Genomic DNA, 72,089 nt, shown 5'->3' with positions numbered 1-72,089 from the left:
GAAACCACAGGTAAAAAATAACGAGAATGTGTAGGCATAAGCCTGATAAGGTGAAAAATGTGTCCATTAATGGCTTGAAAGTCAAGTTTCATGGAAGAAAAGAGTTAAAGACAAGCCTGAAGAGGGTTTGAATGGAGAGATTAGGAATGTCACCTCCCTCCCTCTAGCTATTGGAAGCACTAATGAATTCAGGTTTTTTGCAAAATCACTGGGAGGACTAGAAAATGGATTTGGGAAATTCTATTTAGAAATGAAGATGACGGTGGTGATGAAAGACCCAGTATGTGTGAGTTTCACTCCAATGATAAATATTCAGTTCAGTTCAGTTCAGTCGCTTAGCCATGTCTGACTCTTTGAGACCCCATGAATCGCAGCACACCAGACCTCCCTGTCCATCACCAACTCCCAGAGTTCACTCAAACTCATGTCCATTGAGTCGGTGATGCCATCCAGCCATTTCATCCTCTGTCATCTCCTTCTCCTCCTGCCCCCAATCCCTCCCAGCATCAGGGTTTTTTCCAATGAGTCAACTCCACATGAGATGGCCAAAGTATTGGAGTTTCAGCTTCAGCATCAGTCCTTCCAATGAACACCCAGGACTGATCTCCTTTGGGACAGACTCGTTGGATCTCCTTGCAGTTCAAGGGACACTCAAGTGGATAAATATTCAGACTCTTATCATTTTTAATGAATATAATTTTCTAAGGCCCAAGTCTAAATATTCTGATTTCATCAGGTCTCAAGCACTGCTGAGAATATTCTATGCTTGTTTAGCAATGACTGCTTTATTTATCCTAGATTGGCAATATCCTTAGAAATTGTTTAAGAGACTAACAATGCCATAAGAAAATGTCATCAAATTGCCATTTTTCACTCAGCTAAGATTTGAGTACTATTTCCCGCTGCGTTCTTGTCTGTTTTAAGTATAAAAAAGTGAACAAGAGGAGGAAAATAAGTTTCCCTGAGGTAGTTCACATTTTGTTATGGACTGAATTTTTGTGTCCCCTCCTAAATTCCCATATTTAAACTCTACTCAATATGATGGTATTAGGAGATGAAGTGTTCGGTGGGTAATTAAGGTTAGATGAGATCATGAGATTGAAGTCATCATATATACAGTGTTAGTACCCTTATAAGAAGTAAGATAGAGCTGCTTCCTATCTCAACTGTCTACCATTTGAGGATACAAGGAGTAGTAAACCATCTGTAACTTGGAAGAGGTTTGTCACCAGAACCTGATGGTGCTGACAACCTCATTTCAGACCCTCAGTCTCCAGAATTGTGAAAAATACGTTTTACAGAGAAAATTATAGTACACATCTGAGGACATATAAACATAGAATAGGATAATGTTGAAGCCATGACAATGCAAGGCAGGATTGGATAGAAGTAAATGGAATAGAGAAGGCACAGAAAGATCTTTGGGGCATTGATGAAAGTCTGGGAGAGGCATTCACTGCACTTGTTGCTTGTCATACCTACCTATCGTCTAACTCCTATTACTTAAAACCTGTGTTGGAACCATCAGGATTTATTTTCAGGAATCTGAAAACTACTCCTGTTATTTGAAACACAAATGAATTTAGGTTTTTACAAAATCATTGGAAGTGATGGGGAATGGTTCTCAGCAGGTCTCAACAATTGCTCACATGACAGCACTACAAATCTGGCCTTTAGTAGGAGCTGGCTTCCTGGTGGCTCAGAGGTTAAAGCATCTGCCTCCAATGCGGGAGACCCAGGTTTGATCCCTAGGTCGGGAAGATCCCCTGGAGAAGGAAATGGTAACCCACTTCAGTATTCTTGCCTGGAGAATCCCATGGACGGAGAAGCCTGGTAGGCTACAGTCCACGGGGTCGCAAAGAGTCGGACACGACTGAGCAACGGAACGGAATGGAACCGCCTAATATCAAAGGTGGGAGTCAAGAGTGATACCTGTCACTGCAGACTTAAGGAGTGCAGTCCAGTAGATGTGATCCAAAGATCTGGAGGTTGCTGTCTCCCGAACTCCTGTCAGTGATCATAAAACTAATAATAATTGGACACCAAAAAATGCTGCAGAAAACCCCAGTGACTCCAGAACCTTCCTTGCCAGTAGGAAACAAGCAAAATCAAAGGAGAATACTGCTGCCTCACTTGCATTTTCCAAATCTTTAGCAAATGCATCTAATTGGCAAAATCTAGTTTGTATCCAGAACCAGCAAATCCCGTGTCTACAATAAAGAAATGCTCAGTATCCCAAATTCGAAATGGATGCTTAGTGCCAATTTATAGTGTCCTTAATAATCTGAGTGTGGACGCAAACTTGGAGAAAGTCTCTGTTGATTGAAAATTGTTTAATAAAAATGGTAAAGGGAATATTTCTGGGGATTATTTACTCTACCTCCTAATGATTAACAGACCTCACTGGGTAGAACTTTTGCTGCTAGCAGATAAGAATTTTAAAAATTTTAATTAAATGCATTCACATTACCATTTGAATAATTGATAGTCTCCCTTCCAATTTCATTTAGTTGTTTTAAAATGTCTTTCTTAGCATAAATTAATCTCTAATTAGCAAACTGATGTGAGGGAAAAAATATATATGGGTCTTAATTTCTACAAGCCTTGCTTGTCAGAATTAGACTAAAAGCTTGGCAACTTACTTCAAATATATGACAGCTGCTTTATAAAAACCACAGAAGCTCCAAATCATGTTCCATGAATAATAAATTTCCTGAATGAAACAAATTAAAATGGCATTCCTAAAATACAATTTATCCAAGACTTACTATTTTCTTTAGCAGGGTTATGCTAATGGGTACACATTAAGGTTATAATTTTCTTAAACTACAGTGTGAAGTCTATGTCCCTGTTAATAGTAACAATGATTATTAGATTCTCATTACCAAAATGAAAGCTTCAGTTCAGTTGCTCAGTCATGTCCAATTCTTTGTGACCCCATGGACCCCAGCACTCTAGGTTTCCCTGTCCAGCACCAACTCCCAGAGCTTGCTCAAACTCATGTCCATCTAGCCATCCAACCATCTCATCCTCTGTCATCCCCTTCTCCTGCCTTCAATCTTTCCCAGCATCAGAGTCTTTTCCAGTGAGTCAGTACTTCGCATCAAGTGGTCAAAGTATTGGAGTTTAGGCTTCAGCATTGGTCCTTCCAATGAATATTCAGGATTGATTTCCTTTAGGACTGGTTTGACCTCCTTGCAGTCCAAGGGACTAAGAGTCTTCCCCAACACCATAGTTCAAAAGCATCAATTCTTTGGTGCTCAGCTTTCTTTATTGTCCAACTCTCACATCCATACATGACTACTGGAAAAACCATAGCTTTGACTAAACGGATGTTTGTTGGAAAAGTAATGTCTCTGCTTTTTAATAAGCTGTCTAGGTTTGTCATAACTTTTCTTCCAAGGAGCAAGCATCTTTTTTTTTTTCTTTTTTTAAACATTTTAATTAATTTATTTTAATTGGAGGCTAATTACTTTACAATATTGTAGTGGTTTTTGCCATACATCGACATGAATCAGCCTTGGGTATACATGTATTCCCCATCCTGATCCCCCCTCGTCCCATCCCTCAGGGTCATCTCAGTGCACCAGCCCTGAATACCCTTGTCTCATGCATCAAACCTGGACTGGCGATCTGTTTCACATATGATAATATACATGCTTCAGTGCTATTCTCTCAAATCATCCCATGGCTGCAGTCACCATCTGCAGTGATTTTGAGCCCCCCAAAATAAAAGCTTAACTATATCATTTTTATTGGTTCCAGCTACAGAGATTTTTATGTATCTTAACATTTATACACGTTGATGTCTCCATGCTGTATTTGTCATTATCTGTCAATGATAAAATTAAACACTGAGAAGCTTTAAAATATACTTTATATTAAAAATTTGAAAAAAAAGAAATTAATACTTAGGCTTATAAAACAGTGATTTTTCTTTTTTATAAAGTTTCATTTTACTTAATTTTAGCTTTATTTTTATATATTTAGTTTATTTTCATTTAATTATTTAACATTCATTTAGTGTGATGATATTAGATTTAACACATGCATAAAGTATATCAGTATTTACTTTCATGTTTTCTGTAGAATGTGGTATTCACACACTGGCATTTTGAAAAGACATGGGAAATGAAAACAATATATTTCAATTTTTTAAAAAGTTACTAGCATTATAACGGAGAAGGCAATGGCAAGCCACTCCAGTACTCTTGCCTGGAAAATCCCATGGATGGAGGAGCCTGGTAGGCTGCAGTCCGTGGGGTCGCTAAGGGTCGGACACGACTGAGCGACTTCACTTTCACTTTTCACTTTCACACATCGGAGAAGGAAATGGCAACCCACTCGTGTTCTTGCCTGGAGAATCCCAGGGACGGGGGAGCCTGGTGGGCTTCCGTCTATGGGGTCACACAGAGTCGGACATGACTGAAGTTGACTTAGCAGCAGCATTATAAAGAATTTTTGTTTGTAATGTGCATAGTACTTTTTGGTGCATATTGGAAACACAACTTTAAAAAATGTAAGTTATTTAATTGTTTTATAGTCAAATATTTTTCTATATAATGACATGAAGAAATAGATAATCAGGTATTATATAGGAAGGTTAAAAGGCTCTCCTGATTTGTATGTAGATGGGGGAGGAGTTCCTTGTGAGTGTAGGAGAGGTTTGCTACACATATATAAACCCAATATATGTGTTGTGTGTGTGTGTATATGTGTGTGTGTGTGCACCCAGTGGCTCAGTTGTATCCAAATCTTTGCAACCCTGTGTACTGTAGCTTATCAGGCTCTGCTTCCCATGGGGTTTTCCAAGAATACTGGAGTTTGTTGCCATTTCATCCTGCAGAGGATCTTCCCAACCCAGGGATTGAACCAGTGTCTCCTGCATTGTCAGGCAGATTCTTTACCACTGAGACACCTGGGAAGCCCATATAAACTCAGTAGGACTTACTTTTAATAAATTAGGAGACTATGATTAGATAGATGCAAAATTTTTTACTACATTTATGGTTTTATTGAAAGCACATTTTTTATGACAAGTGAGCAGCTTTTCTGTTTAGATTTTGGATGTTTGAAATATGTATTAAGTTTACACTCAGGTTTAAGTTCACATTGTTCTCATCCAAATCTTATTTGTTCCTAACTCATTCCTAGTATCTTAAAACATATTATACTTCTGCCTGTTTTGACAAACATGCTTTTTTTTTTTTTCTATGTGTGAAATACTGCTTATTTGATAGAGATACTGAAATGAGAAAAGGTTATCCTTTCCTTCAGGGAGTCTGAAGTGAGAGAAAGAGTCATGTTTTAACAACAGGTTCAGAACCTGGAATAGAGAGGCTGAGTGTAAAGACAGGAAAAACCTTGATTGCCTTCTTTATGTATCTCAAGGACTTATTTTCACAAAATCTTGCTCCATTTTTTAAGTATTGTACTAACAAACATGTCATAATATTTCCATATTTGCAGATATACTCAGAAGCAAACAACCTTCATACATTGTTTAAACACATGCATTTGCTGTTTCTATTTTCCCAGGGTTAGCAAGTGCTCATTGAGAAGGTAGTATTGGAGGAGGGATAGTTTTCAATTTACTTCCCCCAACCTTTATATAGCTCTGAGTTCTGCCACAGGAGATAATTACATTCTTTGGTTCCTGGTTCTGATTTTGGTGAAATATTTATGTAGCTAAAATTTTATATTTATAGAAAGTTCTGTGCTAACTCACACGAAGCATTTTTATTACTAAAACTCTCTGGGAGGATTGGCCCCAAACAAGGTAGCCACTGGGAACATCAGAGATTGCTGATCACTTCTTTCCTTGTTTTCTTATGACTACCTGGTTTCCTAATTTTTTATTTATAAATTTTACATCTTTTCATTCATTGTGTCCATGGATAAGTTTTTTTAATCTTGGTTAAAAACTATCTAAAAATCATTTGTTGTTCTGAATCTGTCAATGTCTTTCTTTTTAAATTTTATAATGTCAACAGTAATTGCCAAGATGTAATTTTTTTATAAGATCTTTTTGAAAAATGGGGTAAGAAATACAATATTGCAACATATTGGTCTATATTTCAGTTCAGTTCAGTTCAGTCGCTCAGTCGTGTCCGACTCTTTCTGACCCCATGAATCACAGCACGCCAGGCCTCCCTGTCCATCACCAACTACTGGAGTTCACTCAAACTCATGTCCATTGAGTCAGTGATGCCATCCAACCATCTCATTCTCTGTCGTCCCCGTCTCCTCCTGCTCCCAACCCTCCCAGCATCAGAGTCTTTTCCAGTGAGTCAACTCATCGCATGAGGTGGCCAAAGTATTGGAGTTTCAGCTTTAGCATCAGTCCTTCCAATGAACACCCAGGATTGATCTCCTTTAGAATGGACTGGTTGGATCTCCTTGCAGTCCAAGGGACTCTCAAGAGTCTTCTCCAGCACCGCAGTTCAAAAGCATCAATTCTTCAGCGATCAGCTTTCTTCACAGTCCAACTTTCACAGCCATACATGACCACAGGAAAAACCATGGCTATTTTAATAGAATTAGACTTGATAAAACAATTATTGGTGCCATGAATATCTAAATAGAGAAAAGTGGTTGAAGTTTAGATATTGTAAATGTCCCTATTGTCTCTACTGTTTTTGTAGCTAATCATTTAATTCCAAAATAAATTTAATAGATAATATAATTTTAAATTTTATGGAATCTACATTGGGAGCTGAGATAATTTGACTTTCTAATAGTATTCAATTTATGTTTGAGATTTAATGATATGAATAATGTCAACAATTTTGATGTTATTACCTACTCAAATTAGATATAAAGTAATGGTCAAGAATGTGTTTTCTAAAGAATGTATTTTATCCTATCCTTGCAGCCATCTCTGTTCTTCTAATCAGGCATTTGTTTCAACTCTTCTACATTCATAGTCAAGGCATTTTGTGTTTATTTTTTGCTTAAGCTCATCATCTAAGAACCACTGTACACAATCAATCAGACACCAAACTATAGTGATTATACTTTCTAAAAATCTTTGGTACATAGTGTGATGGTCTGCATTCTTATCCACATATTCTGTGCAACATGTCTCCAAGGCATTTGATGTTGAAACTATATTTTTCTAAGTGCATCTCAGAGGTTTTATGTTCTGAGAAACATACTTTAATCACTGCTGCTCTGAAATTTACAATTAGCTTCGTGTACACAGTATGTAGTTTTCCTGCTTTTAACTCTGCAGTACTTCTTGAGTCTATGTTTATTATTAAGATATTTTAAAATATATTCATGTAATTACATTAACAGAAAAAGCATGCTGTTTATGTGTGTGTTTGTGTGTATGTATATATTGCAGCAGTTAAATTTCAAGATAATGATATTTTTATATTAAAAATAAAATATAAATTGACTATGAATACCTTAAACCATGCTTTTGTAATTCACCTGATTAAAAGTCTCATATACTCTTACCTATGTCATAAAATACAAAAAGCTGATATTTGCTACAAGTTAATATAATTTAGCTAATCTATATTGCATAATTAACTCATATACATAAAGATACATACATACATGCATCTATACAGTTCTGGTTGGGAAAGCTTTTATAAAATTTTGTGCCACATATTGAAACATAAGTAAATCTCAATTTCATCATTGTCTTTGCTGTTTTCTATAACAATTTGATTGACAGATTAAACTAGAATTCATCCTGCAAAATAATTCTTAATGGTGTAATTAAAATTCCACTAGTTTCTTAAAGTTATTATTTAATTGCATTCTATTCCTTCCTATCATGTTTTTTAAAATGGTATTGTGGTTTGGGAAAAGTAACATATTTTGTTCATAGAATACTGAATTAAATATTATACATTTTCATTACACACAAACTATGGCATATGCCTTATGACAAGTAGATTGAAAAATTGCAGAACCATTAAAAGAAGACAACTTTAAAAACATTTCTATACAGCATAAATGTTAGCAAAGGCAAACCTTTACTGCATCATACAACAATTAAACACACTTTTTTAGCCTCAAAAAGAAATAAGAAACTTGTATTTTTAATTTATCCTTAAGTCTTATAATGTAGAATATTATTGATAGTCTAGTGGTCCCTTTGTAGATGCGTCACATTAAGCAGTCAAATCAACATCATTCATCCTTCACTTTTGCATAAAGCATTGCTTTAGATTTTCAGCATATATTTCTCAAACACCGGGGAAATAAGGAAGACCCAATGAAAATGGATAATTTTCTTGGAAGCAGTAATTTTCTGTCTCTTCAGGTGAACACAGAGTGGGAAAAAAAAATCAACATGCACACAAGTGTTTATATAAAAACCAAGTTCAGAGAATATATACTGCTAATAATTTTGATGTTATGCTTCCATTTTTCATAAATACTTCTTGAATAATTTTGAATTACTTAGACTAGTAATTTAATTAATAAAAATATATCTCCACAGAATTGCTGCCCTCACATCAAAGAAAGGGATTATGAGTCTATAGAGCAATTAAATATTCTATGTATATACACTGTGTTTATGAAAAATGTAAGGAGTCATGAAATGTCCCATTCCACACTTTCAAAAATATGATCAGTTGATCAATATTTTACATAAACAATAATATGGTTTATAAGTATTGTTTTATAATAGTACAATACTCTTTTCATTCCAAAATTACCTATTATAACTTTCACTGTACTGAACTTTCCAATAGTGCTGAAGATCTTTAAAAAAATGTATAGAAGAAAGAAATATCTTTAAAAATATTTGAATGTAAAATTACTAATTAAATGTCAATATAGATACATAGATTTTTGAAAGCTACATATTTATTCTCTTCAAAAGAAAAACAATTTTTTTCCATTGTATGTTTTGAAATACAATTTTTCAGTTGTAATGGTAGTATACATATATACAATAGACAATATTTTTAAATGCTGCTGTTTACATAAAGGATTAAAATTATGTATTTCCAACACAAGATATAAATATTGTAACTACTGTATATACTTATTCAGGAGTTGAAATAAATGGCATACACATTTTCAATTACATGAAATCATTTACCATTGTTCAATTGGCTCTTCCACTATATAATTTATTATAGAAAGTTTCTTTCACTAATCTTGTATGTTATTATTTTAAATTACTGCTTATTATCTCATCATAAAAATGTGCTATGACATATTTAAAAAGTTCACTTTTATTCTACAATAAAATTGCTTCTATTTTAGGAAAGCTGTGCTGACGTACAAGCTTTGCCAACATACATCTTTGTTTATAATTCTGATTGTATTTTTTCATAGATACAGTGAGGTGAAATTATAGGTACATGGAGTTTGAAAGTATTAAAATGCACCATTTACTGTATACTACAAAATAAGCACAGATATAGGCATATACATACATAATATATAATGGTATTTGCATAAAATAAAAAAATACATGATGCTACTATTAAAATGAATTAAGTAATTAGATTGCTTTTTAAATATTTTATATGAAAGAAGCAATGTCTATCTTTCACATTATTAAATCTTCAGTGTATGTAAAAATCCCTGGAGTATACTAGGGAAATTTTATATATTAAGTTTAATCTTCTATAGTCAGAGAGTACCTCTTATAAAATTTTTGTTTGCCAAGTATATTTCTAGAAGATAGTCATGTAATCTTGATAAAAAGTAACATTCAGTAATGATTGTTATCCTATTTATAGTATAGTAAGCATTAATTTTGACCTAACTCTTAATCTTGTCCCAAAATAAAGGAATATTTTCTCAATTTAGGAGGAACTACAACCTCAAAATTTTGGGGTCCAATTTGTTATTGTTTATATAGTTTGAATAAAAGACAGGATACTAAATACACCATATGGCTTTAACAATAGCAATGGTATAGTCAACACCAACAGCAATGGGTACTGTTCCTGGGCAGGGACCCAGAGATCAAATTGCCAACATACACTGGATCATAGAAAAAGCAAGCGAATTTCAAAACAACATCTACGTCTGCTTCATTGACTTTGACTGCGTGGATCACAACAAACTGTGGAAAATACTTAAAGAGATGTGAATACCAGACCACGTTACCTGCCTCCTGGGAAATCTGTATGCAGGTCAAGAAGCAACAGTTTCTACTAGACATGGGCCAATGAACTGGTTCAAAATTGGGAAAGGAGTATATTGTCACCCTGCTTATTTACCTTATATGCAGAGTACATTATGTGAAATGACAGGTTGGATGACACACAAGCTGGGATCAGGATTGCTGGGAAAAATATTAAAATCTCAGATATGCACATAATACCACTGTAATGGCAGAAAGGGAAGAGGAAGTAAACAGCCTTTTGATGAAGGTAAAAGAGGAGAGTGAAAGCTGGTTTAAAATTCAACATTCAGAAAATGAAATACATGGCATCTGGTCCCATCATTTCATGGCAAATAGATGGGGAAAAAGTGGAAACAGTGACAGAGTATATTTTCTGGGCTCCAAAATCAGTGCGGATGGTGAGTGCAGTCATGAAATTAAAAGATGCTTGCTCCTTGGAAGAAAAGCTATGACAAAACTAGATAGTGTATTAAAAAGAGAGACATAAAGTTGCCAACAAAGGTCCATATAGTCAAAGGTATGGTATTTCCAGTAATCATATACAATGTGAGAGTTGGAGCATAAAGAAGGCTGAGCATGGAAGAATTGATGCTTTCAAATTGTGGTACTTGAAAAGACTCTTGAGAGTCCTTTGGACAGCAAGGAGATCAAGCAAGTCAATCCTAAAGGAAATCAACCCTGAATACTCATTGGAAGAACTGATTCTGAAGCTGAAGCTCCAATCTTCTGGCTATCTGATGTGAAGAGTGGACTCATTGGAAAAGACCTTGATGCTGGGAAAGACTGAAGACAAAGGGAGAAGGTGGTGGCGGAGGATGAGATGGTTAGATAGTATCACTGACTCAATGGACATGAATTTTAGCAAACTCCAGGAGAGAGTAAAGAACAGGGAAGCCTGGTTTCCTGGAGTCCATGGGGTTGCAAAGAGTTGGACAGAACAACGATTGCAAGTAGACTTCCTACCACTTTCAACTATTCTTCTGCTTGGAAAGACACATTTGAGGAATTGGTTCTGTGAAGTCTTATTTAGCAACATTTACTACCTCAAACCACAGTATGCTTGTTAGTTAGTTTTTTGTTGTTGTTTTTTTAACCAATGTCCTTGTCTTTAAATCAAGAAAGATATTTTCCAATTCACATCTGTCTTCATTGGAACCCTGTGATACTACATTCCATTTTTTAATGCATTTTGAATTCTCTGGACACTTAAATTTCTTCTAAGTCTTGTCAATATGTTCCATCTGTATGTTGATAACAGAAACATTACTGCTTCCAGAGAGACTGTTCTTTTGAGCTACAGACCAATTGACCTCAGACATTTCTGTTTGAGTTTCAGACAGAAACAGTAAACTTAACGTTTTCAAAAATTTAATTGATAAGTGGTGTGGGGGGGGGGGCGTGGGCGTGGTTGCACTCATTCAGTTGTGTTGGACTCTTTGCAACTCCATGGACTATAACCCACCAGGTTCCTCTGTCCATGGAATTTTCCAGGAAAGAATACTTGACTGAGTTGCCATTTCCTCTTTGGGGGATCCTCCTAACCCAGGGATTGAACCCACATCTCTTGTGTCTTCTCCACTGACTTGCGGATTCTTTACCGACTATACCACCTGGGAAATTTCTTGTAAATCTGCTCTTCTTGTATTTCCCATGCAAGTAAAATACACCATCCATAAGCAAATACATTTAGAATATTTCCATTTTCTACCTTTTCCTCTGTTCCTCGATTTCAATAACTCAATAAGTAGAGATAGTCCCCATTTTGCAAAATTTTAATACATATGAATTTTACTTACCATAGTCAAATAACATCAGTTCTCCAAGAACACAGTTCAAGTACTAAATATCACATTACATTAATCATCAAAGTTACATAAATCACTATACAGACAGGCATATCATGGTTAGTGACCAATCATGTCATTTCTTTCAAGTTTGTTCATGCCCGGTCACTGCATATGTTATCTGTTCACACTCAGCCGACAAGATAGTACCGGTGTTGCTTCTTTGACTCCCAATGATAATTCTGCATTCTATTTTATAAAAATTGACAATCAAACAAAGATGAACATTCAACAGGACTGTTCTTAAATGATAATGCCAGAAGTGACATTCAACTTGAATGCAAATGAAGTTATTCGAAGAAATAGTTAACAGTGGGAATATTGACACTATCCCTGTCAGACTCTATCTATGTAGACACAAGATCTGAAGAAAGATGAACTAATACACATAAATGAGAAAGTCACTTTAGACTGAAAGGATGAAGATATCCCAGAGATAGCAATGCCTATAAAATAGAACCATTTCAAGACATTGAATGTACAAAAGACAAAATGGTGACTTTTTGTCACATTTTGACTCAAATTTATAATAGAGGATGAGAATTTTCCAAGAGACAGTCAAAATGTGTATTAGATAATGTAAATTATGAATTAAGAAAGCAAGATCTGCTCAAATCACTCTTAGAAGTTTTCATAAAAATATGATGTAGTTAACCAACACAACATTGTGAAGTAATTGTCCTCCAATTAAAAAATAAAAGAGGAAAAAAGATATAATGCACTTCAACTCTCAGTGTTTCTAATGTTAATGTTATAACATACTATGTAAATAGTACCAATGCAATGAACGTGAACTTGGGCAAACTCTGGGAATGGTGAGGGACAGGGAGGCCTGGCAGTCCATGGGGTTGCAAAGAGTCAGACATGACTGGGCGACTGACCAAAAGCAACAGTGTAAAAAGTAGTTTTATTATTTTTGCATTTCCTATAAATTTTAATAGAAGAGACTTTTTAATATTTTAACAAATATGTTATTTTAACAAATATGTCAAGAATTACTATAAATTTTCCCATTGAATATTGGACTGCTATACATGGTTTCAGATTTAACAAACATTTTTACAATACTGCACTTCTACATAAATTGACAACTGTCTATGTACTGGATCCTTCTTTCTTAGTATTCTTCCAGTCTAGCCCCTATAATCCATCCCATTTCTGCTGTCATTGTCAGGACATAATCATCTATTATTTGAAATATTTTTAGTATAATAATTTATTAAGTTGTTTTTTTCCTACAATTTAGGTGAGATTTCTAGAAAGCTGTTATTTCTAGCGAGTTCCTACATTTAAATTTTCTCTGTAATTTTCCACTGCTATCAGGATTAAGTCCATATTTCCTAACGTGACTAAAAGGATCATTATTTTCTAATGCTTGAATACTCCAGTGACATCTCTATGTCACTCTGTGTCTCAAAATGTGTATTCTAGTCCTATTTAAATATTTTCGGTTTTCCAAATACTTTAGAATTATTTTGCCTCAAAATGTGGATTTATTCAGTTATTTCAGTAATTTTAGAGGATCTAGTATGTTCCAGGTATGTAAAATTAAATAACATATATATATATATATATGATGTGTAATTTTTGCTAAAATTTAGAGAATGACTCCTAATCCTTACAGAGCCTTTTGAAAGTGATTATTAAGTAAATAATAATTAATATGTAATTTTATACTTACATAAAAATACATGCAGCTTTAAAAGAATATAATTGGAGAAGTTTAGGGTGAGTTCAGATAAAACATCTCTGAACTAGTGTTGGTATTGAATGTGTAAAGTATAATGGCAATGGGTGCTGGGAAAAAGAAGTGGAAGTTAACATTCCATGCAGATAAATAGTACAAGCAAGATCTTACATATCATGTCTTATTCAGGATTATTTATTCTTAGAAAATGGAGAGATTAAGGAGTAGGTTAGGGAAAGAAGAAAGAAAATGTTAATTTTAAAGTGGCGAATCACATAGGTCTAAAGATCATTCACAACATGTATGTAAACATGACAGCATATAATTCAGTGATACAGAAAACTGGAAAAGAGCCGATATTGGCTGGGTATAGAGTGATAAAGAAGAGATTTATGAAAAACTCTAATAGAGTGATTAGAAGACAGGTTTATACAAAACTCAGACACTAAGTCTAGACTAGAGATTTTAAAAATATTTTTATTATATTAGCTATTTGAAATCAGTAAGTAGTGAAGTTCTAGTATATTTTATATTTTCTTTAGGGAGCATATGGGAAAGTAGAGAAAAGTTTTTTGTTTGTTTGTTTATTTTGTTGTTAGGTCACTAAGTAGTGCCCAACTCTTTGTGGCCCTGTGGGTTGTAGCCTGCCAGGTTCTTCTGTCCGTGAATTTTTTTTTTTTTTTTTTAGGCAAGCATTCTGTAGTGGATTGCCATTTCCTTCTCCAGGGGATCTCCCAGATCAGGGATTGAATCTGTGTCTCCTACATTTGCAGGCAGATTCTTTACCTCTGAGCCACCAGGGAAGCCCCAAAGAAAAGTACCTAGACCCAGTCAAGGAAATACTCCAATATTTAATGGTCAGGGAAGGAAGGGAGAGAACACAAAGTAAGTTGGGACAGTAGGAGGTAAAGCAGTAGAGTATGCTAACACAAAATTCAAGAACAGATGATCTTAAAAAAAAAAATAGTGCTAAATGCACTTGTGAGCTAAAACAAACAAGAAAATTAGGAATGGTAAACATATCTTGGCTTTAGTGATGTTGAGGCTATTGGCCAAAGAATGGTTTAGTTTAAATGATCTGTGTAGAAGAGTAGATGTGGATAGAGTTAGGTGTGTTGTAACTGAAGGAGAGAAAAAGGTAAGTGTGTGTGCATGTGTGTGTGTGTGTTTGACTTTGATTGTAGAGCAAGTATAGTACATAATGAACTGTGTCTTTGTCTTAGGACAGCAGCAATCCCTCTTTTTCTAACTGAAGGGAAGAAGAACGTGATGGGTGTATATGGCATAGATCTCATTATTTAGTTTTTGAAATTTGGAGAGCATTCTATGTGATGGTTTCTGTTTTGTCTTTTATACAAATAGCATAGTTAACTTACTGAGACTAGGAAGTTGTTTTAGGAATTTAACCACAGGAGCAGATGGATAAGGGGACATGGAGAAGAGGAATTCAACAAAGGGGCCATAGTTGCCATGTTATTATGTATCGCACACATTGCTGCCACATTGTGAAATGGACAGGAAGACTTAAGACCAGTTATCAAAGTATCTGTTTCCATTCAGGATAATAAAGAGAAGTTCAACAGGTGACAGCTTTAGAATGAGGAGATGATGACATACATATCCAAATGGCATGAATCATAAAAAGAAGGCTTAGTATCATGATGATGGAAGGGTGAAGTACTGGAAGTGGCAGTGGTGACAGTTTCTGTGTTTGGGAGACTCTTAGCCTGATTTTAAACATCCCTTAGAGGTGTTGTCCCCTAGAGTATTCCCCAAAAGTCCTACTTGCAAATATCATAGCCTTGGAGTTTGTTAACTAGGGAATACAATATATGGCATCTATGAAAAGATTAAAGGCCCTATTAAAATTGAGGCAGTAAGTAAATCTTTTCCATTGAAAATAGACTTAGGTAAAGTGGTAAGTTATATGGCTCTTCCATGAAATCTCACATGCTTAAGTTGAGAGAGTGCCAGGTTGCAAATAAAAAATATATAAGCAAAAGCAAGAATTAAGTCTATAAAGAATATATAAATATGACATAGAATATTGAGATAATTTTGATAAAGTTTAATAAGAAGCTGACTACATTTTTGTGACAATTGCCAAAATATCTACAAGTTGGAGAAAAAAAGACTATGAATATTTGAGAGTTAAAATTTCCCTTGTGCTGAATCAGCAATAGGCAAGAAGTCGGCTGGAAAAACCACTCAGTTACCAAGATGGTCATATTCCCTAGTATCTTCATTACAGTTTTCAAAGATCAGGTTAAAATATATATATATTCATCTATCTATCTATTTGTCTATATAATCAAGATATATATCTATGTCTCTAAGAGCAGGAGACATGGAGAATAAATAAGAGAAGAACCACATTTCTGGTGGCTGAATTGAGCAGATTTTAAAAAGTTTAATTGGCAAAGATTTGTCTTGTATATCAAACATACTCTAAGTTGTTCTTTACTTGCAGTCTTTCTACAAATGAGAGACCTGATTAAAGGGAATATAAAAACACCTTCCAAATTAAAAAAAAAATCAAGAAAATGGGGAGATTGAATGCAGAAGTGAGAAGCTTGGCGGAGTTGTCCTGAACTAAGTCTCTCTGTGGTTAGAAGATAGCCTACATTGAGTATCTGATTACCTTCCTTAGGTTCTAATTACCAACACCTGGTGGATCCCTTTTCTGCTCCTACCTGATGCTTCTCTGAATTAGTTAGAGCAGGTGCTGTTTCCCTTAATAGAGTCAGAGCAATCATCCTGATATGCCTATATCTATAGTGATGATTCTCATAACTTAACTAAAGTTGCACTTTGATTATAGTTGAATCTAGGCAGAATTAAATCAGATTGCATATATCTATATGCATATATAGACACACACATGATTTTTCAAAAATGGTGCAACTAAAATACTCTATTTCACTATGCCGGCTATTTTAAAAAATTTGAATTGACAGGAATGAAGAAGCATTTGTGATAGTAGGGACATTAATAATAGGTGGCTGCTGCTGCTGCTGCTAAGTCGCTTCAGTCGTGTCTGACTCTGTGCGACCCCATAGACAGCAGCCTACCAGGCTCCACCGTCCCTGGGATTCTCCAGGCAAGAACACTGGAGTGGGTTGCCATTTCCTTCTCCAATGCATGAAAGTGAAAAGTGAAAGTGAAATCGCTCAGTCAACTTCAAAATTCTTTAAAAGTATAATGCAGGTCTTGAGTATACATGTGCATGTGTACATGCTAAGTTGCTTCAGTCATGTGCGACTCTGCAACCCCATGGACTGTAGCCCTCCAGGTTCCTCTGCCATGGGATTTTCCAGGTGAGAATCCTGATGAGTGTCGCCTTGCCCTCCTCCAGGGGATCTTCCCAACCCAGGGATCAAACAAATGTCTCTTACATCTTATGCATTGTCAGGCAAGTTCTTTACCACTAGCACCATCTGGAAAGCCCCTGAGTATACACAGATGATAAGAAACAGTCCTTGTCCACAAGGAGACTGATTTGAATGGACATTTAGGCAAAGAGATACCATGTCTGGGTTTTCCAGGTGGTGCAAGTAGTAAACAACCTGCCTGCCCATGCAGGAGACATAAGAGACAAGGGTTTCACCCCTGGGTCTGGGATACTGCAGTTTTATTGCCTGGAGAATTCTGAAGACAGAGGAGCCTGGAGGGCTACAGTTCATGGGGTAGCAAATAGTCAGACATGACTGAAATGATTAGCATACATGTACACATCCCATGTCCAGCAGATTGAGGCCACCCTGGGATGTTTCTTCCATCCAGTTAGGTGTTTATTTGCCTGAGGAAATAACTTCCTCTTGGAAAGTGTATATAGATTATCCTGTTGACAAAAAGACAATGTAAAAATGTAGTCAAAGAACAATCCCCTAATTAATAAGATATGGGGGAATTCTGAGTTTAATGTGATACTTATCTTTGGGGTTTGACTTCATTCAAACATTTATCTTTTAAGAGAAACATTTTAAATTTAAAAGTGTTTTTGTATCTTTTTGTGTTTATCTGTGTGTGTGCACACCCTTGATTATGGTGACTTCTTCTCAGCACATGTTCAACATTGCCTCAGCATGTGTTCTAGGTTAATGGTTTTACCTATTTCCTCTGACCACTTTAAGAATATATTTATATTATGGTCCAGAATTCACTAAACCATACTTACTCTGTTGATGCTAATACTTCATTTTGCATTTTAGTCTATTGTTACTTTAGTTAAAAAATCATTCTGCTACATAGGTTCCACAATCATTAGTAAATTACAATGTGCACTTTAGAAGAACTCTACAAAGAAGGACCTTGGTAGCTCATTAACCTGACTTTAAATAATTGTCCTATACCGTGTGAAAATACAAGATGCTGCGTAATAGGGAAGTGTCTCCTTAAACCTATATTCCTCTGTGTAAAATCTGACAGTAACTGACACACACACAGAGGTAATGGAACCTGAACTTCATAGATCAGCATTAGGATTGTGACTATTCTCAAACTCTACTTTTAATATCTTAAGACTCCTAAGACATCTGTGATTCAAAAAAACTTGATTAGACTTCCTTGGTGGTACAGTGGGTGGGAATCTGCCTGCCAGTGCATGGCCTCAGTCCCTGTTTCACAAAACATCCACGTGCTGCAGAGCAACTAAAGCCCGTGTGCCACAAATACTGATTCTGTGTTCTAGAGCCTGCGAGTTGCAACTCCTGAGCCCGAGTGGTACACTACTGAAGCTGCATGTCTCGAGCCTGTGCTCTGCAGTGAGAAGTCACCACAATGAAAAGCCCATGCACCACAACTAGAGAAAGGCCACATGCAGCAACAAAGACCCAGCAACCAAAGGTAAATAAATAATACAGAGGGAAGTAAGCCAGAAGGAAAAACACCAATACAGTATACTAACGCATATATATGGAATTTAGAAAGATGGTAACGATAACCCTCTATACGAGACAGCAAAAGAGACACAGGTGTATAGAACAGTCTTTGGGACTCTGTGGGAGACGGCGAGAGTGGGATGATCTGGGATGATCTTGAAACATGTATATTATCATATGTGAAACGAATCAACAGTCCAGGTTCGACGCATGATACAGGATTCTCAGGGCTGGTGCATGGGGATGACCCAGAGGGAGGATAAGGGGAGGAGGGAGGTAGGAGGGGGCTTCAGGAAGGGGAACTCATGTACACCCGGGGCGGATTCATGTCAATGTATGGCAAAACCAACCAATATAATATTGTAAAATAATTAGCCTCCAATTAAAAAAACAAAAGATCAAGATCTTGAGCAACAGTAGATAGTGCATTCAAAAAGATGAAAGAGCCAGTATTGGAGTGTGACATACATCTTTCCTAAGCAATCTGCTGTTAGGAATTATTCATTATAGACTATTCACATAATTCACTCTCTTTTTGGAGATAGTAAAATAAGACTCTTTTTGAAATGTGTATGATACTGCAGGCATCCTTGAGGCAAACTCTGGAATTTATTTTTAACATTTGATTGTCATACAATTGAAAATGTGAAGTAAATTTTTAATCACTTGAAGGATAATGGTTTTATATTTAACACTAAATACATGATCTATATAACCATGGCCCCAAAGGAAGCAGGCAGTGAAGTTTCATGCTTAACAAACTAATCGTGATCAAGCATAACCTGAAAATTGTACACTGACTGCACCAAGAATCTGCTCTCTTTCATCTTCTGTATGAATCCTTTGCGACTTTCTTTGACCTTGGCTATTGGCTTGATTAAAAAGCATATACTGATAATTTCAATGTTTATCTGGCACTAGTTTTTAAATTAAGGTCTTAGCAAAATTTTAAATTGAAATACATATATGAAGCCTTTGGAAATAACATCTGTTTAAAGACAATAGCCCCTGGACAAAGAAAAATAACCCTTTGCCTGCTTGCCAAATCATATTACTGTCAAAACTTGAATGAAGTAAGAGGCTCAGGTACTCATTTGCATCTGCTGACAAATGCGTGAAGAAACTTACTTACTTTTTGCCTTAATTCATTACATTTGAAGATAAAGAAGCCTTATTCCTATTGTCTACCTGCTATGTGAACCTGCTTTTAAACACCAGGATAATTTACTTCACTAGTTAATGAGGTTTCACTCAATTATTCATTGTTAAAATTTGTATTCTTAGTTGTTATAACTATATAGTATCCTTAGAGTTTTAATAACAGTCACCCCATTTTAATACTAACAACGCAGTTCATATAATAAGGAAAACATACAGAAAGTTCTATTTTAAGGGAAAATGTATATCATGTTTTTCAAGTTACAAAATCAAGGCACCAATTATTTCCTTATTATAAAGTGTCATTATAAAATCTATTTTAGTGCACAAAGTAAAATAATGTTAAAATAATAAGCATAATGATAAGAATAATTTAAAATTTCATCTTTTCACCCTGGCTAAGCCTCAGGGGATGTCCCTCTGAGTACAGCAGGTTGTCTCACCCTAAATTTCTGAGCAGGCCTCTTTTATTTTTTTTCCCAATAAAAAAGAAATAGCGACAGATATGTGGAGCATGTTGTGTTATTTATTTCTGTATTGTTTTCTAATTATGAAGATACAATTTTATACTATAAATTTACTTTTGATGGGTACATTTCAACTTTACTTTTAGCTAAAGTACTTTAGGAAGGATTAATAATGTGATTAATGTGTGCATTTGTGAATTTGCATGTGAATCACATATTGCTGCAGAATTAGATCCTTGGTTTGTAAACCCTTCCTGCCCTCCTTCCACCCTGAAACTGATTGATTCAGCTAAAATTATATCAAATAATATTTTGTATTTTTCTGAATCTGTTATTAGTATTGTCGAGGAAAAGGATGGTTTTATTTTCTTTATATTAATTTTAAAATATGGCTATTCCCACACATTGGAATATTTATCTTTCTTCTGAGTTTCCTTATTCCACTCACCTTCTGGCTTATCTCTCCTACTTCTGCTGTAACTGCTTCGCCATTTTATCAGTACTAGATTTTTAAGCACATTTTTGAGGATAACCAGATTATTGTTTTATAAAATATATAGTTATAAGAGCAACAAAATGCCAGCTACTCCCTCTTTCAATGTTATTATTCTATAATTTGAACTTATTTGTAATGGCATTTGATAATAATTCAGAGTCTAAAACTGGGTACAGTAGGGCACATCAGTTTAGTTCAGTCGCACAGTCATGTTTGACTCTGCAACCCCAGGGACTGCAGCATGGCAGGCTTCCCTCTCCATCACCAAGTCCTGGAGCTTGCTCAAACTCGTATCCGTCGAGTCAATGATGCCATCCAACCATCTCATCCTCAGTCATCCCACAGACTTCTTATTTGATGATATCATTACAGAACGAAAAAGGCAGTGGAACTCTCAAACATTAATAGAGGAAAATCTCAAAGATATATGATGGCCTTTACTTTAAATATGGCCAAAGGTGGGTAAGATGTCACGTCAAAGAGAGAGTAGTTTCTTACATGGAAACAGGTAGACCTTTGAAGTGGTGGCAGTGGAAACTTAGATTCAGTTAAAGATGAATACAAAAAGAAATACAGATATCTTAAATTTTAATCTGTTGATACTAAAGCTAGTAACTCTCTACAAGTAGGGTGGCCACACACCTTTGACAACTGTGTGGTATATCTTCTCTTTGGGAGAGATGAGAAAGAGAAAATAGAAGGCCCTCTCTAAATCTCAGATTTTGGAATTAAGGATTCTTGGTGACATTTTTTTAATTGACACACTTTAATATGAAAGTGAAAGTGTTAGTTCCTCAATCCTGTCTGACTCTGCGAGTCCATGAACTTTAGCCCATTATGATTCTCTGTCCATGAAATTCTCCAAGCAAGAATACTGCAGTCGGTTGCCATTCCCTTCTCCTGGGCATCTTCCTGACTCAGGGATCAAACCCAAGTCTCCCACATTGCAGGCAGATTCTTTACCATCTGAGCCACCAGGGAAGCCCCTTTAAAGGAAAAGAACGAGCCAAAATATAAGATGCAACTTGTGGTATGAGAATATAAAAAGCAAAAGATCTTTTAAGGATTTGCATTCCTGTTTACAGAATTTAGGACCATGGTATTGGTTTATTCTTTTTTATAATATATCACATACTTATTGTCCGTTTGGAAATCAATAAACTAAAGACAGCTATTATCACGTGTTATATTTTAAGTGGGAACACACTATCACTACTTTGGGAAATCTCCTATGTTCCATGTTACAACCCATAGGCATACCGTGGTATGTGAGGATGTACAAAGTAACACAAATCATTTTGGAATAAGCTGATAATTCTGCAGTGGTCAATAATCCATTTGTATTTGCAATATCTGTGTTTCACATTCTTTTAAGTCTCCACATTTAAAAATCATCTTCAATGATATTACTATTTTTACAATATTTCATACCTAAATAACTTTTGACATACTTTACCTTACATACAGCACATGTAAATATAACAGTAATATTTTCCTTTCTCTTCTCTTCCCTCACTTTGAAATACTTTGCTACCAAATAAACCAAAGGAGTTAATGCATCATATCCTGAGAGGTCTTCCGTATCTGTAGCAAGGTTGTTGTCCCTTGAGTGCCACATCAGATTGGAGACCCACAAGTGTACTGCAGCAGATAGCTTATCACTTCTGCAAGAGTTATTGAAACATGCAGCTAAATCCTTGCTTGTACAATTTGACCTTGATGTGTCCCTGAATTCTAGCAGACTGAAAATAGAGTCTACTTAAAGAGTATTATAAACTGAGTATTCGGTCTGAAAAACAGAAAATGGAAAGAAAACAGTGAATTATATTCCTGGAAGAAGCATATGGTTTCATATTTATAGCTAGTATTTCTTTGACTTACAAAACCCAGAAAAATACATGTTAATAATGTATGTTAAAGGAGAAGTTTAAGGTTGAAGGGGCTCTCCAGGTGGCTCAGTGGTAAAGAACCCGCGTGCCAATGCAGGAGACGCAGGAGACACGGGTTCAATTCTTGGGTCGGGAAGATCCCCTGGAGGAGGAAATTGCAACCCACTCCAGTATTCTTGCCTGGAGAATCCCATGGACAGAGGAGGCTGGTGGGCTATAGTCCATGGGATCATAAAGAGTCAGACATGACTGAGTGAGCACACACACACATTGCACAAATTTAGTTCTCTCAATATATGATTCAAAGCTGACATTGCTTAATTGGTAGAAACTGAAGGGTGAATAAGATGTGACATGTCTCACAATTTTTATGAATTTCATTTGATAAAATTCAAGTGTTTAATGAACACAGAATGGTATATTTTGTTTTTTAATAATGACTGTTTCTTTTAATGGCTTCTTTAATAGAATTATGATCTATAATGTGTTTTCCTACATTAAAACATCAAGTATATGTATGACGTCCATGAAAAGGGTTCAATACCTGCTTGTACCTCTTAGCTGTGTACTTCTCCAAAGTCAAAGCAGGCAATTGCAAATATAGCTAGTAAATTAAAATCAAAGTAATGTTTCTAGTACAGAACACATATTTTACTTGCAAGAGAGAAAAATCCATGCAAAACTGCCAAATCTTTTAAAACGAACTGGCCTCTATATACCCAGCTCTTGAAAATATCATAGCACATCTCAATATGAACATATGTTGGCTAAATTATAACCATGATTTTACTAAAACTTTCTTCCCCTTATAGAATAAAATATAATAAAAGTGTGAAATTATTCATTTATTTATCCATTCATTCATCTCCATATCTGTATTTATTTACTTACTTGTTTATTCATATTGCTATTTTTTTCACAACAGTAAAGTAAATGTTGAACTAGAATCCAAACAGTAAAAAGAATCCACACAAATGCCAAAATTTGAGTATTACTTCGACTTGGTTTAAATAAAAGAATTCTGAGTCCTCATCCTGTCTATTATAAGATGGTTTTTACCCCTAATTGAAGGTTTTCCACCCACTATACCTCCAGGAACACAGGGAACATACAGAGACCAGGAAGCCACCTTAATAATACTTAGTGTTTTTGCTTTCAGTTCTCAAAGCAACCACACTTCTTGCTCTCCTGGAAACCCCACAGGACACAGTTGTCTTTTTTTTTTTTTTCTTTCCTGGAATCTTGCAAGAGGAAACAGATTTTAATGTTACATTGTCAATATTTTCTCAATACAGGAGAATTAGAATGAAGAAATCCACTCTATGTGAGGACACATATTAAAAAATCTTCTTTGAAAGTACTGCTTTAATTTGATTGTACCCACTGGCTGGCCATCTGTAGTCACCATATGCAGTAAGGGTGGATGTTCTTTAAAATAGTTATCTGTCTTGTTAGTTATCTAAATTCATTACTAAAAGAAGAACAAACAAAACCACTTCTATTATAATAATTCTCACTTTTAATATACATAAAATTTGAGTGTCATTGGAAGGACTGATGCTAAAGCTGAAACTCCAATACTTTGGCCACCTCATGCGACAAGTTGACTCACTGGAAAAGACTCTGATGCTGGGAAGGGTTGGGGGCGGGAGGAGAAGGGGACGACCGAGAATGAGATGACTGGATGGCATCACCGACTCTGTGGACATGAGTTTGAGTGAACTCTGGGAGTTGGTGATGGATAGGGAGGCCTGGTGTGCTGTGATTCATGGGGTCGCGGAGAGTCGGACACGACTGAGCGACTGAACTGATATGAACTGAACTCCTTCTAGAAAAAAATAGCATTCTCTTAATGCACACATATGTAGCACCATTTGTAATGGTAAAATAACCTGTACAGTAGAAAATTGCTACCAAATGTATTACCTTATTTTTCAAAGTGTTGCTATATTGTATCAAATTTCTAAACAAATCAATCAGGAAGGGGTTGTAAAACTGTTTCAGTTCAGTTCAGTTCAGTTCAGTCACTCAGTCGTGTCCGACTCTCTGCGACCCCATGAATCACAGCACGCCAGGCCTCCCTGTCCATCACCAACTCCCGGAGTTCACTCAAACTCATGTCCACAGAGTCGGTGAGGCTGTAAAACTGTTTTGGAACCAAAACAATCTGTTTTCTGCCAAGTTCTTCAGGCAGGAGGAATATGATTCAGTTCAGTTCAGTTCAGTCGCTCAGTCGTGTCCGACTCTCCACGACCCCATGAATCACAGCACGCCAGGCCTCCCTGTCCATCACCAACTCCCAGAGTTCACTCAAACTCATGTCCACAGAGTCGGTGAGGAATATGATACTAAACGGAAATTTGGATCTACATTAAAGGCATTAAAAGTTCTCAAAAATGGTCAAAATTGAGTAAGTATAACATGAATTGCTCTCACTCAATCCCTTTTTCCAAAATGTTTTCTAAAACAAAATTTATAATGAATGACATATTAGTTGCAGCATTAATAATGCATGCTGGGCATATAGTAGACATGGAAGTAAAATGTGTGATATTTTTATTCAGGTGATTTATTTGCAGAAGCATAATAGTCTACATCAGTGGTTCTCAACTTCCCTCCTAGTACATTTGGCAAAACTGGAGACATTGTCAGTTGAGTTTTGTTATCACAATAGGTGGGTGTTTAGTGATATCCAGTAGGCACAGGCCAGTGGTGCTGCTGAACATCCTGTAATACACAGGCCAGTTCCTCCCGACAAAGACTTATCCCACTCAAAATGTCAGTAGTGACACTAAGGAGAAATTTGTCTAGATAGAAAGTCCTTCAGTTCAGTTCAGTTCAGTTCAGTCGCTCAGTCGTGTCCGACTCTCTGCGACCCCATGAATCACAGCACGCCAGGCCTCCCTATCCATCACCAACTCCTGGAGTTCACTCAAACTCATGTCCATCAAGTCGGTGATGCCATCCAGCCATCTCATTCTCTGTCATCCCCTTCTCTTCCCGCCCCTAATCCTTCCCAGCATGTCTTTTCCAGTGAGTCAACTAGTCGCATGAGGTGGTCAAAGTATTGGAGTTTCAGCTTTAGCATCAGTCCTTCCAATGAACACCCAGGATTGATCTCCTTTAGAATGGACTGGTTGGATCCCCTTGCAGTACAAGGGACTCTCAAGAGTCTTCTCCAGCACCACAGTTCAAAAGCATCAATTCTTCGGCGATCAGCTTTCTTCACAGTCCAACTCTCACATCCATACATGACCACGGGAAAAATCATAGCCTTGACTAGACGGACCTTGGTTGGCAAAGTAATGTCTGCTTTTTAATATACTATCTAGGTTGATCATAACTTTCCTTCCAAGGAGTAAGTGTCTTTTAATTTCATGGCTGCACTCACCATCTTCAGTGATTTTGGAGCCCCCCAAAATAAAATCTCTCGTTGTTTCCATTGTTTCCCCATCTATTTGCCATGAAGTGATGGGACCAGATGCCATGTTCTTAGTTTTCTGAATGTTGAGTTTTAAGCCAACTTTTTCACTCTCCTCTTTCACTTTCGTCAAGAGACTCTTTAGTTCTTTGCTTTCTGCCATAAGGGTGGTGTCATCTCTGTATCTGAGGTTATTGTTATTTCTCCCAGTAATCTGGAGAAGGAAATGGCAACCCACTCCAGTGTTCTTGCTTGGAGAATCCCAGGGACGGGGGAGCCTGATGGGCTTCCATCTATGGGGTCACACAGAGTCGGACACGACTGAAGTGACTTAGCAGCCCAGTAATCTTGATTCCAGCTTGTGCTTCATCCAGCCTGGCATTTTGCATGATATATTCTGCATGTAAGTTTAATAAGCAGGGTGACAATATAAAACCTTGACGTACTCCTTTCAAGACCTGTGCAATCAAAACTACTGATCATTCCTGCTTAAATTGAAGGAATATCTAAATCATGATTTTTAAAATTTATTTAATTATAATTGAAGAATAATTGCTTTAACGAATTTTGTTGTTTTCTGTCAAACCTCAACATGAGTCAGCCATAGGTATACATGTGTCCCCTCCCTCTTGAAACTCCCTCCCATCTCCCTCACCATCCCACCCCTCTAGGTTGATACAGATCCCCTGTTTGTTTTCCCTGAGACATACAACAGATTCCTTTTGGCTATCTATTTTACATATGGTAATGTAAGTTTCCATGTTACTCTTTCCATACATCTCACCATCTCCTCCCCTCTTCCTGTGTCCATCGGTTTGTTTATATGTTTCTCCATTGCTGCCCTGCAAATAAATTTGTTAGTACCATCCTTCTAGTTTCCATATATATGTTTTAGTGTATGATATTTATCTTTCTCTTTCTGGCTTATTTCACTCTGTATAATAGGCTCTAAGTTCATCTACCTCATTAGAACTGACTCAAATGCATTCCTTTTTATGGCTGAGTAATGTTTCATTGTGTATATGTACCAAATCTTCTTTATTCATTCATCTGTTGATGTACGTCTAGGTTGCTTCCATATTCTAGCTATTGTAAATAGTGCTGCAATGAACATTGGGGTACATGTGTCATTTTCAATTTTTGTTTCCTCAGTGTATATGCCTATGAGTGGTATTGCTGGGTCATATGGTGGTTTTATTCCTAGTTTTTTTAAGGAATCTCAATACCATCTTCAGTAGTGGCTGTATCAACTTACATTCCCACCAAAAGTGCAAACGGGTTCCTGTTTCTCCACACCCTCTCCAGTTTTCATTGTTTGTAAACTTTTTGATGATGGCCATTCTGACTGGTGTGAGGTGATATCTCATTGTAGTTTTGATTTGCATTTCTCTAATAAAGAGCTATATTGAACATCCTTTCATGTATTTGTTAACCATCTGTATGTCTTCTTTGGAGAAATGTCTGTTTAGGTCTTTTCCCCACTTTTTGATTGTGTTGCTTGTTTTTCTGGTACTGAGTTGTATGAGATGCTTGTATATTTTGGATATTAATCCTTTGTCAGTTGTTTTCTTTACTATTATTTTCTCCCAATCTGAGGGTTGTCTTAACCTTGCTTATAGTTCCCTTTGCTGTGCAAAAGCTTTAAAGTTTAATAAGGTACCACTTGTTTACTTTTGCTTTTATTTCCGATACTCTAGGAGGTGGGTCATAGAGGATCTTGCTTTGATTTATGTCATCAAGTGTTCTGCCTATGTTTCCCTCTAAGATTTTATAGTTTCTGGTCTTACAGTTAGGTCTTTAATCAATTTTGAGTTTATCTTTATGTATGGTGTTAGGGAGTTATCTAATTTCATTCTTTTACATGTAGCTGTCCAGTTTTCCTAGGATCACTAATTGAAGAGGCTGTCTTTGCTCCATTTTATATTCTTGCCTCCTTTGTCAAAAATAAGGTAAATATAGGTGCATGGGTTTATTTCTGGGCTTTCTAACTTGTTCCATTGATCTATATGTCTGTTTTTGTGCCAGTATCATACTGTCTTGATGACTGGAGCTTTGTAGTATAATTTGAAGTCAAGAAGGTTGATCCCTCCAGCTCCATTCTTCTTTCCCAAGATTGCTTTGGTTATTTGGGGTCTTTTGTGTTTCCATATGAATTGTGATTTTTTTTTTCTGGTTCCATGAAAAAATGCCATTGCTAATTTGATAGGAATCACACTGAATCTGTAGATTGCATTTGGTAATATATTCATTTTCACATTATTGATTCTTCCTCCCCAGGAAGATGGAATGTCTCCTCTGTCCCTTTCTGTTATCTTTGATTTCTTTCCTCACTGTCTTATAATTTTCTGTATACAGTTATTTTGTATGTGGTAGGTTTATTCCTAGATATTTTATTTTTTTTGTTGTTGTATTGGTGAATGGGATTGATTCCTTAATTTCTCTTTGTGATTTTTGTTAGTATATAGGAATGCAAGTGTTTTCAGTGTATTGATTTTATATAATGCAGCTTTGCTAAATTCATTGTTTAGCCCTAGTAATTTTCTGATAGTATCTTTAGGGTTCTCTTTGTAAAGTATCATGTCAAGTGCAAACAATGAGAGCTTTGCTTCTTCTTTTCTGATCTGGATTCCTTTTATTTCTTTTTCTTCTCTGATTATTGTAGCTAGAACTTCCAAAGCTATGTTGAATAATAGTGGTGAGAGTGAACACCCTTGTCTTGTTCCTGATCTTAGGGGGGATTCTTTCAGTTTTTCACCACTGAAAATAATGTTTGTTGTGGGCTTATCATATATGGCTTTAACAATGTTGAAGTAGGTTCTTTCTATGCCCATTTATATGAAGAATTTTAATGATTAATGGATGTTGAATTTTGTCAAAGGCTTTTTCAACATCTATTCAGATGATCATATGGTTTTTATCTTTCAATTTGTTAATATTGTTTATCACATTGATTGATTTGTGTATATTGAAGAATCCTTGTGTCGCTGGGATAAACTCAACTTGATCATGGTGTATTAGCTTTTTAATATGTTGTTGAATTCTGTTTGATAGAATTTTGTTGAGGGTTTTTACATGTATGTTCATCAGTGATATTATTGGCCTGTGGTTTTCATTTTTAGCATCGTCTGTCTGGTTTTGGTATCAGGGTGATGGTGGCCTCGTAGAATGAGTTTGGAAGTGCTCATTCCTCTTTAATTTATTGAAAGAGGTTTTGAAGGATCGTCATCAGCTCTTCTCTCAGTGTTTGATAGAATTCACCTGCGTAGTCCTAGGCTTTTGTTTTTTGGGAGATGTTTGATCACAGTTTTTATTTCAGTGCTTGTAATTAGGTTGTTCAGAATTTCTATTTCTTCCTGATTCAGTCTTGGAAGATTGAACTTTTCTAAGAGTCTATGCATTTCTTCCAGGTTATCCATTTTATTGCCGTATAGTTATTCATAATAGTCTCTTATAAACCTTTTGATTTCTGTATTGTCTGTTGTAAACTCTCCTTTTTCATTTCTAATTTTGTTGATTTGATTCTTCTCTCTCTCTCTCTTTTTTTTTTTTTGATGAGTCTGGATACAAAAACAAGACCCATATATATGCTGTCTACAAGAAACACACTTCAGACCTAAGGGCAGATATAGACTGAAAGTGAGAGGATGGAAAAATACTCCATGCAAATGAAAATCAAAAGAAAGTGGGAGTAGCAATCGTCAGACAAAATAGACCTTAAAGTAAAGAATATTACAAAAGATAAGGAAGAACACTACATAATGATCAAGGGATAAATCCAAGATGAAGACATAACAATTGTAAATTTCTATGTGATGATTTGACTCACTGGAAAAGACTCTGATGCTGGGAGGGATTGGGGGCAGGAGAAGGGGAAGACAGAGAATGAGATGGCTGGATGGCATCACCGACTCGATGGACATGAGTTTGAGTGAACTCTGAGAGTTGGTGATGGACAGGGAGGCCTGGCGTGCTGTGATTCATGGGGTCGCAGAGAGTTGGACATGACTGAGCGACTGAACTGAACTGATACTGTGGAAAACTTCCTGGGTACCAAGACTTGTGTCAAGAACTTTAGAAGTTTTGTCTCTCTTGAGTCCCTTTATGGCCCAGTGAATTTGATGCCATTAAGCCCCATTTAGTAGAGAAGGAAATGGCAACCCACTCCAGTATTCTTGCCTGAAGAATTCCATGGACAGAGGAGCCTGGCAGGCTATAGTCCATGGGGTCACAAGAGTCAGACATGACTTAGTGACTAAACCACCACCAACTATGCACACAACATAGGAACACCTCAATACTTAAGAAAAACACTAACAGACATAAAAGGAGAAATTGACAGTAACACAATAACAGTAAGAGACTTCAACACCCCACTTATGCCAGTGGATAAATAATAAAAATAGAAAATAAGGAAACACAAGTCTTAAATGATACATTAGATGAGATGGATCTCATTGATATCTTCAGGACATTCCATCCAAATGCAGAAGAATACACCTTGTTCTCAAGTGTGCGTGGAAAATTCCCCAGGATAGAACACATCTTGGGTCACAAATCAAACCTCAATAAATCTAAGAAAGTGGAAATCATAGTAAGCATCTTTTCTGACCACAACACTGTGAGTTCAGTTCAGTTCTGTTCATTCGCTCAGTTGTATCTGATTCTTTGCATGAACCACAGCACGCCAGGCCTCCATGTCCATCACCAACTTCCAGAATCCACCCAAACCCATGTCCATCGAGTCAATGATGCCACCCAACCATCTCATCCTCTGTTGTCCTCTTCTCCTGCTGCCATCAATCTTTCCCAGCATCAGGGTCTTTTCAAATGATTCAGCTCTTCTCATCTCCAAAGTTTTGGAGTTTCAGCTTCAACATCAGTCTTTCCAATGAACACCCAGGACTGATATCCTTTAGGATGGACTGGTTGGATCTCCTTGCAATCCAAGGGACTCTCAAGAGTCTTCTCCAACTCCACAGTTCAAAAGCATCAATTCTTTGGTGCTCAGCTTTCTTTATAGTCCAACTCTCACATCCATACACAACCATTGGAAAAACCATAACCTTGACTAGACGGACCTTTGTTGGTAAAATAATGTCTCTGCGTTTTAACACACTGTCTAGGTTGGTCATAACTTTCCTTCCAAGGAGTAAGCGTCTTTTAATTTCACGGCTGCAGTCATCATCTGCAGTGATTTTGGAGCCCAGAAAAATAAAGTCTGATACTGTTTCCACTGTTTCCCAATAGAAGACAAGATATCAATTACAAGAAAAAAAACTGTAAGAAACACAAACACATGGAGATTAAACAACACATTTCTAAATAACCAGCAGGTTACTGAATAAATCAAAAGGAAAATCAAAATATTTCTAGAAACAAATGACAATGGAAACACAACTCAAAACCTATGGGATGCAGCAAAAGTAGTCTTAAAATGAAGTTTATAGCAATAGAATCCTACCTCAAGAAACAAGAAAAATATTGAATAGACAACCTAACTTTACACCAAAACAACAGGAAAAGGAAAAACTAAAAACTCCAAAATTAACAGAAGGAAGGAAATCATAAAGATCAGGACAGAAGTAAATAAAAAAGAAATGAAAGAAGCAATAGTAAAGATTAATCAAACTAAAAGTTGGTTCTATGAGAAGATAAAATTAACAAATCTTTAAATCATGATTTTTAATACCATTAAAATATTAGTGATATTGTTTAAATATTAATTCTTGCCAAATTTGTGGGTAAATTCAATGTAACAGCAATCAAAATCTCAGTTGGACTTTTGTAGAAAATTAAAAGCTGATTCTAAAATGTATATATTTTACAAAGAACTTGAATAGCCAAATAATGTTGACTAAGAAGGACAAAGTTGAAAGTTACAGTACCTGACTTCAAAATTAATTCCACAGAAAACAGCAAATCATAACTTTGGTGTAAAATTGTTCATATACATCAATGGAATAGAAGTGAGATTGAAGAAATAATATCTATTAACTTCTCAATGAGTATGATATTTTTATATATAGGCTTAAGTTACTTTGATTATTCGTCTGATCTATGATGCTGGAAGTGATAGACTAAGTGATTCAGTTAAAGGCAACTTGTCCAGGGAGAGGTTATAGATTATCAGCTTAAAAGGTACTGACAGTAAAATTTTTTTATAATAAATTGCTATGTATTAGGGGCAAAGAAAACTGTGACAGATTAATATTTACTAATAAATGCCTCCAATTTTTATGATCTTAGAGGAAAATAAATATGCATTCAGATAAAAGTCAAAGTAAAAGAAAACACAAAATGTCTTTGTTTTAATAAATACAAATCAGAATGAACACTTTTGAGCCCAATGGAAGACATCCATTGCTTCACTCCTGCTTAATATAACATCAGTAAAATCTAAAATTCCTCCAGTCCTTTCAGTTTAATCTCTTAAAAATATACAACTATAAAATTCTTGAAATAAGAGTAGGATTTTTACAATAAAACAGAAAATTATATAATTGATTTTTTTGGCTGGATACACAATTCTTTATGACACAGCAGTAACTTACAGGGTTTTATATATTCTTTTTCCCCACAGCCAATATTACTGTTTGATTTGGGGAAGTTTCCATGATATAGTGAAAATTCTGTGGGTAAATAAAAAAGACTCAGTGATTTGGTTCAGTTCAGTTCAGTTCAGTTGCTCATCAAATATACAAAACGATCAACAATTTTTTAAATAAAATTGGAAATTTCTACCTACTATGAACCCTCTCTCCTTGTCTCCTGGTCACTTTCTCCAATTTCCTAGACAGAACTGATACAAATAAAATCAGTCAACCTCATAGGATCCCACCTTTGTAAGTAGATTAACTATTACACACAAATGTAGTTCATAGTATTTTTTAATAATCCAAAATATTAAAAATGTGAAAGAGAAAGCTAAACTGAACTGAGCAAATGGTAATTGCTAAATCATAAGAAAAATTTGCCACTGTGGCCATTTTGTTCACAGAGGAGTATAACTCTTAAAATATGCTTAATATATTTGAAAAATTCATTAACTTCTTGAAGATACTAGGTACTAAGCAAATAACTCTACTTGTTTAAAGAATAACTATAATCACTATAAGAGCTATTATCACTTTAAAAGGTATTTAATTATTGTAAGAATGAGTTCACAAACTGCTGGAAGCCACATCAAAAAGCCATTCTATGTCTTAAGATGAGCTTTCACTGTCATCAAACAAATGATTATAATATACAATTTTCATTAGACCCCAGAGGCAATGCAATATTTATTGAACAAGACAAAAGAAACTGATCTTTTTTTTTTCTCTTAAATACTTTACAAAATTAATTTTTAAGCTACCTAGTTTAGGAACTTCAGAAAAATCATAGATTATTAAAACTAACCCATCTGAATTCTTCATATTTTAAAACATTTCTTATGTTTTCTAGGAAAATATAATATAGAAAACATAAGTTCTCTTATAATAGAGAACTTATTTCTTCACATTGTATTTATTTTGTTAGGTACTAATCTTTATGAAATACTTTGAAATGAGGCAAATGCTCTAATTATTTTTAACATGCAAGCTAATTCCTGAAATGAGGGGGAAATGCTAGAGAAAGAATTTGTGCTGGCTGAATGGCTACTATGTTTATGTCAGTGTACTCAGTGCAGAAGATACTAACACATTCTATTTTTGCAACAATACTATGTTAGATATTTTATCACCACAATACAGAAATATTAAGATATAATTTTCCCAATAATACTGAAAGGGTATACTTTGTACCTTACTGGACTTTTTTCAATTCTGGGTGCTACATTTAAAGTACAAAGCTCACCATTTTAGATAGAACTCTGGAAATATGACCAGGATATTAAGTAGTCTGACAGTGAGAATGAATGGAATATGTTTTCCCAGGGAATAGTAGGATTAATATTATTTGTGTGTAAAAAGTTAAATCACTGGAAAGACTGGCATAAAGAGCCTGTGTATTTGTTCTCTAATATCTGCGCATGCTAGACTATAAATCAGTAAAGTTTGCAAGTATCAGAGGTGACTCAAAACACAGAAGTTTATTCCAACTAATAGTGTCTATCCATATAATATGTTGCTCCATAAGGTACTTTAATTCTCTTCAGTAGGATTATTTAAGCAATGTCTAAATAAACATCTGCAGAAATGGAATAAAGGACATTTTTTCATTGAGTGGGAGTTGAACTAAATGTCCTATATAGCCTTTCCAACCATAACAGTTCGTGATTTTATGATAATAATGAAAATCCAAAACAATTACTCTGACTATAGTGTATTTCAAGCACTTTGGGGGAAAGCTGAAATTGAGCACAATTATTTATATAATATTTTTTAGTTAGATCAGGAGTCAACAAACTTTTTTCTGTAAAGGACTATTAGTAAATATTTTAGGATTTCCAGGTGATACAGCCTTTGTCACAACTACTCAAGCTATCATTGGAAAGAAGCTTTGAGGGATGATTTGGGAGAATAGCAATGAAACATAGATATTACCATAAGTAAAATAGATAGTCAATGGGAGTTTGATGCATGACAGAGGGAACCCAAACCTGGTTTTCTGTGACAACCTAGAGGGCTGGTTTTGGAAGTGAGGGGACTTTAAAAAGAAGGGGACACATGTATGCCTATGACTGACTCATGTTGATGTATGGCAGAGGCATCACAATATTGCAATTATCCTCCAATTAAAATGAATATTTTTTAAATGGATATAAATAGGCATGATTGTATGCTAATAAAATTGTATATACAAATACAGGCAGATGAGTTGGTTTGGTCCACAGGCCATAGTTTGTTAACCCCTGAGGCCCCCTATATTTTGGGATGGTGCAAATTCCCCCAGACTGCCACTTAAGCAACCTTGGTTTAATCTTGTCTTAACTATCTAACAATTTGGCTAATCTGGCAGGAGATACTTCTCTGTTTAAATAGGAAGAATTCCATTAGAGTGTCTCTAAATTTTCTCCAACTAGAACATCTTATGATTGTGGACTAATATATATTTCCTACAATTTATTCATATTCTCTGTCCCTCTCATCTCCTCAGGCTGCTTTTTATTCATAAATGAACCTTGGACACTATTTAAAACAATGAATTAAGTGTCTGAAATTCAAATAAACTAATAACTTGCAGTTATTAGTATAAAATGATCCAGAGTTTTGAGACCCACACTGTGCATGATAGACACAAGCACCAAAACTGAACATCTGGAGCAGCAATAAAATGTCTGCCAGAAACAGCAGGCTGTAAGAGCAGTGACACATCTGGTTAAATCTACTAGGAGCTTGAAGCCAGAGAAATTCAGCCATCTGAAATAGAGCATGAAGATACACAACTTTTATTGGTCTTATTTTGTCAGTGCTGAGTAAGTCAGATTTCTCTTACACACATGCAGTTTCCTCTTTGAAACTACAAAATAAAATGGCTACCCTCCAGGCATTCACTGGCACTATTACTTTTGATGGATTTGTGTTGCCTTGGAGATTTTTGGGAGATATAAGTGTTGAAAGGATTGATTTATACTTGACATAAAGTTAAGGTTTCTAATATTCTTCTGACAGCATTTATGAGCACTATTTTCTTTAATAATGTCTTCATTTATTTGGAAAGAGACTGATATAGTTGTCTAAAATGGTTTCCAACAATTGAAAGTTGTGAGAATTATAATTATACAGTTTCAATGAGATAACAAATAGACTAGCTTTCTTCCCAACTCCCAAATCTATGGCTGAGATCTATTCATTCTGTAATTCTCAGCTTAAATACTACTTTCAAGTGTCTTTTCTTAAGTTCCAAAGTGTATTCCATCTAAATTCATTTGTATATACACATCTAAGTGTATTTATGTATGTGTTGCATATTTTGTTTAATATGCATGTTCATTCTCTGTGTATATATATATGTGTGTGTGTTTCTCCATTAGATTATAAAAAAATATTATGTCTTTATTTTCTGTCATTCAAACACAGCACTTAGCACACACTTCTTGACACATGTGTATGTGTGTGTGTTAGTCCCTCAGTCACATCTGACTCTTTGTGACCCCATGGACTGTCACCTGACAGTTTCCTCTGCCCATGGAATTCTTTAGGCAAGAATACAAGAGTGTGTTTCCATTTCTTTCTCCATCTTGGTACATAGTAGGCTCTCAATCTATAAATGTTTAACATGCAAATTTATCATTGAATAAATGATGATTGAATAAAGAAAATGTGTGAGCAGAAATAATCTCATTTTAATATCATTTAGTAATCACTAGAGAAATTACTTCTACAGTTTTTCAGTGATTCTGAAATAATTACCAAGAGGGTAACTTGTATGAATAGCAAAACAGACTTTTAAGATACATTGTTTTATGTTCATATAATTAAGATGTAATTTTGTTTATGTGTATCAAGTATGGTTTAAAATAGAAATTTGAGTTAATATCCTGCTTTCAATACTGGTTATCTATTTTAAATTCTGATAGGGATTCCTCCTGAAACCCTGTCTTTAAACACAACAGTTCTAAACTTGCCAGGTGTGTGTGTGTGTGCATTTGTATATACTGACAGATTACTTTGGCTCTTTCACAAATTTGATCCATATTAGTTAGTTAGTTCAGTCGCTCAGTCGTGTCCAACTCTTTGTGACCCCATGAATCACAGCACGCCAGGCTTCCCTGTCCATCACCAACCCCTGGAGTTCACTCAATCTCATGTCCATGGAGTCGGTGATGCCTTCCAGCCGTCTCATTCTCTGTTGCCCCCTTCTCCTCCTGCCCACAATCTCTCCCAGCATCAGAGTCCTTTCCAGTGAGTCAACTCGTCGCATGAGGGGGCCAAAGTATTGGCGTTTCAGCTTTAGCATCAGTCCTTCCAAAAAACACCCAGGACTGATATCCTTTAGGATGGACTGGTTGGATCTCCTTGCAGTCCAAGGGAGTCTCAGGAGTCTTCTCCAGCACCACAGTTCAAAAGCATCAATTCTTCGGTGGTCAGCTTTCTTCACAGTCCAACTCTCACATCCATACATGACCACTGGGAAAACCATAGCCTTGACTAGACAGACCTTGGTTGGCAAAGTAATGTCTCTGCTCTTTAATATGCTGTCTAGGTTGGTCTTAACTTTCCTTCCAAGGAGTAAGCGTCTTTTAATTTCATGGCTGCAATCAGCATCCGAAGTGATTTTGGAGCCCCTCAAAAAAGAAAGTCTGACACTGTTTCCACTGTTTCCCCATCTATTTCCCATGAAGTGATGGGACCAGATGCCATGATCTTTGTTTTCGGAATGTTGAGCTTCAAGCCAACTTTTTTTTTTTTTTCTGGATTATTCAAGCATGTTACATTTATTGTGTACTTTTTTTTTTTGCAAATTATTTTACAATATTATATTGGTTGGTTTTGCCATACATTGACATGAATTCACCCCGGGTTTACATAAGTTCCCCCTTCTGAACCCCCCTCCCACCTCCCTCCTCCCTTTATCCTCCCTCTGGGTCATCCCCGCATGCCAGCCCCAAGTATCCTATAACATGCATCAACCCTGAACTAGTGATTCGTTTCACATATGACAACTTTTTAACTCTCCTCTTTCACTTTCCTCAAGAGGCTTTTTAGTTCCTCTTCACTTTCTGCTATAAGGGTGGGGTCATCTGCCTATCTGAGGTTATTGACACTTCTCCCGGCAATCTTGATTCCAGCTTGTGCTTCTTCCAGCCCAGCGTTCCTCATGATGTACTCTGCATATAAGTTAAATAAGCAGGGTGACAATATACAACCTTGACGTACTCCTTTTCCTATTTGGAACCAGTCTGTTGTTCCATGTCCAGTTCTAACTGTTGCTTCCTGACCTGCATATAGGTTTCTCAAGAGGCAGGTCAGGTGGTCTGGTATTCCCATCTCTTTCAGAATTTTCCACAGTTTATTGTGATCCACACAGTCAAAGGCTTTGGCATAGTCAATAAAGCAGAAATAGATGTTTTTCTAGAACTCTCTTGCTTTCTCCATGATCCAGCGGATGTTGGCAATTTGATCTCTGGTTCCTCTGCCTTTTCTAAAACCAATTGAACATCTACAAGTTCACGGTTCATGTATTGCTGAAGCCTGGCTTGGAGAATTTTGAGCATGACTTTACTAGTATCTCATTTTTCATTGTATAGTCAGATCCATTATTAGTACCACTTCTAGTCTGGAGACACTCTGTGGAGAAAGAAATAACAAGACATTTTGAGAAAAGGAAATATTTGGCATCAAGATTCTTCTGCAGGATTCCAAAAGTTCCTTATATTATGCAGACACTATACTTATGAGAAATGAGTTAATTCAGAATGAAAAGTGATGATTACACTCAAAGATAAATCAATGAAAAATTTGAACATGATGCTTATTAAAGATTAAACAAAGTCTTACACAAAATATTGCTTATATCTAACACACATCTCAAAACAAGTGGATAATTAACTATCTGAAGTCTAGGTAGGTAATGACTAATTTTGATTGAGTTTATTAATATCTCAAATGCTAGGTAAACATTGAGAGACGGTGGAGCAAATGTTACACTAGAACAGTCCACCTGGGAGTATAAAGGAAAAAAGGTGAATTGTACTATCTGCATTTTTAAATATTTTACTCCTTTACTATGGCATTCTCCAATAATTTACCAGCAGTTAAGTTCATTTGCACAGTCATGTCTGACTCTTTGTGACCCCATGGATGCAGCATGGAAGTCCTCCCTCTCCATCACCAACTCCCAGACTTTACTCAAACTTATATCCATCGAGTTGGTGATGCCATCCAACCATCTCATCCTCTGTCATCCCCTTCCCCTTCAGCCTTCACACATTCCTATCAACAAGGTCTTTTGAATGAGTCAGTTCTTCGCATCAAGTGACCAAAGTATTGGAGTTTCAGCTTCAGCATCAGTCCTTCAGAATATTCAGGACGATTTCCTTTAGGACTGACTGGATGGATTTCCTTGATGTCCAAGGGACTCTCAAGAGTCTTCTCCAATACCACAGTTCAAAAGCAACAGTTCTTCAGCGCTCAGCTGTCTTTATCGTCCAACTCACATCCATACATCACTACCAGAAAAACCATAGCTTCGACTAGATGGACCTTTTTTGGCAAAGTAATGTCTCTGCTTTTTAATAAAATGTCTAGGTTAATCATAACTTTTCTTCCAAAGAGCAAGCGTCTTTTAATTTCATGGCTGCAGTCACCATCTGCAGTGTTTTTGGAGCCCAAGAAAATAAAATCTGTCACTCTTTCCATTGTTTTCCAACTATTTGCCATGAGGTGATGGGACCAGTGTCATGATCTTAGTTTTCTGAATATTGAGTTTTAAGCCAACTTTTTGACTCTCCTCTTTCACTTTCATCAAGAGGCCCTTTAGTTCCTCTTCACTTTCTGCCATAAGGGTGGTGTCATCTGTATTTCTGAGGCTATTGTTATTTCTCCCAGCAATCGTGATTCCAGCTTGTGCTTCATCCAGTCCAGCATTTCTCATGATGTACTCTGCACATAAGTTAAATAAGCAGGATGACAATATACAGCCTTGACATACTCCTTTCCCTATTTGGAACCAGTCTGTTGTTCCATGTTCAGTTTTAACTGTTGCTTCTTAACCTGCATACAGATATCTCAGGAGGCAGGTCAGGTGGTCTGGTATTCCCATCTCTTTCAGCATTTTCACAGTTTGTTGTGATCAAAACAGTCAAAGACTTTGGCATAGTCCATGAAGCAGAAGTAGATGTTTTTCTGGAACACTTTCGCTTTTCCAGTGATCCAGTGGTTGTTGGCAATTTGATCTCTGGTTCCTCTGCCTTTTCTAAATCCAGTTTGAACATCTGAGGTTCACAGTTCATGTACTGTTGAAGCCTGGCTTGAAGAATTTTGACCATTACTTGGCTAGTGTGTAAGATGAGTGCAATTTTGGAATAGTTTGAGCATTCTTTGGCATTACCTTTCTTTGGGATTGGAATGAAAACTGACCTTTTCCAGTCCTGTGACCACTGCTGAGTTTTCCCAATTTGCTGGAATGTTGAGTGCAGTACTTTGACAGCATTATCTTTCAGGATTTGAAATAGTTCAACTGGAACTCCATCACTTCCACTAGCTTTGTTCGTAGTGATGCTTCCTAAGGCCCACTTGACTGCATTCCAAGATGTCTGGTGCTAGGTGTTTGATCACACCATCATGGTTATCTGGGTCATGAAGATCTTTTCTGTACAGTTCTGTGTATTCTTGCCACCTCCTCTTAATATCTTCTACTTTTGTTAGCTCCATACTATTTCTGTTGTTTATTGTGCTCATCTTTGCATGAAATGTTCCCTTGGTATCTCTAATTTTTTGAAGAGATCTCTAGTCCTTCCCATTCTATTGTTTTCCTCTGTTTCTTTGCACTGATCACTGAGGAGTCTTTCTTATCTCTTTCTTATCTCACTGATCACTGAGGAGTCTTCTTATCTTGGAACCCTACATTTAAATGGGTATATCTTTCCTTTTCTCCTTTGCCTTTCACTTCTCTTCTTTTCTCAGCTATTTGTAAGGCCTCGTCAGACAACCATTTTGCATTTTTCATTTATTTTTCTTGGTCTTGATCATTTCCTCCTGTACAATGTCATAAACCTCCATCCATAGTTCTTCAGGCACTCTGTCTATCAGATCTAATCCCTTGTATCTATTTGTCACCTCCGCTGTATAATCATAAGGCATTTGATTTAGGTCATACCTGAATGGTTTAGTTTTCCCCACTTTCTTCAATTTCAGTCTGAATTTGGCAATAAGGAGTTCATGATCTGTTCCTCCGTCAGCTCCTGGTCTTGTTTTTGCTGACTGTATAGAGCTTCTCCATCTTTGACCGCAAAGAATATAATCAATCTGATTTCGGTGTTGACCATCTGGTGATGTCCATGTGTAGAGTCTTCTCTTGTGTTGTTGAAAGAGGGTGTTTGCTATGACCAGTGTGTTCTCTTGGCAAAATTCTATTAGCCTTTGCCCTGCTTCATTCTGTACTCCAAGGCCAAATTTGCCGGTTACTCCAGGTATCTCTTGACTTCTTACTTTTGAATTCCAGTCCCCTATGATGAAAAAGACATCTATTTTGGGTGTTAATTCCAGAAGATTTTGTAGGTCTTCATAAAACCATTCACTTCAACTTCTTCAGCATTACTGGTCAGGGCATAACTTGGATTACTGTGATATTGAATGGTTTGCCTTGGAAATATACAAAGATCATTGTGTCTGCTTTGAGATTGCATCCAAGTACTGCATTTCGGACTCTTTTGTTGACTGATGGCTACTCCATTTCTTCTAACGGATTCTTGCCCACATTAATTTCCAATATGGTTGTATTAAAAGTACTCGTTAAATTTATATTTCAAAAGTATAAAATGTAATAAAGTAAGGGTTCCATTGATAATTATTTCAAACAATATTTGAAAATTAAGAATAGTATAAGTAGGAAGAATTGTTTTATATAATTTGTAATAATTTTAAAAGTTGATGATACTTATGCTTTGTAATAATTATTTCCATTAGGACAATAAGAAACAGAATGGCACTTTGTTTTAAAGTGTTGATTTTAATCATCCTGTGGTGTTGAGGGGCATTTTAGGTTGGAGTCTACAGATTTTAGATTTATCCTTTTCCTTGCTCTCCTCAGGAATGCAATTTCAATTCTCTACATTAAATAAATCAGTAATGTAGCTATTTGAGCACAGTTAATCATAAGCTTAAAGTGCAACCTGAGACAAATATAGAAATAAAAGTCATCTTAAGCATCAAAGATATCAGGTATCTTTATTATTTGCATGAGCTCTGGAGCATTAAAAAGAATCAAGTAAAATGCAACTTAAAAGACAATTTATGGCAGATTGTAATCATTTAAGATATATATTATAACTAGGAGGCAGTAAGGAGATAATATCTCTTGTCACATTTACACTATCTCTGAAATTTTTTAAAAAAATTTTTAATATTGGGAAAAAGTATTTTTATAGTGGAAGCAAAAATGTGGATAATCTACGCACATCAAAGTAAACATTAAAAGATATAAACAAAGCAACTACAGAAATTTTTGTACTATCCTTATTGCTTTTTAAAATAGTCTCCAAATTTTAAAATATTTTACACATGTATCAACTTCTTACTATATACGTAAATACCTGGAATCAAGATGCTGGAAGAACTATCAATAACCTCAGCCATGCAGATGGCACCACCCTTATGGCAGAAAGCAAAGAAGGACTAAACAGCTTCTTGATGAAAGTGAAAGAGGAGAGTGAAAAGTTGGCTTAAAACTCAGCATTCAGAAAACTAAGATCATGGCGGCTGGTCCCATCACTTCATGGCAAGTAGAGGAGGAAATGATGGAAGCAGTGGGAGACTTTATTTTCTTGGGTTCCAAAATAACTGCTGATATAACTCCAGCTATAAAATTAAGACAGTTGGTCCTTGGAAGAAAAGCTCTCTAACAAACCTAGACAGCATATTAAAAAGCAGAGACATTACTTTGCCAACAAAGGTCTGTCTAGTGAAAGCTATGTATTTTCCGGTAGTCATGTATGGATGTGAGAGTTGGACAGTAAAGAAAAATGAGTGCTGAAGAATTGATGCTTTTGAACCATGGTATCGGAGAAGACTCTTGAGAGTCCCTTGGGCTGCAAGGAGATCCAACCAGTCCATCCTAAAGGATATCAGTCCTGAATATTCATTGGAAGGACTGTTGTTGAAGCTGAAACTCCAATACTTTGGCTACCTGGTGCGAAGACCTGACTCATTGGAAAAGACCCTGATGCTGGGAAAGATTGAAGGTGGGAGACTGGGACACCAGAGAATGAAATGATTGGATGGCATCACCGATGCAATGCAGATGAGTTTGAGTATGCTGCAGGAGTTGGTGGTGGACAGGGAAGCCTGGCATGGTGCTGTCCATGGGGTCACAAAGAGTTGGACACAACTGAACGACTGAACTGAACTGAAGTAAATCATGTATTTAATAAATATCTCAGTAGGAGAGTTTTATACAGGCTACATAAAGATGTAAGCATATACTTATTAATACATTTTAAATGCTGATTTCTTCTTTGTGGTACAATATGTTCTGAATAGAAGACGTTGCAAATGTGTCATTATTTTTTAAAACCTGATATTCATTACCTTCAAGTTTTCTACCTTTTAAAACTTTCTTATTGTGATTTAAGATCACTGTTCTTCAAATCACTGGTCTTCTCATGTTTTGTATAAGAATATACATGCCAACTGTTGTGACCTGTTTCAAATTTTATTAGTTCTATCGACATGCATTGAGGTCATAATTTAAGCTAGATATTGTGCTAGACTGTGGAAATTAATCTAAAAATAAGACATATTTCTTGATATAGAGGAGTTCATAGCCTCTTGGAGAAAACACAGGTATTTTTCTTTTTTAAAATGTTATTTATTTATTTTTGGCTATGCTGAGTCTTTGTTGCTGCGTGGGCTTTTTTTCTCTAGTTCTGGCAGGCAGGGGCTACTCCCTAGTTGTGGTATGCAGGCTTCTCATTGCAGTGGCTTCTTTTTTTGGCAGAACACAGGCTCTAGGGTGCATGGGCTTCAGTAGTTGTGGCATGTGGTTTCAGTAGTTGAGGCTCCCAGGCTCTGGAGCACAGGCTCAATAGTGTGGCACACGGACTTAGTTGCTCTGCAGCTTGTGGAATCTTCCCGGATCATGGATCTAACTTGTGTCTCGTACATTGGCAGGCAGATTCTTTACCACTGAACTACCAGGGAAGTCCATATATTTTTCAACAAGATATATATATACATATATATGTAAATAAATACATATGCATGACATTTATATATTTTGTATTTTATCATATATATTTTATAAATACATATGTATATATTTTGTTTATATACATATATAATATTTTCTTATGATGCATATTTATGTCCGGTATATTATATATGTAAAATGATAAAAATACATATTTATAAGTAACATAAATAACACATTTATGTTTGCATATTTGACAGCAATATGATAGACATACAATTTAAGTGTGTATATATATTTTAAGTGAGTATTATGTACATAAACTGTAATTTATTCCAGATTTTAAGTAAAATATAACATAAAACTTGGACTATATACACAAACTTATGAATAATTATAAACTACATTTTCTAATATACTGACTATATAAATTTGAAAGTAATGTCAAGTCACTGTCAAAAATGAATACTTTCTAAAAGGTTAAGTAAATTGTAATGCCACTAAATTAAAACTGTTGAAAGCACTTAAAGGTCATCTTTTCATATGGTTTTACTTGTTTACTAACCATATTGCTTAACCAAGAACTATAAGATATGCTTCACAGATTGGTAAAAACATTAAGATCTATAGGGAAAAGATAATATATGTTACTTAACTAAGATTATTATTTAGCTTGACTTTTAATTTGTATATCAGTAAATTATCAAGTGAAGTACCATCAACAAAATTTAAATTTACAAAATATATATTTTATGTCAGAGTTGAATAGATTTCTCGCCCTACATATACATATGCGAAGAAGCACACTTGCTAGCCTTGATAAAGGAAGGGCTGTTCACAGACCAAATGGCAAATTGATCCAAGTTTACCTGTGGTACCAACAGCCTCCCTTTTAATCCTATTAATCTGTTGCAAGGAGATCCAACCAGTCCATTCTAAAGGAGATCAATCCTGGGTGTTCATTGGAAGGACTGATGCTAAAGCTGAAACTCCAATACTTTGGGCATCTCATGCGACTAGTTGACTCACTGGAAAAGACTCTGATGCTGGGAGGGGTTGGGGGCAGGAGGAGATGGGTCGACAGAGAATGAGATGGCTGGATGGCATCACTGACTCGATGGACATGAGTTTGCATGAACTCTGGGAGTTGTTGATGGACAGGGAGGCCTGGCATGCTGTGATTCATGGGGTCGCAAAGAGTCGGACATGACTGAGTGACTGAACTGAACTGAACTAAATCTGTTGATAATATTTATGCCTTTAGTCTTACATGAATAGCCATTACATGACTTAATGTGTACTTTGTATTTTATTTTTTGAAGGATTTACTGTACTTAAGTAACCATTCCTAAAACCTGGACTTATGGTGGCTTAGTCACTAATGTCACCTGACTCTTGCGACCCGGTGAACTATAGCCCACCAAGTTCCTCTGTCCATGGGATTTCCCAGACAAGAATACCAGAATGGGTGCCCATTTCCTTCTCCAGGGGATCTTCCAACCCAGGGCTTGATCTGAGATCTCCTGGAGATCTCCTGCATTGCAGGCAGATTCAAAGGATTAAAAGTTAATGTAATGCAGGAGATTTAAGTAAAACTCTGGGTATTAGGGAAAATTGCATGGCCCCTCATCAACCATACCATTTTTGAAACTCATTCTTTTACTGCTCATTATTCAGAAGAATTATTCATTATTCATTAGAGCAGTTCTAAAAATTTATTAAAGTAGCTAATGAATGAAAATGTTATGTATTATCATCCCACATATCACTGGGATGACATTTTCAAAGCTAAACAAAATATTTAAGACCTCAAATAGCCTTTAATTTGTAAATTAAATGAATTTTATAAACCTTGGGCTAAACTCTGAGATTAAAGTAGAAAAAAAGAATGACCTGTTAAATAATATTGCTAAAAGAAATATATATCAGAATAGATATATTGACAGCATGATTTATTTCATCCTGAATATATTTCTATCCTAAAAATGCTTTATGAAGAGTGTTTGTGTGACCACATTGCATGTTTCTTTTTTTTTTTTTTGAGTTAGAAAAATATGGAAACACATATACAAAAGTAGAGCTTCTTGGTGACTTTAAAAAATATATACTCCATATGGGCTTTCTCAATTCTTCTCTTTCCTTCCTCTTACAAATATGTATATACACTCATAAAAATACTCAGTGGTGACTTATTTTGTAGGAGGGAAATAAAAAATATCATAAGGTGGCAAAGCAACTCACTTTTAGTCCTCTAAAATGATATATGATGACAACGAAAAATACTCAAAATTCAATATAGATCACTTAGGTGTTCATAATCTGAATTTCTGAGAAACAGTTTGATTAACTTGACTGATATCCAGTTCCACTGCTGCTGCTGCTGCTAAGTTGCTTCAGTCGTGTCCGACTCTGTGTGACCCCATAGACGGAAGCCCACCAGGCTCCCCCGTCCCTGGGATTCTCCAGGCAAGAACACTGGAGTGGGTTGCCATTTCCTTCTCCAAGTTCATCTGCTAGCATTTCTCAAAATAAAGCCATTTAAAATTATTGAGTAAATCTCCAGAGTCAAGTAATTCTACTATTGACTTTTAAATATCAATAATTTCCATTGATTTTTCTCATTTTATTTCCTTCTTTGTGACTAAATTTATTTTCTGTCACAAAATGTTCATATAGCTTAGTAATCTCAATACTCATTTCATCTCTTCAAAGATATTACAAATTCATATTTTATTGAGTGAATGTTATAAAAGAAAGAAACTACTAAAGATGGAAGATGAATGTTAAATTGTTCTATTTATGGCTAAATATGACTAAATATATGAAGACTTTGAATCCATAATGGCCTACGTTTTCTTAAGAATTACACAAAAAACTAATTCATGCTCACCATAACATAAAAAGTAAGGCTATGTGCATAAAATATGGGATAACTGAAAATGAGACTTAACTAATTCATTAATTTAGCCACTTTATTCACAATGAATGCTGATATAAAATGGACCACTTTAAATGATTATCAGTTCAGTTCAGTTGCTCAGTCGTGTCCGACTCTTTGCGACCCCATGAATCACAGCACGCCAGGCCTCCCTGTCCATCACCAACTCCCAGAGTTCACTCAAACTCATGTCCATTGAGTTGGTGATGCCATCCAGCCATCTCATTCTCTGTCATCCCCGTCTCCCCCCACCCCCAATCCCTCCCAGCACCAGAGTCTTTTCCAGTGAGTCAACTTTTCGCATGAGGTAGCCAAAGTATTGGAGTTTCAGCTTTAGCATTAGTCCCTCCAATGAACACCCAGGATTGATCTCCTTTAGAATGGACTGGTTGGATCTCCTTGCAGTCCAAGGGACTCTCATGTTATTCATGATGTTTATAAGGAAACCTAGTGATAGACTATTTAATTATATAGAGAATTTTTACCATCCACACACATGCCATTTCAATTGAACCCAGTAAATATTTATCAGTTTCCTATTACTTTTATCAAATATTTTAATTTCTCTTAGAGTCTTGGGTTGAGTTTCCTCTAAAACAGACTCTGAGACAAGGATTTGTGTAAAAGGAACTTAGTAGGATATTTCTCAGAAACAATCAGTAGAAAAATGGGAAAGTAAGTCAGGAACAAGGAAAGAACCAAGGAAATATGTGTGATCAAACATCACAAAAAGAATAGTTTTACCTCAGTTGCACAGGGAATCTTTGAAGGTAATGTGGATAATATCTGAAATTATCTGTTAGTTGTAAAGAACTTAGAATGTTAATAGCTGCTTCCCCACCAACTCCCGCCCCAACCTATCAGACATTGTTGAAGTTCTACCTATGGAAGAGAGGTATATTCCTGGGAACTGTTGAAACATACTTGGAAAGAGCTCCAAGAGTATATGCTTGGACCATTGACATGGTTTGATATACAGGTTGATATGAGAGTATTATCATTTTAGCATTCAAGGGGTTAATGGATACTGGAAAACATACATAAAACTTCAGATGCTTGTAACAAATATTTCTCCACAACATTAAATGAAACCTGCCTTGAGATCCATCACATCTAGTTAAAATGAAAATCAATTTCAGGAAGTAGTGTTAATCCCTTCCTACCCCATTGCCTTATATTCCTTCTAAGGAATTAACATATTCCTAAATGTATAAGAATGGGCTTGATGTTTAGTCTACAGTGGTTATTAGTACATGTTTATTGTGCAGACAGGCTAAAATTTGCTGGATCCAGTAAAATGCAAGTTTTAAACTGCTAAAATATAAAGTTTTTTTTTCTTTTTTCCATCATCTCTCTCTTGACTTGTCATGGTGGTTTTTTCCTATTTAATGTTTTAAAAAAGAACATTTTGTTTAAAATTTTCATCATAACATTTTTACATCTTTACACAGTCAAATGCCAGTTTTAAATGCAAATATAAGAGCATTTAAGTCATATATGGAATCATTGAAATTATACAATTTGTATTTTGTAGCGGGTGCATGCATATTTGGGGCTTCCCTAGTGGCTCAGATGGTAAAGAATCTGCTTGCAACGTGGGAGACCTGGGTTGGGAAGATCCTCTGGAGAAGGGAATGGCTACCCACTCCAGTATCCTTGTCTGGAGAATTCCATGAAATGAGGAGCCTGGTGGGCTACAGTCCATGGGGTCACAAAGAGTCAGACACGACTGAGTGATTAACACTTTCAACACATGCATATTTCTTTTGTTCGTAGCAGAAGAGTAGAAACATTGTGCAAAATAAATTGAGATGTTTACATTTCATTTCTTGATCCATGCATAATCTACCTATACTCTACATGCTGGTACTTAAGCAAAGGCATGACTGAAAGAAAAATAAATTATGAGTATACCTATCTTTTTAGCTCACTTCATTTTCAACTTAATTAATAGAGGAAGATACACAGCTAAAAATAATATAAGATTTCTCAGTTGTTTCATAAAACACCACTGACTTCTTTCTGTGTTCAAAGACATTTCTAGTTCAGATGAAAAGTGTGTTCTCTAGGGGCTGCCAGTGCCCCACTTACTCAGTCATGGTCATAACTTGTTTACCTTAAACTTGCTCTGAGACTTGCTTGAACTCCCTCACACTATGGGTTCATTGGAGTCTGTGCTCATGAGGCATTGCTAAGGCTGTTTGTGAATAGAATAGCAAGGAACATGCTTCATTGTCCCAACAAACTTCAATTACACATAAGCTCAAAAATAAGTTAAGCACTCAAGATGATTTTCATTCCTTTGCTATCCTGCCAGTCCCTGACACTGAGGCCCCACCAAGCTTTGTGCCTTTCCCCAACCAAGCCCCACACTCTGTACCCTTCCTCCTTTGCTCACCCTATTCCTGATACCTAGAATATTCTGACTCCTAAAAAAAAAAAAACAAAACAACTTTTACTTTATATTGCAGTAGAGCTGATTAACAATGTTGTGATAGTTTCAGGTGTTGTAATCAAAGTGACCCAGCCATATATATACACACACATATATCCATTTTCCCCCAAAGTCCCCTCCCATCCAGTCTGCCACATAACGTTGAGCAGAGTTCTCTGTGCAGTACAGTAGGTCTTTGTTGGGTTTTATCCATTTTAAATGTAGCAGTGTGTACATGTTAATCGCATACCCCCGTCCCTTCTCTCCATCCTTCCCTCTCTGGTAATCATAAATTCATCCTCTAAGTCTGCGGGTTTGTTTCTGTTTTATAAACAAATTTATTTCTATCATTTCTTTTTGGATTCAATGCATAAGCAATATCATGCGGTATTTTTCTTTCTCTGGCTGACACACTTCATTCACTATTGGAATATCTAGGTCCATCCACGTTGCTACAAATGGCATTATTTCATACTTTTTAATGGTTGAGTAATATTCCATTGCATATAAGTACTATATCTTCTTTATCCATTTCTTTGTTGATGGACATTTAGGTTGCTTCCCTGTCTTGGTTATTGTAAACAATGCTAAAATGTTATATTGAGGTGCATGTATCCTTTTGGACCATGTTTTTCTCAATACATGGCAGGAGTGGGACAGCAGGATCATATGGCAGCTCTATTTTTAGTTTTGTAAGGAACTTTCATACTATTCTCCATAGTGGTTTTACCAGTTAACATTCCCACCAACACTGGAGGAGGGTTCTCTTCTTTCCACACTCTCTCCAGCATTTGTTTGTAGGTTTGTTGATGATGGCTGTTCTGACTGGTGTCAGGTGATAGTTTTGATTTGCATTTCCCTAATATTTAGCAAGTGGGCCTTAGAGAGCATCACTATGAACAAAGCTAGTGGAGGTGATGGAATTCCAATTGAGCTATTTCAAATCCTGAAAGATGATGCTGTGAAAGTGCTGCACTCAATATGCCAGCAAATTTGGAAAACTCAGCAGTGGCCACGGGACTGGAAAAGGTCAGTCTTCATTCCAATCCCAAAGAAAGGCAATGCCAAAGAATGCTCAAACTACCGTACAATTGCACTCATCTCACATGCTAGAAAAGTCATGCTCAAAATTCTCCAAGCCAGGCTTCAGCAATATGTGAACTGTGAACTTCCAGGTGTTCAAGCAGGTTTTACAAAAGGCAGAGGCACCAGAGATCAAATTGCCAACATCTGCTGGATCATGGAGAAAGCAAGAGAGTTCCAGAAAAACATCTATTTCTGCTTCATTGACTATGCCAAAGCCTTTGACTGTGTGGATCACAATAAACTGTGGAAAATTCTGAAAGAGATGGGAATCCCAGACCATCTGACCTGCCTCTTGAGAAACCTGTATGCAGGTCAGGAAGCAACAGTTAGAACTGGACATGGAACAACAGACTGGTTCTAAATAGGAAAAGGAGTACGTCAAGGCTGTATATTGTCACCTTGCTTATTTAATTTATATGCAGAGTACATCATGAGGAACGCTGGGCTGGAAGAAGCATATGATGGAATCAAGATTGCCGGGAGAAGTGTCAATAAGTTCAGAGATGCAGATGAAACCACCCTTATGGCAGAAAGTGAAGAGGAACTCAAAGCATCTTGATGAAAGTGAAAGAGGAGAGTGAAAAGGTTGGCTTGAAGCTCAACATTCAGAAAACTAAGATCATGGTATCTGTTCCCATCACTTCATGGGAAATAGATGGGAAAACAGTGGAAACAGTGTCAGACTTTATATCTTTGGGCTCCAAAATCACTGCAGATGCTAATTGCAGGCATGAAATTAAAAAACACTTACTCCTTGGAAGGAATGTTATGACCAACCTAGATAGCATATTAAAAAACACAGACATTACTTTGCCAACCAAGGTCCATCTAGTCAAGGCTATGGTTTTTCCCATGGTCATGTATAGATTGAGAGTTGGACTGTGAAGAAAGCTGATCGCCGAAGAATTGATGCTTTTGAACTGTGGTGTTGGAGAAGACTCTTGAGAGTCCCTTATACTGCAAGGAGATCCAACCAGTCCATTCTAAAGGAGATCAATCCTAGGTGTTCATTGGAAGGACTGATGCTAAAGCTGAAACTCCAATACTTTGGCCACCTCTTGCAAAAAGTTGACTCACTGGAAAAGAATCTGATGTTGGGAGGGATTGGGGGTGGGAGGAGAAGGGGACGACAGAGAATGAGATGGCTGGATGGCATCACCGACTCGATGGACATGAGTTTGAGTGAACTCTGGGAGTTGGTGATGGACAGGGAGGCCTGGCGTGCTGTGATTCATGGAGTCGCAAAGAGTCGGACACTACTGAGTGACTGAACTTAACTGAACTAAACTGAATATTTAGCAGTCTTGAACATCTTTTCAGATGCCTCTTGGCCATCTGTACATCTTCCTTGGAGAAGTGTCTAATATTCTGCCTCTTAATCTTTATCCACTGACTCCTATCTAGCTTTAAAAATTACTTGAATGAACCCTTTCTTGACCTTGCCCAAACCTAGAACAGAATCTTTCTCCCAAACTTTCATAAAGCTTTGCTTATTCCCTTTACATGGACTTTTCCCTTACATTATCTGCAAAATCTTATTCACTCTGCAGTCATATAGGAAGTTCTCTAAACTTTTTCCTTTTCAGATTAATTCTCTTCCTCACATCTAAACAGCATCATAAATCTGCTACCATCTCCACATCCTAGTCCATCACACATCTTAAATCACATCAGTTTTCCCCTAGCAAAAATAAGACTTAATTGGAGAACTGGCATCATATTTCTAGGAAATTCGTTCTCTGGCTCTACAAACAACTGTTCTTATGGAAAAGGAAACAAAATATCAGTTATATTGTTGGGTTCAAGAGCATGAAACAAAGTTAAATTAGAGAAAATAGCACAACATTGAATTTCTTAGTGAATGATCTAAACATGCATCACCAGATAAATAAAACATTACAAGAACTTGTAGACAAGGGAAGAAGAAACAGTGATTAGATGACTGTTGCTGCTGCTGCTGCTGCTAAGTCACTTCAGTCGTGTCCGACTCTGTGTGACCCCATAGACGGAAGCCCACTGGGCTCCCCCTTCCCTGGGATTCTCCAGGCAAGAACACTGGAGTTGGTTGCCATTTCCTTCTCCAATGTGTGAAAGTGAAAAGTGAAAGTGAAGTCACTCAGTCGTGTCCGACCCTTAGTGACCCCATGGACTGCAGCCTACCAGACTCCTCCATCCATGGGATTTTCTAGGCAAGATGACTGTTACGCAATATTATAAAATAGCTCTAGGTTTCAAAGAATAAAGTGATTGAAAAGAGTTCATTTTAGGATTAGAAACTTTCAGAAACCTGCTCTTGGTGGGCAGGGAGGTGGGACAGGGTTCACTCTGGGTGGACACCTGTACACCCGTGTCTGATTCATGTCAATGTATGGTGAAAACCACCATAATATTGTAAAGTAATTAGCCTCCAATTAAAATAAATTAATTAAAAAAACTCTAGAGAAAAACAATATATACTCAATGCCAGAATTTAACTATATGGGCTTTCATTTTTATACTGAAGAACTGCAGGTTTGCTTCAGTTCAATATAACTTACATCTAAATAAGTGCAATATATAAATTATCATTCTTTCCTACAGTAGTCAAATCTTATAACCTTTCACATTTATCCAAAGACATGCTATATGAAACTTTAATTTTTTTGGAAATAAAAAGTGCATTTCATAAAGGCATGCATAAGAATGCATTAAAAGAATTTGATAATAGATAAGTCATTATCTCTTTACATTTAATGGAAGAATTACAATATGTTTTTCTCATTTTTGATAAAGAACTGAATATTGTTATAGTTAAATTATTTGTGACCATCTCCAAAACCTGATTAACTGTATAATCCAAGTTATTTTTTATAAATTGTTTTTGGAAAAGAAGTACCAGAGTCACTGCAGAATAACAAATTTACACTGGTTTTGGGATTCATGTGATTTTTTTTCTTTCCTTATAAGTTTCCTGAAAAGAAATCTGATTCTCTATTAAAAGCAAACTCTAATTTTTAATCTCATATTTCATTCAGTTAAAAGGTGATCCCATTATTCTATTTCTACAAGAGAATCCACATACTTTCAAGATAATAATATTTACTTATGGGAGATGCCTGGCAATGCAAAGAGTGAAATACATTTGCAAAAGTTGTCCAAACAAATTGAGAATAAGAAAGAATTTGACTTTGGAGATCAAGAATAAGAGTGAAATCCAGAAGAAGTGAATAACAACTTTAGAAATCTTTCAAAAATAGATAATATTATTTTGTATAAATCTATAAAAATCTATTTAAAAATAATGTAAAAACATACAGAAAATTATCTCATATAATTTATCAGTATATTAGACTTAAAAATCACTGTCAAATTAGTATTTATGATAGGAGGGAAATAAAGTATATGTACCATACCTCTGTAATAAGTAAGGCACCATGCATATTGTTTTATATATGTAACTATCACAGAAATTTAACAGGACAGGTTTTTATATCCTTCTTTTACAAGTGAAGAATTTAGCATCATAAAGTTTAAGTGTTTTCTCCAGAGCACACTCCTAAGTTGTGAATTTGAAATTTGAATACAAGTTTATGTACAAAATACTTTCTCTGAAGCACAAATTAACCCCCAAAGATATAATTTTACCACCTTCATATTAAATAGACCATAGTGATTATATTTCACTATATAACATTTTCTGTTTTAAGGGTACCTTTTATAAAGATAAAAATAAAATCTACTTTGATTAGAAGGAATATGAAATCATTCAATTATCTAAAAACATAACCATACCGTCCTTCAAAGATTATTTAAATTCTATATAAAGTAATAGTTATAAATTTCAGGAAGAGTATTGTTTAGAGTTGGGAAGTATCATGAGGTTTTTAGCCCAGACAATCTAAGATAACTCTTGTCACCACAGCTGAATTACTAATATTGCCCTTTTTTCCTCCTCAAAATGTACTGGTTTGAATGGTAAATCATAAAGTGTGAGAAACAAAAAAATTTTCAAAAATTAAGTGCTTGCAACAGAGAATAAATTGTAAAATATCCAACTCCAATGACAAATATAACTCAAATAAAATGAATAATAGATATGAAAAATGACATTAATAAAACTGTAACAATAACAAAACTTAAATTTAGTTTTTATTTGACCCCAAAGGATGAAAGAAAGAAAAAATAAAAAATGTAACTTTCAAAATAATCCAGTGCTTGCTGTTGCACTGATGCTAAAGCAACAAAACACAATGCAAACTTTGGAAATGCTTTGCTAAACAAAACAAGAGACATAATACTCTAGCATGTTAATGATGGAAATAAAAAGAGAAAATGTCTATAAGCCAACAATAAAGATTAAGAGAAAATCTGTAGATAATTAATAACTTACTTGTATAATCAGAGTGCTTTTTAATTTTAGACAAAGTTACTATTAGTTTGTCTTCATTAAAAATGTTCTTTATAAAGGTTTTCTAAAAGCTATTGCTTCTCAAATCCTCAGCAGCCTTCACCCGACTACTTATTCTTGAGTGTTTAACAGAACTGCTGTTACAAATTTCCTGTCCATAACCTTTTTATTTTTTCTTATAACTTTCCTCCTCACAGCTTTCATCTCACTCCCATAAAACTGACAATTTATTTATTTTCTGCCTTTACTAAACTACAAACCCCTCAACTGAGGAGACTATGCTTAGCATGGAAGAAACATGCAATTAATGCATAATAAATGGACACTCAGACAGAGAGACACCATTTAAATTAGCTGATAACAAAGAATGAGCTTTTTTCCATTAACTCACATATTTACTACATAATATTATTAATTTATAGAATATGATATAGCCTACAGAAAACTAAGATCATGGCATCTGGTCCCACCACTTCATGGGAAATAGATGAGGAAACAGTGGAAACAGTGTCAGTCTTTATTTTTTTGGGCTCCAAAATCACTGCAGATGGTGACTGCAGCCATGAAATTAAAAGACGCTTACTCCTTGGAAGGAAAGTTATGACCAACCTAGATACCATATTAAAAAGCAGAGACATTGCTTTGCCAACAAAGGTCTGTCTAGTCAAGGCTATGGTTTTTCCCGTGGTCATGTATGGATGTGAAGGTTGGACCGTGAATAAAACTGAGCACAGAAGAATTGATGCTTTTGAATTGTGGTGTTAGAGAAGACTCTTGAGAGTCCCTTGGACTGCAAGGAGATCCAACCACTCCATCCTAAAGGAGATCAGTCCTGGGTGTTCATTGGAAGGACTGATGCTGAAGCTGAAAATCCAATAATTTGGCCACCTCATGCAAAGAGTTGACTCATTGGAAAAGACTCTGATGCTGGGAGGGATTGGGGGCTGGAGGAGAAGGGGATGATAAAGGGTGAGATGACTGGATGGCATCACCGATTCAATGGATGTGAGTTTGGGTAAACTCCAGGAGTTGGTGAAGGACTGGGAGGCCTGGTATGCTGCAATTCATGGGGTCGCAAAGAGTCGGACACAACTGAGTGATGGAACTGAACTGAACTGACAGTGTATCTGAATAGATATAAAACGAAGCAAACCAGGTATAAGCATTTTGCTTCCTTTTAATTGTCAGAGATGCATAAAAGACAAAACCTTGGATTAAATGGTAGTTCAATTAATCGTAAGTCCAGATCAATTCATATTTATCATATTTTGAGGACTGAGGGTATTTTTTTTTCTTTCTTATCTAATTATAAGGTAAGATCAGTAGAGTTCAGTCACTCATTCTATCTGACTCTTTGCGACACCATGGAATGAAGCACACCAGGCTTCTCTGTCCATCACCAATTCCTGGAGCATACTCAAACTCATGTCCATCAAGTCAGTGATGCCATCCAACCATCTCATCCTCTGTCAACCGCTTCTCCTCCCACCTTCAATCATTCCCAGCACCAGAGTCTTTTCCAATGAGTAACTTCATTGCATCAGGTGGCCAACTTCAGCATCAGTCTTTGGATGAACATTCAGCACTGAATTCCTTTTGGATTGACAAGCTGGATCTCCTTGTACTCCAAGGGACTATCAAGAGTCTTCTCTAACACCACAGTTCAAAAGCAACAATTCTTCGGCTCTCAGCTTTCTTTATTGTCCAACTCTCACATCCATAAAGGACTACTAGAAAAACCATAGCTTTGACTAGACAGACCTTTGTTGGCAAAGTAATGTCTCTGATTTAAAATATGCTGTCTGGGTTGGTCATAGCTTTTCTTCATGGAGCAAGCGTCTTTTAATTTCATGGCTACAGTCACCATCTGCAGTGATTTTGGAGCCCCCCAAAATAAAGTCTCTCATTGTTTCCATTGTTTCCCAATCTCTTTGTCATGAAGGATGGGACCAGATGCAATGATCTTAGCTTTCTGAATGTTGATTTTTAGGCCAACTTTTTCACTCTCCTCTGTCACTTTCATCAAAAAGCTCTTTTAGATCTTCGCTTTCTTCCATAAGGGTGGTGTCATCTGCATATTTGAGTTATTCATGTTTCTCCTGGCAATCTTGATTCCAGCTTCTGCTTCATCCAGCCCATCATTTCGCATGATGAACTCTACATATAAGTTAAATAAGCAGGGTGACAATATACAGCCTTAACATACTCCTTTCCCAATTAGGAACCAATCTGTTGTTCCATGTCCAGTTCTAACTGTTGCTTCTTGATCTGCATATAGATTTCTCAGAAGTAGGTCAAATGGTCTGATATTCCAATCTCTTTCTGAATTTTCCACAGTTTGTTGTGATCCACATGTTCAAAGGCTTTGGGGTAGTCAGTAAAGCAAAAGTAGATGTTTTTTCTGGAACTCTTGCTTTTTTGATGATCCAGCAGATTTTGGCAATTTGATCTCTGGTTCCTCTGCCTTTTATAAATCCAGTTTGAACAGCTGGAAGTTCATGGTTCATGTACTGTTGAAGCCTGCTTTGGAGAATTTTGAGCATTACTTTGATAGTGTGTGAGATGAGTTCAATTGTGCGGTAGTTTGAGCATTCTTTGGCATTGCCTTTCTTTGGGATTGGAGTCAAAACTAACCTTTTCCAGTCCTGTGGCCATTGCTGAGTTTTCCAGGTTTGCTGGCATATTGAGAGTACCACTTTCACACCATCATCTTTCAGGATTTGAAATAGCTCAACTGGAATTCCATCACCTCCAGTAGCTTTGTTCCTAGTGTTTCTTCCTAAGGCCAACCTGATTTCGCATTCCAGATTGTCTGGCTCTAGTTGAGTAATCACACCATCATGATTACTTGGGTCATGAAGTCTTTTTTTGTATAGTTCTTCTGTGTATTCTCGCCACCTCTTCTTAATATCTTCTACTTCTATTATGTCCATGCCATTTCTGTCCTTTATTGTGCTCACCATTGAATGAAATGTTCCCTTAGTATCTCTAATTTACTTGAAGAGATCTCTAGTCTCTGCCATTCTATTGCTTTCCTTTATTTCTTTGTACTGATCACTGACGAAGGCTTTCTTATCTCCCTTGCTATTCTTTCAGTTCAGTTCAGTTCAGTCACTCAGTAGTCTCTGACTTTTTGTGACCCCATGGATTGCAGCACGCCAGGTCTCCCTATCCATTGCCAGCTCCCAGAATTTACTCAAACTTGTGTACAGTGAGTCGGTGATGGCATCTAACCATCTCGTCCTCTGTCATCCCCTTCTCCTCCTGCCTTCAATCTTTCCCAGCATCATGGTCTTTTCCAATGAATCCATTCTTCTCATAAGATGGCCAAAGTATTGGAGTTTCAGCTTCAGCAGCTGTCCTTCCAATTAATATTCAGTACTGATTTCCTTTAGGATGGACTGGTTGGGTCTCCTTACAGTTTAAGGGACTCTGAAGAGTTTTCTCCAACACCACAGTTCAAAAGCAAAAGATCTTCATGACCCTAATAATCACGATAGTGTGATCATCAACCTAGAGCCAGATATCCTTGAATGTGAAGTGAAATGGGAAGCATCACTATGAACAAAGCTAGTGGAGGTGATGGAATTCCAGTTAAGCTCTTTCAAATCCTCAAAGATGATACTGAGAAAGTGCTGCATTCAATATGCCAGCAAACCTGGAAAACTCAGGAGTGGCCACAGGACTGGAAAAGGTCAGTTTTCATTCTAATCCCAAAGAAAGGCAATGTCAAAGAATGCTCAAACTACCACACAATTTCAATCATCTAACATGCTTGCTCCTTGGAAGGAAAGTTATGACCAACCTTGATAGTATATTAAAAAGCAGAGACATTACTTTGCCAACCAAGGTCCGTCTAGTAAAGGCAATGGTTTTTCCCGTGGTCATGTATGGATGTGAGAGTTGGACTGTGAAGGAAGCTGATCGCCGAAGGATCGATGCTTTTGAACTGTGGTGTTGGAGAAGACTCTTGAGAGTCCCTTATACTGCAAGGAAATCCAACCAGTCAATTCTAAAGGAGATCAATCCTGGGTGTTCATTGGAGGGACTGATGCTAAAGCTGAAACTGCAATACTTTGGCCACCTCATGCGACGAGTTGACTCACTGGAAAAGACTCTGATGCTGGGAAAGGTTGGGGGCGGGAGGAGAAGGGGACGACCGAGAATGAGATGGCTGGATGGCATCACTGACTCTGTGGACATGAGTTTGAGTGTACTCCAGGAGTTGGTGATGGACAGGGAGGCCTGGCGTGCTGTGATTCATGGGGTCGCGGAGAGTCGGACACGACTGAGCGACTGAACTGAACTGAACTGAACTGAACATGTCTAGTCAAGGCTATGGTTTTTCCCATAGTCATGTATGGATGTGAGAGTTGGACTGTGAAGAAAGCTGATTGCGGAAGAATTGATGCTTTTGAACTGTGGTGCTGGAGAAGACTCTTGAGAGTCCCTTGGACTGCAAGGACATCCAACCAGTCCATTCTAGATGAGATCAATCCTGGGTGTTCATTGGAAGGAGTGATGCTAAAACTGAAACTCCAATACTTTGGCCACCTCCTGCGATGAGTTGACTCACTGGAAAATAGTCTGATGCTAGGAGGGATTGTGGGTGGGAGGAGACGGGGATGACAGAGAATGAGATGGCTGGATGGCATCACCAACTCGATGGACATGAGTTTGAGTGAACTCCGGGAATTGGTGATGGACAGGGAGGCCTGGCGTGCTGTGATTCATGGGGTCGCAGAGTCAGACACGACTGAGTGACTTAATTGAACTGAATTGAACATGCTAGTAAAGTAATCCTAAAAATTCTTCAAGTCAGGCTTCAGCAATATGTGAACAGTGAACTTCCAGATGTTCAAGCTGGATTTAGAAAGGGCAGAGGAACCAGAGATCAAATTGCCAACATCTGTTAGATCATCAAAAAAGCAAGAGATTTCCAGAAAAACATGTACTTCTGCTTTATGGACTATGCTAAAGCCTTTGACCGTGTGGATCACACAGACTGCTGGAAATTCTGAAAGAGATGGGAATACCAGACCTGCCTTTTGTGACATCAGTATTCAGCTCAGGAAACAACAGATAGATCTGGACATGGAACAACAGACTGATTTCAGATAGGGGAAGGAATATGTCAAGGCTGTATATTGTCACCCTGCTTGTTTAACTTATATTCAGAGCACATCACTAGAAACGCTGGGCTGGATGAAGCACAAGCTGGAATCAAGATTGCTGGGAGAAATATCAGTAACCTCAGATATGCAGATGACACTACCCTTATGGCAGAAAGTGAAGACAAACTAAAGAGCCTTTTGATGAAAGTGCAAGAGGAGAGCGAAAAAGTTGGCTTAAAACTCAACATTCAGAAAACTAAGTTCATGGCATCTGGTCACATCACTTCATGGGAAATAGATGGAGAAACAGTGGAAACAGCGTCAGACTTTATTTTTGGGGGCTCCAAAATCACTGCAGATGCTGACTGCAGCCATGAAATTAAATGACACTTTCTCCTTGGAAGAAAAGTTCTGACCAACCTAGACAGAATATTAAAAAGAAGAGACTTTACTTTACCAACAAATGTCCATCTAGTCAAACCTATTGTTTTTCCAGTATTCATGTATGGATGTGAGAGTTGGACTAGGAAGAAAGTTTTGCACTGAAAAATTGATGCTATTCTTTGGAACTATGTATTCAAATGGGTAATTTTTTCCTTTTCTCCTTTGCCTTTAGTTTCTATTCTTTTTGCATTTTTGCATTTTTCTGGGGGGAGATGGTCTTGATCCCTGCCTCCCATCCAATGTCATGAACCTCAGTCTATAGTTCTTCAGGCACTCTATCAGATCGAATCCCTTGAATCTATTTGTCACTTCCACTGTATAATCATTAGGGATTTGATTTAGGTCTTACCTGAATGGTCTAGTGGTTTTCCCTAATTTCTTCAATTTAGGTATGAATTTGGCAATAAGGCGCTCATGATCTGAGACACAGTCAGCTCCCGGTCTTATTTTTGCTTACTGTATAGAGCTTCTCCATCTTTGGTTGCAAAGAATACAATCAATCTGATTTAAGTATTGACCGTCTGGTGATGTCCATGTGTAGAGCTTTCTCTTGTGTTGTTGGAAGAGGGTGTTTGCTATGACCAGTGCACTCTATTGACAATACTGTTAGCTTTTGAACTGCTTTGTTTTGCCTGTTACTCCAGGTATTTATTGACTTCCTCCTTTTGCATTCCAGTCCCCTATAACGAAGAGGACATGTTTTTTGGGTGTTAGATCTAGAATAATTTGTAGGTCTTCATAGAACTCTTCAACCTCATCTTCTTCAGCATTAATGATTGAGACACAGACTTGGATTACTGTGATATTGAATGGTTTGCCTTGGAAATGAACAGAGTTCATTCTGTCATTTTTGAGATTGCATCCAAGTACTGCATTTTGGAGTCCTGTTGACTGTGCTGGCTTCTCCATTTCTTCTGTCATTCTTGCTCACAGCAGTAGATATAATGGTCATCTGAGTTAAATTCACCCATTCCAGTCCATTTTAGTTCACTGTTTCGTAAAATGTTGCTGTTCATTCTTGCTGTCTCCTGTTTGATCACTTCCAATTTGCCTTGATTCATGGACCTAATATTCCAGATTCCTATGCAATATTGTTCTTTACAGCATCAGAATTTACTTCCATCACCAGTCGCATCCACAATTTGGTGTTTTGTTTTTTTTTTTTGCTTTGGCTACGTCTCTTCATTCTTTCTGTGGTTATTTCTACACTCTTCTCCAGTAGCATATTGGGCACCTACCAACCTGGGAAGTTCATCTTTCAGTGGCATACCTTTTGGCCTTTTCATACTGTTCATGTTAAGATACCAATCCAATAAACAAGGATGGGTGGGAAAACATCCACTACCTTTTTTTTTTTTTTTTTAACATATAAGTGTAAGATTCCTGAGAAATATCTAACTCCATTTGGAAAATTCAAAACAAATAGATGAAATGCCAGTAATTTTTTAAAATAGCATGTTAATTTAACCATGTTTAGAATTTCCAGAAACTTTTAGCCTAAAACTTGAATTAACTCCCTGAATGGCACCTTTCATTGAAGTTTATAATAAAACAAGAGTTATCTGTGGCCAAAGGACCCAAAGGACTCTAGTTGTTTCCAGAGTCAACTCTCATATATTTTATATGTGTCATAAGATTTGGGTCATATGTTACAAACTACCTAAGCTTGACTGAAGGTAGACAACATCAGAATATAAATTATAAGGGAAACCAAAATATCTGCATCTCTAAAACATATTCAGAAAATAACTGGTACAATTGTCAAAAGTTAGTTATTAGTTATCCCCAAAATAGGTCCTGATGATTTCTGCTGAAATATAAGGCTTAACAGATTAATAAGAAAATGTTGGATGATATGAATGTAGTATTTTTACAAAACGTTTCTTTTTTGTAAAGCTTTCACAAAATATTTCAAATTTATTTTAAAATATTATTTTATTATAATTTAGATTTGAATGGATTGTTCAAACATTTACAAAACCCTTTTATAAATGCTTTCTCAAAGAAAGGTAGATATCAAAATTGTGTAGTAACATGCAAAAAATATTCAGGTACAATAATATATCATATTCACCTTGTTTGTAACTTCCCTATACTTTTCATTTTCTCTTGTCTCCTTCATAAGTTATTAATAGTTCACATTGAATATCTGCTTTATATGTGAATCTTTTCATATTGCTTAATTTCTAACAACATTCCAACTATCTACACCTTATCTGTGCGTAAATCCCAAAACACTGAGATGAGACTTTACCCTCAGCTTCATTACATACTAATATGTAGTTTTGAGCAATATGGAAATGTTCTTTTCCCTGTCCTGGCAAAATATCACTCCTTCTCATTTAATTTTCAACAGGTTTTTTTTTTTTTCCTTTCATTCCAGACTGCACTACTGGCTGTTGGTTTCTGAGTCTTTAGATTGTTTCTCTATGTGTTGGATTTATATCTCTACTTTAACATCTTCTTCCAAATCTCTATCACCAATTACAGTAAAACATCTTAGAAAACAAGTTCACTGACTGATTCAAATTCAGAGACATTCAGTAACACTTTCACATTTGTTTAATAACCTCATCCTCATTCCTAATACATGAGTTTCATTAAACTCTGTGCTTTTATTTCTAGGCTTCTACATCTACACCTACATTATTTCGACATCTTCAATGTAATCTTCCTGAGTTCAGACTGAATCTCTGCCCAAGTCAAATGATACTTATAAGAATTTTTAAGCAAAAGTATGACCAACCTGGATAGTATATTAAAAAGCAGAGACATTTCTTTGCCAACAAAGGTCCGTCTAGTCAAGGCTATGGTTTTTCCCGTGGTCATGTATGGATATGAGAGTTGGACTGTGAAGAAAGCTGATCGCCGAAGAATTGACGCTTTTGAACTGTGGTGTTGGAGAAGACTCTTGAGAGTCCCTTGGACTGCAAGGAGATCCAACCAGTCCATTCTAAAGGAGATCAATCCTGGGTGTTCATTGGAAGGACTGATGCTAAAGCTGAAACGCCAATACTTTGGCCACCTCATGCGACAAGTTGACTCACTGGAAAAGACTCTGATGCTGGGAAAGGTTGGGGGCGGGAGGAGAAGGGGACGACAGAGAATGAGATGGCTGGACGGCATCACCGACTCTGTGGACATGAGTTTGAGTGAACTCCGGGAGTTGGTGATGGATAGGGAGGCCTGGCGTGCTGTGATTCATGGGGTCGCGGAGAATCGGACACGACTGAGCGACTGAACTGAACTGAATAAATCAGTCCAACCAAAAGTACAGTGTTCAGAACCTCATATGAGATATTATTCCACAAAGAGAAATTTATGGAACATATTCTCATTTATGCCATTTAATTAAAAGTAGTATGGAAAATAAATTGGTGTGAGGAGGTCTCTGACAAGAATATTGTCATTCAAGTACCATATACTTAACATTTAATAAGAGGATAGATCTTATGTTAAATGTTGTTGCACTAATAATAATAATAGGAGCAGGAGGAGCCTTAGGAGGGCATGGATATGTTTATGGACTTAATGGTGGTAATGATTCCATGGATGTATATTTATTTCGACACTCATCAAGTTGTACACATTAAATGTATACAGCTTTGAAACAGATGTTAATTTAGCCATCTCTGTGCATATTTACATTTTTCTTCCACATACCACATTTGCCTATGTGTTTTAGTGTTAATTGAATAAAGGTAAAGTAAAACAAAAGTTGTTCAAGCTGGTTTTAGAAAAGGCAGAGGAAGCAGAGATCAAATTGCCAACATCCGCTGGATCATGGAGAAAGCAAGAGAGTTCCAGAAAAACATCTATATCTGCTTCATTGACTATGCCAAAGCCTTTAACTGTGTGGATCACAATAAACTGTGGAAAATTCTGAAAGAGATAGGAATACCAGACCACCTGACTTGCCTCTTGAGAAACCTGTATGCGGGTCAGAAAGCAACAGTTCAAACTCGACATGGAACAGACTGATTCCAAATAGGAAAAGGAGTACGTCAAGGTTGTATATTGTCACCCTGCTTATTTAACTTCTATGCAGAGTACATCATGAGGAACACTAGGCAGGAAGAAGCACAAGCTGGAATCAAGATTGCTGGGAGAAATATCAATAATCTCAGATATGCAGATGACACCTTCCTTATGGCAGAAAGTGAAGAGGAACTAAAAAGCCCCCTGATGAAAGTGAAAAAGGTGAGTGAAAAAGTTGGCTTGAAGCTCAACATTCAGAAAACGAAGATCATGGCATCCGGTCCCATCACTTCATGGGAAATAGATGGGGAAACAGTGTCAGACTTTATTTTTTGGGGCTCCAAAATCACTGTGGATGCTGATTGCAGCCATGAAATTAAAAGACGCTTACTCCTTGGAAGGAAAGTTATGACCAGCCTAGATAGTATATTAAAAAGCAGAGATATTACTTTGCCAACAAAGGTTCGTCTAGTCAAGGCTATGGTTTTTCCTGTGGTCATGTATGGATGTGAGAGTTGGACTGTGAAGAAAGCTGATCGCCGAAGAATTGATGCTTTTGAACTGTGGTGCTGGAGAAGACTCTTGAGAGCCCTTTGAACTGCAAGGAGATCCAAATAGTCCATTCTAAAGGAGATCAATCCTGGGTGTTCATTGGAAGGACTGATGCTAAAGCTGAAACGCCAATACTTTGGCCACCTCATGCGACAAGTTGACTCACTGGAAAAGACTCTGATGCTGGGAGGGATTGGGGGCAGGAGGAGAAGGGGACGACAGAGAATGAGATGGCTGGATGGCATCACCGACTCGATGGACATGAGTTTGAGTGAACTCTGGGAGTTGGTGATGGACAGGGAGGCCTGGCGTGCTGTGATTCATGGGGTCGCAAAGAGTTGTACACGACTGAACTGAACTCAAAACAAAAGATCCTACATATTTAACACGTTGCTTTCAAATACTAAAAAGAAACTTAAACTGGATTAAAAAATATATATATATGTAAACAAAATCAAAAGTATAACAAAATAATACAAAATTTCTTTAAGTATCCCTATTACTTTATTGGTTTCCCAGGTGGCTCAGTGGTAACTGATCCACCTGCCAATGCAGGAAACATAGGAGACTCGGACTCAATCCCTGGGCTGTGAAGGTGCCCTGGAGGAAGAAATGGAAACCCACTCCAGTATTCTTGCCTGGAGAATCCTGTGGACAGAGGAGCCTGTCAGGCTACAGTCTATATGGTCACAGAGTCAGACCCAAATAAGCACACACACACACATTATTTTAGTGACAGACTTGAAAGTTCAATATGGATAGTTCTCAAGAAGAATTCAGGGCTCCTCGGCCCATATGTTTCTCAAGAAACGCCAATGTGTTTCAGCTTCCAATAAGGTCATTCATTATCTCTGATCAATTTGCGATCATTTATTCATTCTCTACACATCAAAGTAACTACTAACTTATTTTCATGGGCGTTTATCACAAATTTTGATATCTATTGTGGTTGTAATGGATTCTTTTAGCGAATTTGATCTTCTCCTGATATCTGGAATTTGATCTCTGCTCCTAGTTACTAAAGGGCCCAGGAAATTGATATTATGTCAGTTTTGGTCAAATTCAGTTGGGAATAAAACATTAAAAACCCAATACAAGTAAGGTAACAAAACTTACATAGATTTTTACGTATATGTCCAATCTATGTACTCTTCAAATATAGTCGTTAATTGCGGTTCTCTTACCTTGCTTTTTCTTATTTCCTGGAGTTCTTTTCCAGATCTATAAGGTCATTGGCTCCCCATTCATGTATTTTCTTTTCCCCCTTCTGCTAGAATGTGTGTGTGTATGATCAGTCATGTCTGACTATTTGAGATGGCATAGACTGTAGATAGAGTTTCCAATTTCACAGGGAGGGCAGGTCTTAGCCATTCAGAATTGTCAGTGAACTGGTGGATTGAAAGTTATTCTGAAATTTTATGCCCAAATTTCAAACTTTCATTACTTTACCCCTTGTGCCTACCAGTACCAACAAGGTATTCCTTTCTGTCCCAGGAGAATATTTTCCCGATATTTTCTTTTACTTTTTAGTAACAGCTTAGTTAAAGTTGCAATTTAAGTTTTGATCCATCTGCAGTATATTAATGAACTAAATATAATAAGATTTTAAAGACACATAGATGCAAAATAAATAAAAATAAACGACTAGACTTAGAGGGAAACTAGTTGTTGGAAAGCTCATGTACTCATACAGTATCTATTTTCATCATATTACTTAAGAGATATGAAATTTGGGGAATGTCAATCAGGATTCAGTACAGCAAATACAAACCTAGAATGATTTTAAGCAGAGAGTAAATTAATGTTTACCAAACCATTACAGGAGCTAGAGAAACTGCCTGAGCTGGGCATTCACAAGTTACTAACTACCCATTGCAGAACTCACTCAGTGAAGAATCACAGGCTGCTAATGGAATACAAGTATCAGCACACAACCTTAGTTGAGATACAGTACTCCAGAAGTCAGGAAAATGCCACCAGTGTAACTGCCTAGAATCAAGGTTTCTTTGTTGTTGCAACTACCTCTCTCTCAAATGGAAAAATAACAGAAACAAGATACTGGATGTCAACTTCAGAAAGAACAAAAACACAAAAAGGCCAAAGCAATGTCTACACAGATTATTCTGGTGCATTCAATTGTTTGAACCTGATCTTTATCCATAGTACCAGCTACAAGGGCTACCCTGGTGACTAAGATGGTAAAGTATCCACCTGCAGTACAGGAGACCCCCATTCAATCCCTGAGTCAGGAAAATCCCCGGGAGAAAGGAATAGCGACCTCTCCAGTATTCTTGCCTGGGAAGTCTCATGGACAAAGGAGCCTGGTGGATGACAGACCATGGGGTCATAAAGAGTCAGAGGCGACTAACACTTTCACTTTTCAGCTATAAAGGAGTTTCAAAATTGTTGATAGTTTTGATTTTTGCATTGTAGACTCATAACAAGGGGATATGACAGAATGTGAAATGCTTAATTACCCTGTGGTAGACAATATATAAGATGAAGATTATTAAAATGATTGGGCAGACATAAAGTATAAACCTTTCTTAAGTAATGTGGGATAAGATCCCTTAGAAATATGGAATTCCTGAATAAAAGTTAACAGGACATCTAAGAGAAGGGAAAATAAATCTACACAACATACTACTTAATATATTGACCTCTTGACAGCATTTATAAACTAATGTTTCCATAACCTAGGTGGCTCTGGAAACTACAAAAGAATCCTAGGTATAGGGTCAAGATGGGATTTCAGTTTTCAGGGAAAACTCATTGCAACATAAATATTTTTAAAATAATGTTTTTGTTTATGCCAAGATTGAGGAGCAACTACCCAGAACCTTGAAGGAATCTGAAGGAAAAATTCTTCATAAGAGGGCCACTTACAAGAAAAAGCAAAACTACTATAGCTACCTATGATCCCAGTGACTTTTAGCAGGCAGTTAATGTTTGTAATCCATCCTTTTAGTCCCAGTCCTTTGCAGATTTTGAATTAGTGGGAATTTAATAAGTGTTTGATGAATAAAAAGGAATAGCATTTAAAATGATTGATTGAATCAACGAGAAACAACTAAATTATATTCATTCTACTATAAAATGAGTCAGAAAAGTGCGTCATAAGTTATTGAAAGATTTCTAACAGAACAGTTATAATGAAAGCTTCTGTTAGTAACTGGGAGAATTTCATTTGGATAATTCATGTTTGTGAAATAGTTTATTCACCATGATGCCAGTTAAATGAAGCAGAATTATTGTATTAATTTCAGATAAACATTCTGAACTTAATAAAAGAAAGTTTATAGTTGTTCTGTTTTTTCTGTTTCAGTATCAAAGCTTTACATTTTGTTTACACTTTCTCATAAACAGAAGCTGAAATGAGGTAACAATATGGAATGAATTGCTACCTTAAATTATTTATGATTAAATGAGTAAAAGAAACACTAAACCTCACATTATTTAAAATATTTCATCCCAGAGATGGTAACCTTCAAATAAATATTTATTATTTTTATAGTCTTAAAATGTACTGCACCCCGAACATTGTATGTTACTGCTAAAACTTAAGCTAGGAATGATAATGGCAAGTTTAGTTTCTTCTCACACAATAGACCTCTAAATAGATTTGTGAAATCATTAAAAAATTTTAAGCTACTATCCTCTAGGAGTGAAATAAAATTTACAGTAATTATAATCTATGTGATTTGCAATTTTCAGTATATTTCTGAGAAAGGGTAATTGATTTTTATATACTCTTTTGACATTCATAAGGATATAGTCTAGGTGAATCCTAGAAGCTAGGTTTGGCCATTATGTGTATGTGTGTGTGTGTGAGTCAGTCAGTCATGTCCAACTCTTTGCAACCCCATGGACTGTAGCCCAAAAGGCTCCTCTGTCCATGGAATTCTCCAGGGGAGAATACTGGAGTGAGTTGCTATTCCCTTTTCTAGGATATCTTCTTGGCCCAGGGATCGAACCTGGGTCTCCTGCACTGCAGGCAGATTCTTTACCATCTGAGCCAACAGGGACACCCTTGGCCATTAAATCTGCTTTATATTATATCCACTATATATGATATTCAAGTTAATCAAATCCTTTCTTATTAGTTAATTGATTGAATGCTTAACTGGTATATATTATATATGTACTATGTGCTTAGTTGCTCAGTCATGTCCGATTTCTTGTGACCCTGTGGACTGTAGCCTGCCAGGCTCCTCTGTCCATGGGGATTCTCCAGGCAAATACTGGAGTGGGTTGCCATGTCCTCCTCCAGGGGATCTTCCCAACCCAGGGATCAAACTCAGGTCTCCTACATTGCAGGCGGATTCGTTACTGTCTGAGACACCAGGAAAGCCCATGTTACGTATATGTGTGTGTGTGTGTGTCTGTGTGTGTGTATACTTATATGTTATGATGGAGAAGGAAATGTCAACCCACTCCAGTACTGTTGCCTGGAGAATCCCACGGATGGAGGAGCCTGGTAGGCTACAGTCCACAGGGTCGCAAGCATATGTTATAACCTGAAGGAAACTAAGCATATCTTAGAGAACAAGAAACAAAAAAATAAGTCTATAGAACCCAACGTGTTCTCATGATAGTGAAATGTGTGGTATCAAATTAAGAAAAAAATAACGCTAGATCACACGGTTTATGACTCTGAAACTCAAAGTGTTGAACATCATATTTATGGTTAGATATTATCAGAAATTTCAGTAAACATTAAAATTTCTTTGAAATAAACATACAGATATAGTTATTTAATAGAGAAGACATAGTTTTCACATTCCTCATAGCTATTCATTTTAAAGATGATTTTCTTGTCACTAAATGTACAATGCATGAGAAATGCTTAGTAGTAGACTAGCTGTGCTACTTTTAAGTAGGAAAAATATTTTGAAAAAAATTACACTTAGATGAGTAGATATATTGACTAACTAATATGTGCATTACATGTACTAATGTTTCCTTTCTAAATATTACCATGATTTTCCTTTGGCAAAAGAGCTTTTCCTTATGATGCACAGTGTTTATGAAACTTTTTAATCAGTAAGTAGTCCTACTCTTTTTCCCACTGAGGAGCATCAGTTCTATCAGCGGCACTCAAAGTAGGAATTTGTTACACTCTTGATACTTAGGTGAATGGTCCTCTATTAAAACCTGTTGATTTCTTAAGGTACATCTGATATGTTTCCAACCAATCTCTTTTGGCTTCAGTTGGACAAAACTGGTTTCTGTGGCTTGCAAGCAAATTAAATGATGCAACTAAAGATCTCGATGCAACTAAAGATCTAGAAAAATGATCGAGTACAATAGTCTACATAAATTTTACATGGTCACTTACTTCTGCAGTTTATTGTTAATAGGTGGACTTGGAACTTAAGAAGGTACATTAAAAAGTGATCATGTTCTGTACTGATACTATGATTACCCTAATACAATATTTCAAATTGAATTAGGTTATTCCTACTATTACACTTAAAAGCATAATTCTGGCATAATTTTTTAATGAATATTGTATATATAAAAGTGCATTTCAAACAACACAAATAATTACATTCCTACTTTGGGGAGTTATTACCAACATTACTCTCAAACTGTATAAACAGAAGTTGATTATACACATAATATTTAACTGACCCTCTTAAATATATCTTTACATATTTTTGAACATTACATTTATTGTTCTGCTTATCCTTTAATTGCAGGATATTTAAAAAGTGAACTATTTCAAGTAGAAATAAAACTTACCCAAAGAAGTACAGTGAATCTTTTTTTCCTTTTGGTAACTTTCCTATTTATTTCTTTACTACTCTCTTTTCTGTTGGACTTTTCACTTTAAGTTTACACAGATATCAATATAATACTGTCTGTTAAAGATTTCATATCTTTTCCTACAACATAGTTGTCGTGTCACTTTTGGCAAGTTACTTCACCTCACTAAGTCTCAGTTGTTTTATATATAAAATCAAATTATTTATAATATATATTTCTAATTCTTGATGAATAATTAGACAATTTACCTGAAGAGTTTGTTTCAGCTGACTGATGCAAATTAAGAATTAAATGAGCTTTAGTTATTCCTCCTATGTGGATTTTTTGATTATGATAATAATATGTGATGTTTTTAAATGAATGAAAATGTAGATATATGAGAGTGGATTGGAATAATTCTTCTGGTTATCTGGGATTCAAATAAAACTTTTAAATCTTCCTGTAAGATGATTGAAAAGATAGTAAAGATTATACACTATATTGGAAAAACTGCCTCAGAAAAATAATTTTTCTGACCACATATATGACTTATTTACAGAAAATTTTTATGTGAATGATGTTAAAGAAAAATTAGAGCTAGATTTAATTTAATGGCATATGTTCCAATAACATATATATTCATGGTGGTACACATCGACATAATCTCTTTCCCAGTTCCTTAGATAAATGGACTACTTTGAAGATAAACTTTAGGAATATAAGAGCATCTTCCACTATCAGGGCATTATAAAATGGAATATACCTAATTCTTATACCTATGTGCAAATATTTATAAGACCCACAAATAGAAAATATTGGGATTGGTTATATTTATACTTTAAAATGCAGCTTTATTAATTCTTTGACATGTACTAAAATGTAAAAGAAATAAAAGATTTTAATTTCACATAGTTCCTATTGTCACCTTTGAATAAAAGCAGGCAAAGAAAATTGGATTCAATAGCCCCTCAAAAAATCCATGAGTAAGAGAAGTACATTTTTAAACCTGTTTTTCTTTTTTGGTTACCATTGTCATGCACTAAACTAACCGCTCAATTTGGAGAAAAGAAAAACATACATGGCCCTCAGTTGTTTACTGCTAAATCAGTTCATACAGATGTTTCTAGTTCAGTTTAGTCATTTCAACTTAGAGTTCATGATACACAAAACACACTAAACTAGATTCAAATCACAAAGTGATTATAACTATACAGTTTTATGTCTGTTTGTTTTCTCATAATACTTCACTTGGAAAATGTGGCCATTTCTATTTTCACTTCATTCCTTGAATTATCCAAAATATATGTGTGACTGAACCAGGAGAAAACCTCTTTTGAGTTATAGTTCCAAAATAAAAGTGGAATTATTGTTTGGGTACCTAGGAATGCTGAAGTGCACTGTAAGAGTTAATCACTCATTTAAACATATTAATTGTGTTATCTGTAAGAAGAAATGCTAATGCATCCAGTGTACAAAGAGCTGTACATAATAAAAAGCTAACAACCTTCAGGGTATCCATCTACCATAAAACCAATTTCACACCTACTCTATTATGTAATGTGCTATGAAAATAGTTCTTTGCTTCAAGATATTACAACTAGCTTGCATGTACAAATTTGGTTCTTTTTTTGAAGTAAAGTTTGCACACACAGTAATGATCAAATTCTTAGACTGATCCATAAA

The sequence above is a fragment of the Moschus berezovskii genome, chromosome 19 (genome assembly GCF_049115385.1).
Source record: "Moschus berezovskii isolate FMDL1 chromosome 19, NW_MosBer_1.0, whole genome shotgun sequence".
In the NCBI taxonomy this organism is placed as follows: domain Eukaryota; kingdom Metazoa; phylum Chordata; class Mammalia; order Artiodactyla; family Moschidae; genus Moschus; species Moschus berezovskii.
The sequence above is the reverse complement of the archived record's forward strand: the minus strand, read 5'-3'. Positions refer to the sequence as shown.